Source organism: Ptychodera flava, chromosome 14 (genome assembly GCF_041260155.1).
Source record: "Ptychodera flava strain L36383 chromosome 14, AS_Pfla_20210202, whole genome shotgun sequence".
Lineage (NCBI taxonomy): Eukaryota > Metazoa > Hemichordata > Enteropneusta > Ptychoderidae > Ptychodera > Ptychodera flava.
In genome coordinates, this window is record NC_091941.1 from 30,251,772 (window position 1) to 30,323,860 (window position 72,089).

The window sequence follows — 72,089 nt, forward strand, 5'->3', positions numbered from 1 at the left end:
CTTCCAATATCAATACACTTCAGGTACTACAAAACGTTATGGCGGACTGTTAAGTACACGATTTCATTTAGGGTTTCGGGGAAACCGTTTGAAGTGTTTGACACATTTAATATTATCAGGGGAACATTCTGTTACCATTTTCAAAGGTGGAATAATTTGAACCTAACAATACGTAGAAAACATCCTCTCCATTAACGAACTTTTTTAAATTTATTTTATTTATTTATTTATTTCACCAGAAATACAAATGATGCAAAGATACAACTAAAATGAGAAAAAAGAAATAATGCAAATATGATAAAATACAATATTAGCATCAGAGCAATGAAAATAATAATCATAAAATTACACACACAAAATCTGGTGAGGACCAAGAAGGTAGTTCTTCATGAACTAATCTAGTCCTTGGCCCTGACGACAAATTTACATCACAAATAGAGTGAAACAGTCAGAATACGTACTAGATGTAGGTAAAGTAGAAATGAAGGATATGGTAAATTAATACATATAAAACTGAGATAAATAGATTCAGTAAAAAATCAAATCACAATCACTCAGTAAAATGAGTATAAGACTTTGCTAAGTAAGAAAGCCTTTAGGGCCCGCTTAGTTTAATTCCTATTATTTACAGACCTAGTAAAATGTGAATGAGAAGCAGAAGAGGCGTACCGATCAACGGAATGTACAAAATGATTATTATACGAACCAAAAATAAATGTACATGTCTGCTGATATTTGCTTAATTTATGGATATCAAGAATACCACGGTGCACTAGGTTAACAGGGCTTTGAAAATGTAAGTAAACGTACAATTTTCTTTTGAAGTTCTAGAAGTAAGTCAACCAGGGTTTTCAAGGCATTGCCTCTAATTCCAATAACTCATATGAGGTAATAATAAAGTGTTGCGCAATAAAATCATAACGGATTTTTGTAAAAAGTGTTTTAAGTGTGAAAACTTCTAAATATTGAAGAAATTCTTGGAGGGAAGTGAATCTGTATTGTTTATCTACGCCGCCGCGACCTCTTTTTTATAAATTGTTACACTGAAGACTATCAAGGTCGTACTGTTGCATTCTTTTCACGAAAAAATTGTTTTTATCGCAATCCACGACGCCAAGCATATGTACGTCCCCTGGCAAATTTGTGACGTCATAGATGGTGAAAACTGACATCATCGGTATATTACTATCATGGCACTACACTGAGCGTGCGAAATCAGTGATTGTCAACATTGAAAAGACACGAATGGACATTTCTGTTACGTAATGATGTGAATGAGACACAGGTTTAAAGTAATAAAAACATCCCGCTATGACCAAAATCATATAGCAAATTTACCTTGTCATACAGATATACTGGAGATAAAATGACAACCTTAACTGAACATGGCGGCATTCCCGTTTCTTTACTATGCAAACCGACAGTTGGGATACGCCACGATAATCCGCTTAGTTCTGACACAGAGGAAGTTGTCGACTATTGTCCCCCCGCTTGATCATTAGGGCGGGTGCTCGCTTACATTGCTCCTTGGAGTGGTAAAGGAGCTTTCGGTTATTGTAAGGGGCGGGGGCATTTGGGAGGGGTTCACATTTTTACAAACACGCCCTTCAACAACTGTGATGATTGGAATTTCATCCAAAAATGGCAGTTCAATATTTTCATGGGTGTATGGAGAAGAAGAATAATTTTTTTTTCTTTAAAGACAAACCTAGCTATGTCTGTGCGTTTATATACACTTGATAATGGATATGAATGTACTATCATAGGGTAGGTTGGTTCGAAGTGCATATATGTGCAACAAATATAATATTGGAATTTCACTTTCAGTTCTCCACACATGGAGTATGTTGGTCATACACGCACATCAGCTAATTATTAGCTCATCTTAATATTTAATGAATTTCTGTAATAAGGCTATATATAAATGTTAAATGCACTAATTTTTTATTGGACCTCTTCTATTCATTAATCATAACTAAAGCTATAGTCAATGTCTGAGGAGCATGCCATTCTAATTCCTAGCTCATTTGTAGATTATAACAAATTCTTCAAACAGGCAATATGCCAAAACTTGATGTTCTGCTTTTGATTGAACTTCTAAGATTCCTTTGTTATAGTTAGATTTAATTATGCTTAAAGTTTGATTACTATCACATTTCATCATAAACACATTTACATATTCAATGCATGTGCGCAATTATGTTATATATCAAGGCTGAATGCTCTGTAATCATCAGACTTATTAGGTGCATTAATCTCAACTTTTTTTACTCGGAAACTTAGGTCTGTACGACATGTTCATTGGTAGCTTATATTGAATTCGCCGATTTTCATCAGACTTCTGCGGGATATTTGTCATACCTAGTTTTACAAATGCTGAAAGTTTGATGCCATGGCATACTAATTAATAGCTCTCTTGCATATTAAATGAAATTTCCAATTTAGCTATTTGTCAAAAATGAATCCATAAAATTTTCTAAGGTACAGAAGGTTGTACTAACATTCAGTCATACTGGATGTTGATGGGTATGACATATCAGTAAATTCGATCAAACTTCCGAGGAACATTTGACATATTTACTTTTTCTTCTGTAGGAATTTTGATGAGCATAGCATATTTATATCATACTTACATTTCGTGAGGCTTGAAGTTTAGTGAGTGTAACAAATACTGTGGAATTCATTTGCGTATTTATAAATGAGCCACTGTGTGAAAGCCAAATATTAAAGTTGAATACTCTGAATTCGAACAAGTACAGCATTGATGAATGACCTGTGCTTACCGCAAACATTAAAGGCATGATAAGAAGTAGAAATTGTGTATAGCATACATAAATTCATATAAATACTGCTATTTTTGTCATCGTTTCTTCCATACTATGTTCGTATCCATTCAATTTTTGTACATAGTGTCCACTAAAGTCTGACTTTGATTTTGTCGAGGCCATTCAGAAGCCCATTCCCATTCCAGTCTTGCTTTGGCCCGTTGAGTAGCTTCGCAAATAGTAATTATATTACCATACCTAATAAAGCCAAAAAATATAGAATGATTATTCGATTATTATTTGCTGCTACTGCTGTATCGAACTACTGGACCTTTGGTATAAACTTTAAACAATAAGTTTGCCTTCAAACGTGTCCTCAGTGACTTCAAATGTGTCCTCTGATGATCTGATGACTACATGCTTCCTCTTCTATATACGACTTCTTCATTGCATTAAGGTGATCGGTTTGACCTCAATAGGTCATAAGGGTAGTTCTTAAGTGTCCCTTGATTATCGAATGAGTATACGCTTTAACTACTACATAGAACTGGTAGCATTAAGTTCAAGCAAATTCTTTGACTTCAGAAGTGTCCGGTGACCTCCAAAGTATTCTTTGCCGATCTGATTGTGGTACATGTCCGCCGATTTCTTTGTCCAACAATTAGTATTGATTAAAAAGATACACTTGACTTCAGACGTGCCTCCAGTGACCTCTAAAGTGTCCCATGCTAATTCTGATGAATATATGCTTCCACTGATCATATCCAAGTACTTTTGTGGAATGAGCAAAGGCTTAGATTTCAAAAGGGAATGAGCAAACACTTAGATTTCAAAAGTGTCCCAAAAAATTGAAGCAGTGTCCAGTGAAAATCTAATCACAGTACTCTTTAAAATTGCACTGCTTGATCTACCAACTAGTATTCAATGAAAACAGTGTTTGTTGAAACCACCGTATCTGACATCTAAAATGTCCCTCGATGATCATATGCTTTAATTACTTTATAGAACTGGTAGCAATGAATTCAAACAAGTAATCAGACTCCAAAAGTGTCCTGGATAACCTTTAAAATATACCTTGATAATCTGATCACGGTACACTTGCACTGCTTTTTCAAACAATTAGTATTTAGTAGGAATAATAAATGAGACTTAAAACGTGTTCCCAATGATCTATAAAGTGTCCCCTGATAATTACATGCTTCCACCGTTGTATCTAAGTACGTAAGTTTGATTGAGGCAATTTGTCAGACTTTGAAAGTGTATTTTCAAAACACACTAGCCCCCTCCGGTTATTTCTGTCAGAAGTCTTAATGTAAACTAATTTTTTTTTACAGTCAACTTGAAGCAATTATAAGTATGAATCCAAGATTGCAAATGTCACTTTAAAAAGCATCCCTGTATAGGCAGTGTATATTTTAGAAAAACACCAGCCATCACTGACCCTATCCCTAATCTTAAAGAATTATGACTTCAAAACCGTCCCTTTGTAGGGGAGGTATATATTTGAAAAACACCAGCCAACCTTTGTTGATTCTGCAACATGCTCTAATTTTGTATTTTACATCGAACTTGAAGTACTAAATACAATGTAAATATGGCCACAAATGTGTCCCTTAATTTTTGGGGTAGGTACATTTTTGAAAAACACTAGCCCTCCCCTTCATTAATTCTGTTCCAAGCTCAATCTTGTATTTCTAAATCATCATAAAGACAGAAATAGCAGAAACTGGTATAACTTCAAAAATGTTCACATCTTTAACAGCATCTCTTCGATTATGTATTTTTAAAGAACATTAGCACCGGATATGTTTGAGGTCAGGGACGTGTTTCAGGTCTTTATAACACACGTCGAAAAATGACGCAACAACATGTTCTTTGTTCGTTCAGATACTTTAAAGTGTCGGCAACAAAAAAAGTGACCCAAAAGGAGGAAGTTCACCGTTTGGATATTCTACTAAGCACAGGTAAGAACAGCCATCTATCGAAGCACTGATTTTTGGGGAAGTCCGACCAAGATAAGGAAGTATTCATTTCCTTGATAAACTTTTCACGATACACTCTCAGTCACTGCAGTCATGATACACTCTCAGTCAAGGTGCATTATTGTTATTCTTATCCAACCGTATGAACTCGAAAATCTCCGCAAATGTACACTATGAAGAAGAAAGAAGCAGTCAGTATTACTTTGCCGTATGCTTTGTTGGTGGTGGTGCACTGTCAGGTAAGTCTGCGAATCAAGAGCGATTTCAATATATTCCTCTACGCGGTGGCACATCCGGTAATGCTAGTACGTACTTCTTCCACACAATTCGAATGGTCCTTATTTTTTTAACTTTTCCTTCGCTTTGTGTCAGTAGAGTTCTGTCGAAAGAGTCACGCAGACTATATCAGAGGGTCTTGTTCGGTGTTGTTGCCAAGCAGGAACTATATCGTTACAGCTGCAGTGGCCTTCAAAAGAAGAATACGGATACGTTTATAAGCCTTCGCCAGTGAGGCTTAACTCGCGGCCTTCCATCCATTCCGACAAATTTACCATTTGAATGAAGTGTATAGCTGAGATATTGCCTGGAATTAATTATACATTTTGGGAAACGTATTGCTAAATATTATGGCCGTTCCACTAATTTCTGTCTGGGAAATTGAAACATAGAGTTCAACATATCCGAACTATATGTTGAATATCTTCAAAACTATGTCAGACCACAAAATTCTTCTGTTGTTACAATCATTCGGCATTATTTTCTTTTCTTGGGAAAGCAGATATTTGGCGTATTTATAGACGTCACAACAGGCGATTTGAACGGTATTTTGATGAAATAAAATCGGATTCAGATAGCTTGTTGATATTCTGACTTATAAATGTATGCCTTTCTTTTTTCCTGCTAATGTATTTACAGGGAGTAGCCACACTCCTTGAATTCAACTTTGTTTGTTTTACACTTAAATGTCTAACGATTAAACATTTCCCCTTTCTGTGATTTTGTGAACTTCAATATAACGGTTGCAGAACGAAAGGCGGAAAATAAATACTTATACAGGAAATGTGCGAATAGTTTAGATCGCCCACGTTAGCTTGAATAGGGAACATAGGTCATAGGTAACAATTTCCAATTTTCTGTTTCGACGCTTATTATATATATATATATATATATATATATATATATATATATATATATATATGTGTGTGTGTGTGTGTGTGTGTGTGTGTGTGTGTGTGTGTGTTTGTATGTATGTATAGGTGTGTGTGTGTGTGTGTGTATGTGTGTGTGTGTAATGTGTGTGTGTGTGTCTACTGTTTTTAAGTTAGATAGTGCTATATATAAGTCAGAATTTTCATTTAAATGGAGTTGTCAGTTCGGACACGTCTGGTCACAGAAACAAAAAAAAATATTTATATCATTGATATGACTATTCTAAAAGGAAGAACTGTTTTGTTTAATGCTGGTGTTGTATGCCGTAATGTAAAATATACGTTCAGTGTAATTCGGTTACACAGAAGTCAGTGTAATTTTATTGTTATCTAATCAGGTAGCCAGTTCTTCAGAGTGGAACAATACTTGCCACCCGACATGCGTGACGTGCTACGGCCAGTCACCTCTTCAGTGCTCGCAATGTTTGTCCCTTCGCGCTGGCAACGAGTGCGTGCAGGAATGTCCAAACGGGACAGTTGCTATGGAAACACACCGGACAAATTTTTCTCAAGGTGCCTTGGATGACAATGGTGATGCCGCGAGTGGACTCGGACTCCATAACATTTTGCCCGAAAGCCCTGCCGCGTGCTGTCACCCACAGTGCTTGGGAGGGTGCTCAGGGATTACAGCTGCTGACTGTCGCCGATGTAAAGAGGCAGTTTTTCAGGGAAGATGCGTCGAGAAATGCCCAGAAGAAATCTCGTTTGCCGACCCGGATTACCCTTATATTTGCCGTCGGTGTCACGAGCAGTGCCAGGGCGGCTGCACAGGGGAGACCTCGCGCGACTGTCAACGGTGCAAATACTTTAGGATTTTGGATGGCGAATGTGTGACGTCGTGTCCCCCTGGAAGCTTTGCAAACAGGGATAAGTGCGCTCCCTGCCACGACGCTTGTCTCGAGTGCAGGGGTGGCTCAGATACCCATTGCATACGGTGTAAACACGTCATGTTCGGTTATCAGTGTCTGAAAACCTGTCCAGAACACACAAGAAGGAACGATAGAGACGAGTGTGTAGAAGACGATGACGAAGATGATGAAGAATCGAGGTATGTAGTCTGTCATGTCACACATTTAACTTGAAAATAAGTAAAGCCTGAAAATATCTGGTAATTAACTTAACTGTTCTTGCACCTTTTCGGTACCTATTGAAGTTTATGTATACCAGTAACCTATCAAGTTTTCTGTTATAATGATTGTCATATTTTCTTTAAGTACACATATAATATTTGGGACTTGTGATTGATCAGTTGACACTTTCCAACGAGCGTGACACTTGAAAAATTTAATGTATAAAATAAGCATTGCATTCATTAATCACATTCTTTTCGATTGAAATAAAACACACAGGAACCACAGAAACACCCATGTTATTATGACAGATTTACAGTGTTGTATGTACTGCAAATAAAAATCAATGAAATTGTTAAAAAAACCTATTAAACCTACTTGTAAGACATAAAGGACAGAGTGGCATTATCTGTGTTAAATAAACCCTTATACACTTTTTAATTATTAACACAAACTCTGTGAAATAAAGGTTCTTGGTAAATATTCTGAAATCCTTTAACTGAAAAATACAATGTATAACGGCAACCACTGACTTTATGAAATATTATTTTTTGAGAAATACGTGTGTTACACATGCTTACAAATAATTTCAATAAATAAAGGGTATGAAATCGTTCGAGGAGCACAAACACAGACTAGCAGAATGCAGTTTTCAAAATACTAGTATTGATAAAAATCCACATCAGGAATCTTATTCTTATACTGTAATCTGCTTTTAATAGCACAGTAGCTAACACGTTCGACATTTGATTTTTTTCTGTTTATAAGTGGCAATGTCTTTGCCATCTCCAAAAAAACATATCGTAGTAACGTAGAAGTCAAACAAACGCTAGCAGCCAAGATAACGAGAAAACAGCGATGCATTTGGCAGTGAGAGTCAAATGAATGGCTAAGATTCAGATATAGTTGACGAGAATTGGGATTAGAAGGAGATAACAGCGAGACTGCCATGTGTTGTACACAGGATCCGGTCAGAGACAATAACTTAGAATACCTGAAAGGGCAGATATTAGGCATGTGACACACCTGCAGTTATACCGTATACAAGTTCCAAAGTATATGGTTCAGTTCATACTACATACTATCATACTCGGTTAACATACTCCAAGCACAAAATATGCTCATCATTACCAGCACTCTCCTGGGGCTATCAATCTTTCATGTCACGATTCTACTGACGGAGATCGCATTGTAACGTTTGAATATTTTCGTTGACTTTGTTCGATCAAGTTTAGCTTACTGTGTGAACGTTTATTTGAATTAATTTAAATGTGGGAACTATGAATTTAAATGTAGCCTACGATTAAATTGTCACCATTTACAATACTATATGCATCACATGGTGTGTTTTGAAACTAATTTTTTAGCGTGCCAACATGTACACCAGTACCGGGAAATAGGAGAAGACGCAGCAGTTGACATATGAACAAGAAAATGAAACTGTCTAAAGCAACAAGCGCTGCTCCAAGTATCACACGGCTTTCAAGATGATTCATAGTGAAGTCGATGAATTTAATTCTTGCTTATTTCACGTTCAGTCATGAATCTAATTGAATATAATGGGATGGTAAACGTTCCTATTTATTGTGACGATGAATTTTAAAAACTGAAGTGGAAGGTTAATATAAGGCTGATAAGTGCACAATATAATGCGCACATTCACAGCATTTGACTATATTAGTGTAAGTTTAGAAACGGCAGTCGTGGGGACTTACAATTTACCGTGCAGTTGGTGGGAGTGGCTAATCAAGTGGCTAGTGATAGTGTACAGAAAAGAAGGAATCTTTTTTCCGACTCCCCCCTGAGGTATTAAGTTATGAACGCAGCCTTACTGCGAAATGACTCGAGCATGAAATCTGCAATAATCGTATATAATTCTAATCGACGACTAATATGGCTGCCGAGAAAGGGAAGCATGCACGATAGAGATTGGTTAACTTCAATAGAATCGACGAAAATGAGAACTCGTGTAACAAAATGACTAATGGGGAAATCCAAGGTTCCAGCCTGCATAGGGGATCTCCACAACTTGTTGTTTGATGTACATACCTTAGGTATTGTTCCTCAAACCCTTTGCCCTGGTGCCCTTAGGTCATGCTGCCCGGAAAACAATGAGCGATCATTAAAGTGTGACGTAGACTTGCTCAAAGCATGTAGGTCTGGTAGGTAATAGACGGATATCCGTCTGTTACCTCCATGCTCCAAGTGTGTGGACATATCAATATCAAGGCAGTAAATTTAAGGTATAATGTTCAGCAGAATGTCGCGTTAGTGATAGGCTGTTGCGTAGATCGTGGGGTGAACGCGATGGTTAATGTAAGTAACTGCTGCCGAGAAAGCCAAGCGACTGGGGCCATTCTAAGTATGACCGAGTGTTTGCTACTACGTCGCGTCGCTATGATTTATGGTCACATATGGGGCAGCCCATTTTAGATCCCTTCTTGTCTTTTTTCTAGAAACCACAACAATCTTTCTACTTTAAATGCATTTATCTTGCGAACACGCGAACCCTCTTGACTGCTGACGCAAAAGTTTAATCGTAAACAACTTGTATAGAAAAAAAAGATGTCCAGTTGGTCATGACATTGCTGTTGAATGTAACTCGGTCTTTTAATCTTTCTTAGGAAAATTGTTTCACTTGCCACAGCGCTGGTACTGCTACTGTTTGGAATACTTTTTGCAGTGGTATTTACCCTGGCAATTGTCTTCAGAAAGAAAGTTCGAAAGGTAATAAACTTTTTATAAAAATACTGGTAGTGACCTCCGACCTCCGATATAGATGAAGCATCAGGTGGTCGCTGATTTATGTTGAAATGGAGCAAGTGTTTCGACCAGGTTTTCTACTTCAAAATGCTGTGATCATGCAGCTCTGTCCTGTTTATAAGTATGCGCAATCATAATGAATTCCAATTGTGCTTGATTAAACGCGAAAATTAAATTGGAGATTTAACATTTGGTAACACAACTGGTCCTATCGACACATTAAAAAGTGACTTAAAGACGGTAATAATGAAATGGGGGGAAATGCCGTCGAGTTGATTCAAACACTGATTCACCAAAGCACTTTTCTTTGGCTGGCTCTTGGTCATTTAAGCACGCTTTCTGCAAGTTAATTCGATCCATTGGCAACCGATGTAATGATTGAACCGTCACATAACACAACCAACTGCCAAGCCCGACCGTATAGTTACCCGGTACATTGACGGAACAGACTGTCCCCTCATCGGTCGTGTATTATGAATATTTTACAGAAATTGCAAGGATTTTATGATTGGTTCTGGAACCGAAGAGAGACCAGAGGTGCGTATGCCATCGACGCAAATAGAGACGTTGAGGTAACGAATACATACCGAAACAGTGCATATGAAGCGGACTTTCAAACTGCTTGCACACCGACTTATCTTCGGTCGCAGGAAAACGAGGTGGGAAATTTAATCGAGCAGTTTTTTTCCTTCCTCCTTTCACAGAATTCGCCGATCAAAGACACCCCAATTGTCATGGTTAAAGCGTATTCCAACGTCATATTTTTCAGAACCATTGCTTTAAAGACATGGAGTCAGAAATAAGAAATTTAGTACTTACGTGATCAAATATGGTATATAATGAAAAGAAACAAGAGCAATGACATTTAAACTTCATTGGACATAATTTTACTAGTTCGCCCTCAGTTTGCTGTAAACAGAATCACAAACACCGATGATATTGAGTTATTTGGGTCAGACATAGAACTGAACAGCTTTGATTCATGAAAGTCGGGACGACTTTTTAATCGTCAGCGTCATTAATATACGTTTCATTTCTTACACCGAACGATTTTGCAATTTGCCCATGCTAAATATGGTATATGACCTGTAAAGCCATGATGACGGCGACAATAATGACGATATCATGATGAAAATTATAATGGTGATGATTTTTTTCCCCAAAATTTCATCGGACACTTGCAGGTTGAAACGCAAGAGCATACGGAACAGGGCAAGTCCTGGGTTAGTCAGGGCGAAAAGTCTGGTACCGGAAGTATGACCACACCAAGCGATGGATCGGTCACTCATTCGATAGAAGTTACGGTTGGAGATCAGGGCAGGGGGGATCAGACTTCTGAGACTGCAACTTCGACAGTCAAACTGAGACGTGGTACGACTGAACGGGGCGATAAGTGTCGATCAATTTCCGACGTGTTGGAAAAAGGTTACGAATCCCTGGACACAGGTAGTATCTCAGGATTTGGTCTGGATGGGGACACGTACTCATATACCGAAGACTATTACAATGGCCAAAAGACTGTAAGCAATGTTTCTTCGCATGGGTCTGCTTCTCAGTCTAGTGATGTCAGAAGGGCATTTCCAAGTGAAGGTGATGAAAAGGTGGTATTCAGGTATTCACGTGACTCTCCCTCAACCAACCACTCCCTCGATATACGGGGAATCTACAAAGCTCAGGCAGGCAGAGCATCCAGAAATCTCGACAGCGGGTACTACACCGATCCTGACTCTTTGTCCAGAAAGAGACCGGTGAGTCAACTGTCCGAAGCGGATCAACACTTCACAAGTCCAGAAAACTCACTGCAGAAGCTGGAAACGTTGAAGAGAAGCAAAGGTTCTGAGTCGACTGGGTCAATCGAAGGCGGAACTGGTGATCCTGAGGGATATGTCGTCTTCCATAACCCTGAAACATTGAACAAAGAAGGAGTCTGTGGTTCGGATAGCCGCCGTTCGATCAAGGCCAAACCAGATAAACGTGAAACCTGTCCTCACTCCCCCTTCGAGAAGTTTTGTCCGTTGAAATGGAACATTCTCAAGCAGTGGCACAACTTCAAGTCACAAAATGAAGAGGTTGCACTCTGCTTAAATCAATACTATTACAAGACGCAAGATTTCATTGTGGGACGATTTGACAAACAAGGCGGCCATCTGCTCTTCGATGAACACGGTGTCAATCTGTATATTCCCCACAGTGCCATCCCCGATGATGAAAGATGGGAAATCTACATGCATGTCACTCTTGACAACAACGACGGCTCCCTCAGCCCTACCATTGAGTGCGGGCCAAGCAAACACTTCCAGAGGCATGTTATACTGTCATTCCCGCACTGTGCTGAAAATGTCAAAAACTGGAATCTAGATGTTGAATATTCGCAGACTTCTTTCGGAGATGCGCCTGCATGGAAATCACTACCCGATGGCCAAGATTCGAAAATGGTGGTCTTGGAAAACGTCTGTTACATGTACATCGATCACTTCACCCGCTTTCGCTTGGTTGAGCGCGCACGGGGACCGAGGAACGATGGTTCAAGGCAAAGCAGGTTGTCACGAGTTCTCGCGAGATCAGCCAGAAGCGAAGGGTCCGCAACCGCGGAACAGATGCAGGGAAGTTCAAAGAGCGATGGTCAAGTCTGTAAATACTGCTCCTCTCCCTTGAAGACAAAGAGCAAACTCGTGATGGTATTCAGATCTGTGGATGAACAGTCACGTGACGTCACATTCAGGGTTTACATTCTGGATAACACACCGTCAGTGAAACAGGTATGTTAAGCCATTTTATCGTATAGAGGGAAAGTCGTAATTGAAGCGAATTCTTTCTCCAGATATCCATATGAGTTCTCGTCGAAACAAAGTGAAACTGAAGCCTTTCTGAAAAAAAATATAAATGTAAAAATAAGATTCATAATTTTAAATTTTACCTCACAAATATAAACTTCTCCCCATTACTTCAAATGAGATATTTCATGATACAATTCTGTTTCTTACATCCAGAATATTGAAAGCGATGAGGTGCACAAGTGGAACGGACGGCGAGTGCACAAGTGGAACGGACGGCCGTTACAAGAACCGCCTCACACATTTACAATGCCGCTGAATAATGACACAGAATTGGAAATGAAAATGACGTCAACAACGCAAGCTGCAAGGATAAACCCCAGGAAACATGTAAGCCTTTCGTCATATAGCTTATTTCCGACCTGTGAATACAGAGTGCAGTATTCATTTTGGAATGTTGCTATATATATATTCCAGAATCACCGTCAGCTTGACTATGGGCGAAAAGTTGGGTTTTTTTTGTCCCGTAGTTTACCGTATTCGACAAAACAAGGCCACAATTTGTAACCTCAAGTTCATGTCTGTCTGTCTGTCTGTCTGTCTGTCTGTCTGTATGTCTGTGTGTATATATATATATATATATATATATATATATATATATATATATATATATATATATATATATATATTATAGAGAGAGAGATATATTAAATATAGATATATATATAATATATATATATATTAACACAAAATTAGTACAAATTACTCTGTACTTTTGTAGCCAACTTAAAGTAATTTTGTATTATTATTTATAACGCGCTCTGCTTTAGCATCGAGCACTCTAATTTCCCCACGAAGACATCTGTATACTTATATATATATATATATATATATATATATATATATATATATATATATATATATATATATATATATATATATATATACACACAAAATCAAACCAAACTTAATCTCTCGTGTGTCATAGGTATTCCCTATTCAACATGTGTGGTCGACTCCGAGTGTCTACAGATCCTTTAAAGTAAATGTGGACCAGAGTTTTGGCAAAAGCTTGGATTTAATCATTGAAGTAACCTTAGATGGCAGAACCCTCTGTATACCCATATCAGAGAACAGCGTCAGTTGTGAGATGAACCGCGCGAACGTATCGCAGATCGCAAAGACAAACATGGAACATATTGTGCAGGTATTGTTGTTTTTAAAGATTTTTGCTTTCAGAGTCTCTTTCAAGATAAAGTGCGCCTTGAAAATACTTGTTTTCTGGTCTGCTGTGTGTGCGTACGCACCTGAAGCCTGTGAAGTAAATGGAAGTGGTCACTGTCTAGCTTTTGAAATTTAATAGTTCACAAAACAGTAAACACATAAAACGGACATTTGGAATTTTAAAATGTTGGTAAACTTAGAACTCATTTTTCATAATCAAATGTTTATCGATGAACCTCTAACCTTAAAATGTGAAATGAAATTATTTTTGAGAAATTCCTTAGATTACGTTTTAGTAAAAGTTTAAAACTTTCTGATGCGAGGCATTTATTACCAGATTACTGCTTTTGGGATATTGCACCCGCTTGTTAGTCCCCACGGACGAAATCCGGTGGGACTTATAGATTGGGTCATGTCCGTCCGTCCGTCCGTTCACGCAGATATCTCAGACATGCCCCGGTCAATTTCTTTCAAACTTTGCATAAGGATAGTACCCTATCCCATACAGATGCACGTCGATTTGTTTCACAATGCGATCAAATTTGGCCGTGTTAGAGGACTTTTTAGTTTACACATCCATAAACTCCCATGTATAAGGCATTTCTCCATAGCCTCCCATAAGGCAGTTCTCCATTGACTCCCATGTATAAGGCCAAGAAAAATAAAAATTTAGTTTCTCATCGTATTCATATTGCAAAAAGGATACAGTGACACAGTTTTTAGTCCCCCTATGTATAAGGCAGTTCTCCATAGACTCCCATGTATAAGTCAGTTCTCCATTGACTCCCATGTTTAAGGCCAAGAAAAATAAAAATTTAGTTTCTCATCGTATTCATATTGCAAAAAGGATGCAGCGACAGTTTTTAGTCCCCACGGATGAAGTCCATGGGGCTTATAGATTTGGTCATGTCCGTCTGTCCGTCCATCCGTGAGTCCATCCGTTCACGTAGATATCTCAGACATTTTGAAAAAATGTCACGTTACCTCAATGACCTTTGACCCCAAATATACATATTTGTCCATAACTCAGTAACCACAAGTGCTACACCCTTCATATTTGGTATGATGGGAGACCATATGACGCAACATACTGCACCTCATTAATTATGCACATATCTAATTCTGAGCAAGCCAATAGAACTGGATGTCTGATTTTTGGTATACAGGGATAACTATAGGATAGAATTTTTTTGACAAAATGTCATGTGACCATCATGACCTTTTACCTGAAATATACGTTTATGTCAATAAATAAGTAACCACAAGTGCTATGTCCTTTATATTTAGTAGGATGGGAAACCTTATGACAACACACGCTTTACCTCATTAATTATGCACATATCTAATTCTGGGCAAGCGAATAGAGCTAGAGGTCTGATTTTTGGCATATAGGGATTATTTAGCGATACAATGTTTTTCTTAAAATGTCACGTGACCTCAATGACCTCAATGACCTTGATTATACATATGCATAACTCAGTAACCACAGTTCTATACCCTTCAATTTTGATAGGATATTAGACCTTAAGATGTCACATCTTGTACCTCATTTATTATGCGCCCATGTATTTCTTGGCTGGCCGTTACAGCTAGAGGTCAGGTCTTTTTTGCCGATTTAGAACCGTATCTTAGATATGCCTCATGTGTTTCAAATTGGGAACAACGACATAGGCCTAAGTGCCCATAGATCTCAACATATACACTTCATTGATACTTCTTAATGCCCACATTTCCCTGCCCCATCAAGACTAATACTCCTATTACAAGTGGGGACTATGCCATTGTCAATGACTTGTTAATTTTCGGTTTCGTTTATTTAATGGACGAAGTCAAAATTTGATTCAATAAAGAAAAAAAGATGATATCAGGAATGCATCTATAAAGGGCGATTAAAGCATAAGAACTTGTTTTTTTTCCTTTTTAACTGAAGTTTATCTTTGAATGACTCGGCAAACATTGAATAACCGTAATGGAAAAATGTGATCGCGTGTTATGTGCGAGGCAAATTTTAATTTTTGAATAAGAAAGATAGGTATATTTTACATAGACAATAATCTTTCCCATTGTTAATTCTGTCCTCGGCCCTAATTTTTTGTATATTTATCCAACTTGAAGTATTACATAGCAGCTTATATCACTCTATAAATGTCCATGTAACTTTAAAGGCGTCCCATTATGCGGGGGAGGTATTCTCAGATTTGAGTATAACCCCCTATCTTAATACACTTTTTCATGGGGACACCTTTGAGGTCAGGGATACCTTTGGGGTCTTAACAGGCGAATGCTGTGCTTTATTCTTTTATATTAGGGATATGGTCTCTGTTACCCTGATTTGATCATTTCCCCATCATTTTGTTTCAGGATGAAAAACTCTTAACATCAGCTCAAAACAAGGAACTGTTCCTCTCCTTACAACCCGAATTCAAGCGCCACCTACGGGACCGTTTTATTTTACCCCATCAACTCTTCCGAAATCTCTGTTTTGAGCTCGACATCGAAAAGCCAGATACCCCGAGTCCGAATTGGCGCCATCTCGCCGAAAGATTAGAACTCCCAACCGACTGCATACAATGGATCGAGAGCCAGAAAGATGGTGGTAGAACTAGGCGGGTGCTGGATTTCTGGGAAGCGGTAACTTCGCAGAAACAACGACCACTGAACAAAACCAAAGCTATCAGTGAACTTGCTGATATGCTGAAAGACATTGGACACGATAAAGCTAGAAATCTGCTCCAGAGGCGCAGCTCAGACAGTGGGGTCAGCGGAGTGACCGATCTAGCAATTGCAGTGGGTTTTGCCGAGGATCTGTGAAGCTGCCTGCTCAGACAGTCACCAGCTTACTCACCGGTGAAGTCCTATTTAACTGAACGATACTTCATTACAGCCACCAGTTGACCTCATATCCTGTGCATTCGGTGGATCTATATGCGGTGATTTGACTTTTAAACAATTCAAAAGCGAACAAAGCTCGACATCTTCTGACTCATCTGTGGTTCTATTTGCTAAAGATTCGTGATTAATGACACTACCTTTAAATGAATAGATACGTCTATAGATACATATATAGAAACATAGATACTGTAACTAGTTACACACATAGATACGTAGATAAATACGTAGATACATATGTACATCACACATATACACAGACACACACACATGTATGGTGCACGTGTAAAGACAATTTGAGAATGGAGAGAGAGAGCGAGAGAGAAAGAGAGACAGAGGGGGGAGGGAGAGAGGATGCGTGGATTGATGGATGGAGAAATTATGTTATTCGTGTAATACATTTTATGGTCGGGTATTAGCTGTGTGGGTGAAGGGGCGATCATATTTTATCATGTCCAGAATAGATTTACATGTAGCTTAGAGAGTCTTTGGGGAAAAAAAATTAAATGCAATCGGCCAAAAAATATATGAGAGAAACTATGAGAAGGTGGCCGCCCGGGTACCTTGTTTTCCGTATTACTGAATAATTTCATCTTTTATGTCGTGCTTTTACTTTACAATCCTCTTGTTCCACCCATATCTGAATGTGGACCCTGGAGATAAGGACTGATTCGCAGTCAGGGATATATACAATACTCATACTCGATCGAAAGCTGACATCGAATGTTGACCATTTGGACTGTGCTAGAAATAAGTCCATTAACTTCGCAGCTCGACTCAAATGGACGGAAGTCCAACGGATATTATTGGTCCTTGTCAAGGACTTTGTTCTGCATAGATGGGGAGGGGGCAATTGCATAGAAATGTTGTCATAACGCCGATACACATATTCCACATGGGTACGGACATTTATTTGACAGAGGACAGAAGGGGAATGTCACTGCCTGTAGAAAATCGAAATGTGAAATTTTCCAGCCACTAAAATCCCAAAATATTTTTGCTATGGCAAGATGTCATCGACACATTACAAATATACTGTATCAATTATTCTCTTTATTACGCAGATCGGAGCATAGAACAAATATAGGTATTGAAGATTTGTAAATATGTAGATCTGTAAATATAAATTCAAATGCATACACTCAACTTCCGGTTTGCTTTTATATATGTGGATCTGTAAATTGGAAAGTAAACACTCAAACTTGGATTTGCTTTTAAAAGTACATATCTGTAAATGTATATATATTGTAAAGTAAACATTCATCTTTGAGTTTGCTTATTGAATTTGATTTATATACACTCATTTTCAGTAATATGACTTATTTGTAGGTGTAGCTAAGAAACAACTTGATACTGAGACTTATTCTCGACCAAAGATTAGAACTTAAAAATGACAAGGAACAAATTAGATACAAACTGTTGACAGACTCTACATGAAATATAGATCTGTAAATTTATTGAAAAATGAGCATTATTCACTGATTCGAAAACTTAATTTACACTCATTTTCAGTGACGTGCCTTATATTTTGTTGAGTTTAGAAACCATTCGACAGAAATATTCTTGACTAATGAGTAGAACTTACAAATCACGAGAACGAATTCAGGGATCTCGTTCATGGGCTGACTGTAGTGTTAAATAACAACTTCATGGCTTTACAGAGGCAATTTATTAAATAAAAGTATTCTAGACTCTAGATATACCATACATTTATGTCAGAACTTTCACATATACTGTCCTTACATAAATCTATGGGTCACTCTTTCCTAAAGCTTATTCTCAATGACCCGGACATATAAACGTATAAAGCGGAGATGTTCTCGTGACTCTATAACATTGCGACGTCGATCCCTTACCTGTCAAGAAGAAAGCAAGATCCGCGCCGCCGCTCGAGGGCTCTGCCTCAACACTCCCTTTCGTTTGGTTAGTTTTTCAGATCCCTGCACAATTTTCATTTGCTTTTAATACTTATTTACATGTGGACATATCTGCAGTAAAATTTTCATTTTGTGAACAAATCGTAACTTTCAAAGAGAAAGCTTGTTGCTGGATAACTTATTTTTGAAACAGTTCAAATTGATTAGAGAAATGAAACTGTTACGGATGTATATGTCCACAATCAACACTATACGACCTATTGCTGGACAAAGTCGTAACAGTCCGTTGGAAGGAGTCACGTAATTCTTAGTCTTCCTATCAAGTATTACCTACTATCAAGAGGGAATATGGGTGAGTTGGTAATGGTGTATTTGTCTTTGTGTCGAGCTCACTTAGGGCACAATGACTGATATGATAGTAGATTGGGGCTATGAGTGTGATTGAGGAGAAAATGAAGAGAACGGTGTGATATTTTAAGGGGAACTAAGAACTTTTTAGTGTCGAGAGCGAAATTGTAATTTTTTGTACTCCTAGCAGGTCATGCATAGATGCTTGCGCGAGAAAGAAAACAGTTCCATCACTATTTTGTCGGCAGGCCTTCTGGATACGTGGCTGCAAATCAAATCACTGCCATCATACAATGCTGGGTTGCCTGCCTAGGTCTTTGAGGGGGCTGTATATCGCCATTACTGGCCACCACAAAGTGGGAACAAGTCCATGTTTTTCAAAACATGATTATGGAGAAATATAAGGAACTAAACAGGAAACAATTTATACTAACAATATGCATCTCTAAGGTAAATAATATAATGTTTATCCTTATCGCAATGATTTTTTATCATAATGAGGAAAAACACGTGGTGCTCTGTCACCATGCAATATCGAGTTAGCTGGTTTACGTTGACCATGTCACCGATCGGGGTATTACCGGGAATGATTGAATTTTCGACCTTCACGATAACACGACTTGATAACTAACCTTTTACTGCATGTAATGAAATACGCACTCAAGCTGTGAGCAAGCTAATGGAGCCGTCATTATTTACGGTCGGGGGATCGCAGGAATAAGGGCGGGGTCACTAAAAATTGTAAGTTGCAGGGGGAGTTGCTCAAAATGTGGAGAGGAAGAAGCGAGGCTACTGAATTTTTGGAAAATGTACTGAAGCATTTAGTGCAATTATGAGATGATACCAAAATAATAGAAAAGAATGAAAAACACTATGGATTTAAAAATGGTACAAGTTTACTAAAACATGGTACAATTCTATACATACCAAGTGTTGTGACCAGAGATGACATGAGAGCTGGGTCATGGAGGAATGTAATCAGCAGATACCATTATCAGTGTACAGGATCTAGGACAAAACTAAACTGTTATGAATTCACCCTTTATTATCACATACATATATTTTAATTGACTTAAGTTAAATAACCATTTTGGCATTTAACCACACCAATCCAAACCAAACAGTACAATATTGTTGGATACTGGCTATAGGGTGAGCTTTTACATCTATATTTTGTTGTGACTTTGAACTTGTTGGTTTCGCCTCTTTCAACCGTCAAGAGGCAACAAACGATAATCTAGCAGGGTAAACCAGGATTTGAAGGACTTTACTATTGCTGTATCCATGAACTATACAACTAAATGTATTGATATTTAACTTTTCCAAGTGTGAGTGTTGGGGGGGGGGGGGGTGTCAAAATTTCCGAGTTAGAGAGGGTAACTAAAACTCATCATGGTTGGCTGGGGAGCGGATAACTCGAAATTTCGGAGTGTTTTATATAATTCCTCTGACCCCCAGGCCGTAAATAATGACGGCTCCCTAATATGTGTGTGTCATCTTGACAGCCCGTGTCAAAGAAGGGGAAATAAGATCACTTTCGTCACAATCGCATCCCCTTTAGACGTAATTGCTCATGACAGTCACAACACTTGATAACGCAGTAATCGCATGCCAAGCATGCGTGTGTTAGCGCTCAAAAATCCACAATTTGTTGAGTTTAACATGGCCTCGCTCACGTCTTGAAAGCCGTAGTAGTGCAGCGCTTATAGCCACTTGAAATAGTGACTAAAATGTCATTTGGTCAAAGACCCTTATAAATTGCCCTTTGTCTAACGCAGAAGATACTTCCTAGTTACAGTGACGGTCCGCTCTGTGACTAGTAGCGAGGAACGAGTCAGATGAAAAAGTAAAAGAAAACGAGACCCAAGAACAATTAGTGCGACATTTGTTATAGTATAAAATCCAAATTTTCTTTTTTCACAATAGATGTTTTCAAATGTGGAAGAAACACCTCTCCACAGATGTTTATGTGATTTCAAAACTCGTTGATGATGATGATCAAATGAGGAACTTAATTACCAACTTAGTTTCAAGGGTGGTACTGCAAATATGAGATTTTTGAGAGCGAAGTGTCAAAATCAACTTGCTCATTTAATGATAATAACAAGTCTCTCAAGTTCTACCTGGTCTTGCAAATTGGAGGTTATCAGCACCGATTTCGGTCGGATTGCGACCTGAATGTCGTTGTCCAAAAGTGCCATAAATAAGTCGTGTAGATGCGACGTTCGCATGCGACAGATTCGTAAACTATGATGTTTAAAGGGACAGGGGTCGTGGGAACTCTGCTCAAAAGTTTTCGAGGACCCCTACGACCGATGAAAAAACACTGTATCTACGGTACGTTGGCGATTGACGGAAGTTAAAACATGCTTTTCAACAATGAATATCTTAAATGTTGCATCTATGTTGACGTGCTGATGCATCTAGAAATCATGCATAAAATGCATTGTTTGTAAACAAGAAAGTGGCACACGCGCAGTTCCGAAGACCACCCCCTTGAAAATTGTAAACTACTTGCATGCTGTAACTTCTTCGTGACGACGAGACCTTGTGTGGCCGGGACTCACAGTACTCTACTGTTTAGGACTTCACATAGTAAGTGATAACAGCTAAAACGTACAGCTCCTACAATCTGACTAGCGTCATACCGATGGCAGTCGACTGTAGTGGTGGAGGGACTGTGGACCGGCGGATAACTCTTGTGCTAGAGCTAAAAATAGTTTATATTTCATGATAACAGAGAACTATCTTATCATCAGCAATCAATGGACAGTTTATATAGAAGGGCGTGGAATGTGCGGTTTGTTACAAAATGTTGACACGCTGACCTTTTCAAGGGTTTCCCGATAAGTTTAAGGGGTTCGAGAGTTGAATACGATAGTGGACATTAGGTGAGAACCAGATGAGGAAGGAACAATTATTGTTTCATCTGTTACTCTATTAATACTGCTTACATCAATCTACGTGCCTTCCGCCCAGTTTCATTGGGCTTTCTCGGCAAAAGAAACCCTTCTAATTGTTCCTGTAAGTGAGATTGTTCTGTCAGCTAGTGGGCATTTCGAACCTGAAGAGTTTTACAAACTCATAAAACGACTTCGCTGCTTTGACATTTGGAATGAATGCGATCTATGGACATTGTCACTTGTGTGCTTTACTTCTTGTTCTTTGCCCGTATTTTTCCCTTGCAAATGGTATCTACTGACAAACAGAAATTTCTTTGGGTGTTTCCTGGCAAAGCAACAGAAACTGTGATCACAAAACCAGTAAATTTCCTCATATAGTTCCATTTACTGAAGTTAATTCCCTGCACTTTGGAAAAAAGAAAAAAACTACTGGCGGAGCAAAGGCGCAATTTAGACCCTATCACACACCTGTGTGCACAATATTGCATACAAAGATATCTTTGCAGCACTGTGTTCAGCTGCGTCACAGTTGAGTGCCAATGCCTTTGCTTTTTGAATATTATTTTCAAAATGATCAGTTTTTGTGAAAGTTTCAAGAAAATGGCAATGTAACGAGTATATTTCTTACACTTCTAAATGCAAAGCAATGGTACTGATACTGCACTATCCATGGGTAGTCTCCTACCTTAAGGTAGAATGCGTCTCGGCATATTTTGAATCTCACATTTTTTCAATTCTTTTCTGATCTGTCACTTGTAGGGCTCATTTTGAATGTCTTGGAATAGAAAAAGATCCAGTCTTAATTTTGTGAAAATCGGGAATTGGATTTAATTTTTGTCACAGACATAACACACGGATGGCGCGGTCATTTTGAATGTCAAATATAGGTAATGTAATTTGTTTCACAAGTACTTGTTTTATTAAGTAAACCTGGTAATTACTGTCGATTTAACGTCACAATTGTTTATCATCATTATATTGATATTTACAAAAATATCAGTAAATCAAATTCCCTTGACAAGTAAAACCAGTTTCTATGACTTCCCTATGCACATTGACTCCACTTATCACAAGTATGTCAGAGTGACAACATTTCGGTTGAAAATGCCGCAGCTTTTGTCTCTCAGCTAATCTGACTTGTCAATAAGCCTATCACAGTGGATCTGATTTTACAGAAGAACCATTCTAAAGATGGGTTAAAGCAATGCTCAAACCCCGGAGAGTCACAGTGTCCAAACTTTATGTCGCATTGTACCTGAAAAGTGCCATAAAGGAATGCATATTATCAATATTGGTGTTCTTGTTCTCCTTTCCGTGTTCACTGTTGAAAAGATAATTACGTGGAAACTGTTTCCAAAAACGCCTACACCCAGTTTCAGTGTCCTGGGTGAATGTCTGCATGAAGCAGAAAAAAAGATTGGAGATGATTTCTTTAATCTTGAACAGATTATTACTATAAAGCTTACAAGAAACGCACAGTGAATATATGAGAATCTTTGCTTATACGTAAATACAGCAATGTATAAAGAACCTTCCTGTGTATATTTACCAAACATGTGTGATACTGGATTTACTTCACGTTTTCTCTTAAGGGTCCAAAAATATGCCGTTGAGATACGCCTGATTTGACTGACGTGTATACCCATTGTGACATCTTTTTCCCCATCATAAACCATTATAGCATGTGTTTTCAAGTATGAGTTCATGACGATAGCCAGGTTAACAAACCAATCCCTTCTATCGAATGTTTATTTTTTTGTTTTTGTTATTTTTTTAAATATTTCAATCTTGTCAACAGCGCATAAAGATGGCTCTTACAGACAAGATCATTTATAAAACAACTTCAAAACAATAAATCAAGAGAAAAAATGATAGGACTCAACAAATAAGTGCAGGAAACGTAACACAGAAAACACAGTAAAATAAACATCGACGTGGACATAAACAGCAAAGAGTGTTGACTCCTGGCGTAAATTTGGCGTACTTCCGTGGGTTAAACAGTAGATATTGGCGCGGCATGAATTGCTATGAAGTTTTACTTCCTTGAAAATTACGTAATGTTGTATCTCTATAATTTTGTCAAATTTCAAGCTTTGAATCCTGACACTATACTTCTTTGCAGCCATTGACAAGGTAATAATTCTATGGCTGCAACAGCTAGCGAGAAACGACAAATGATTAATATTGATGTGATGTATTCCATGTGAAATTCTCAAGAAATAAGTTGACGTCAACAAAACGTTGAATTGTGATATGACAATTGTCAAGCGTGTAGTTATTCTTAATCAACTACAATTGTGGAAATAGCTTAAATTTGATTGATAGCAGATATTGCTCTGTAGGCATATTGACTGCCATGACAGTTCCTGAAACCGTGTACTATTCTAAATAACGCTCGTAACAACGAAGGCAATGAACGACCCTACTTCGCTAGCCAACTGTGTCGTCCCTTGCAGGGGACCCTCCCTCGGTTAGGGAACTCTGCTAAGCAAACCCAACCAAGCCGTGGCAATGACCAATTCCAAAGCAACCCTTGCCTTTTCGTTCACATTAGGTTATTGCTCATGGCCGATAGAGACGTCGATAGAGATAGCCATCGAAATATTGCACCAAGGAATCGTTTTATGTCACCTGTGAAAGCTTAAGACAACATTTGTAAAATGAGGTAGTAGAATTAGTACACCACATTTGCTCACAAGCGAGTCTGAGTGCCAGCTTGCGATCAATTTCGATCAGTCGCCAAATTTTCTGTCTCAAAATTTCAAATAATTTCCGAAAGCTGCACTTGCACGACGTATTGAATTGGATTTAAGCTTAAGTTCAATTTTTATACTCTATGTGTGAGACGGTATCTGTACAAGTAACTCAAATTTGCGAAGTATCTGTCATAATCTCTGTAAATGATGTGCATTGAACCCTGTCCTGTCTTTTCTTGTTGGGGAAAGATGTTTTGCAAACACCAGAGATTTCTATAGAATTTTTTTCAAGTTCGGTACGCGTGGAAAACGGTTTGTTTGAGGAATGCCCCAACCATAGTCTGTATCTATCTCTATATCTCTGCGAACGCAGTGTTGATAGTGACCTCGTGACCAGGCATGAGTACTTCCTAAATCAATAGACCTTCAGAAAATGCAGGGGCAACAAGGTTGATACTCAACGTTCCATGTGAAAATTCGCTCGCCCTTGCTGTAGTCCTTCCCAGAAAGTCAGCGGAAGAATGTGTGTTCTTTCACAGATGGCGATTATCGCTAAAAGTAAACGAAAATATGAGCATCGCACAACGCAAGCCCTGAAGAATAACAGGTTCAGAACAAAATGATAATGATCTACAAATGCAACATTAGATGCACATTTGAAAACTAGTGGAGTCATTCTGTGATCGCGTGACTCTTTCGAAAATTCAAAATATCCGCTTAGATGAGAAAAACATTTGTATTCTTTTGAGAGCAAGTTTGCCATAGAAATCTTATCTTTGAAATGCTAATGATTGTCTAGAAATATCAATGTTTTCTAAAAGGGGTTTCCCTTGACGTAATTTACAAAAGTTACTACCCGTTGAGACTATCAATAGGCAATTAAACTGCACGTGCACCATAAGAAATTTGTGTAAGCACTATTTATAACACAGGGTGTGCTGAGGGATTTTCCATACTGACCTAGTTCTAGGAAAATGCGTTTATCTGTACTTTTCTCATCCTCATTAACTTTGATAAAAACTGAAAAAGATTTGTGTCCGAGAATCGTATCTGCAGCAGTTAAATACTCACCTGTCGCTGAGCATATGATTGGTTCGGCTATTTTGTAATGATATATTCCAATATGTTAAGGAGCAATTCATACTTTATACTCTGATATACGAATTACTCAATGGTACTCAAGCTTTCAAAATACACTTCGGATGCCATAAGTATGGCAGGGTGTGTTCTCTCAGAAACATAAGACATCATTTTTGGTTTTCTGCCCAATGTACAATTCTTTCTTTGTTTTGACTCTGTTTTTAGTATTGTGATTTGTACTTAGTCAATGCGTATTTGTACTGTGTGTGACCATTGTTCTATGTGTCGACTTTTAATAAGTAAATTTATAGCCATATGCATGATTTCGGTTTCAGACTGGGATTTCAGATCCCTATGACAAGAATAGCAGCAAGTTCAAGCCGCCCTGTTTTCGTAAAAATCGAGCATTCAACGTTTTCCCACAGGAACTGATACCGGGTCGAAGGTCACATAAAGGTAAAGTGAGGTACGGTAACCAGTAATCGTTATACTTGATCTAAAAAATAACAATTTAGTGTTTCCTTGTGCGAAGTATGCGCATAACTACAATTAATTATGCAAATCGACAAGAACTCGTGACGTAAAAATGGCATGGTGAAAGCGCTATAAAATGAATACATATCCGTTAATGTTGGAATCTCTCACAACGGCCGCATGCAAAGAGCGCACTGTCCTCTCGAATTCGGTCATTGAATTCTGTGCTTATGCGATGACTGTATATCATTGAACGAATTATATGCAATTAATTTGGATTTTAATCGTGTTCCAATGGACATGTAAATGAACATCTAACGACCCGGCTCTGGCTCAGTACGCAGTTCAAAGAGTATTTACTTTGTGGGTTGGGACGGGATTTTTCAATCGAGTAGTACTGTGATAGGAATTGCGGTGAAATACCTTAACGCAAATTTAACGATATGTGATCTGAGAATGCGCGTTAACTAATGACCTGTATCAACATTGAAATGGCCAGGAAACAAATAAAGCTATAAAGCTACTAAGTCGTCAGAACTCCATTCAAAACATTCGTCGGAGGACAGGGGAAGTGAAACATAGGCTCCTATTATTCCCAAATCACCACAGACGTTGATTTGTAATTCGTACTGTATCTTTCACGGAACAAAAGCCATAGTTTTTGATGGAATTTGCATTATTGTTATTCCGTAAAAAGGTTTGTTTTACTTGACGTCTTCCTAAGGTAAGTTGTAAGTTCAAATACAAAGTATTACCGTTGCCATCACAAAGCATCTAGTTCAATATGCAATGTTATTGTTTATATATTAATTCAAGCCTGGTCTAGAATTCAGCTGTCCACAATTACATCGAATATCACACATATCACAGGCTGTATTGTCAGTCTAAATATCAGACGTCTCAACATATAAGGAGAAAAACCTTGTTTTTACAAATACAATAACATTGGAAACAGGGACAAAAGTTGCAGGTACTGGCGCTCTTAGTCTAATTCTCTTAAATCGTTCTTTTAAGGAACAAGGAACAACAGGGAGCCAGGTACATCAACATTTATTCAACATTCAGCGCTCAAAATGGTACTTTCATAAATTGTAGCCGTAGTAACTTCAATTGTCCATATTTATCGTGATTGCACGTCGGCGTAGTTAAGCATTCCCTGCTAGGGAAGTTTATTGACTACATATGATTTCTAGTTAATTTACCTGGAATCGTTGTCAAGTATGTGCGCGCTTTTCTCAGTATTGTATCTAACATTAAATTACATGTTTGCTTTTTGATCACCACAGAAGATTAAAAATGCTTCCGATGTCCACTAGCGATAACGAAAACCCAAACAATGTCTTTCAAACTCGATGTCAGACGATAAAAAATGATATGGACTTGCCAATTCCCTAGTTTTAACATCATATTGATAATTTCCTCTTTGAGTATCAACGGAACAAGAAATAATTTTCTCACATTAGTTTTAATAGAGTGGTCAAACCATACGACTAGAACATCAAAAACTGATTGTTAAAAAGTCACGTGTTCTATAAAAAGAAAGACATACTTGGAAGTTATCGAGAATTCTGTCCAAAAATTATTTCTTTCTCAAAATCACCACAACGACCGTTTCGCTTAAGTACAATGAATTTACATTTTGTCGAAAGAACTAAATAATATGTAATTATAGAGTTAAGCGGCAACCAGTGATTGATTGCACCATAGTTCCGTTTTAAAAGCAATGTCTACATCAGCGCCACTAAAAGAGCTGGGAATATAACTTCCCTATGTAACACGATTGGAACCAATTTGAGATAATTTGATGGGGAAGTAATGTCGATGTTAATCTGCAAATGTAAGATGCTCTGGCTTTCTTTTTAAATTGTACACTTGTTTTTATGAATAATTTGTAATATTGCAACATTCACCTATAGGGCGTCTGACACTTTTGAGAAATTTGAAAAATATGAAGATCAAATTCTCCAAAATTAGTTCCAATCGCGTTATACGCAGAGTCTTGCTTTACCGATGACGCTGTGAATATATCCTGTCTTAATACTGCAATGGTCTCTCAGCTAATCTGATCTGACTTTGCAATATTACAGAAGGACCAATCGAAAGGCACGTGAGAACGATGCTCGTACTTCGGAAGGGAAATATTTGTTTTTGCTAGAGCTCGAGAAACGTTTGTCCAGTTACCATGCAAGAAAGCAGAAGTATCAGTACCAGTGCTCGTTTCCTCCTCCTCTTGCTCACAGTTCCTTTGGTATGTACATGGAGGTTTTCTCTAAAAAGATAAGTGTATCACGCGGAAATGAGTGTGGTCGCCTGCTTTTCCTAAATTACCTTATCCATAAATCCAAATGGTAGTTTTTACTTTGTGATTGACAAGAACTCTCGGTGCGATCGTGCTGACGTCTAGGACAGGTTATGAAGTATACCGAGGTATAAAAACGACGTTTGGTTTTGTCTCTCAATGTTTTTCGCATACGCAGTCGTACACGGACCACAAAATCATGTGTTTAATTTTCACAGGAAGTCCAGCGTTCTCGCACAACGACAAACATTAGTCCTATATGAAATATATTTTTGACAGATCGACTGAGCAACAAACTTGGCTCACAAATGAGCTCGAACTTGGGGAAGGGTATAACTGATATTACATAACTTACTGAGTCTAATTTTATCTCATATCCTACGAACCAATACCATCACATTTTTCTTGTCAGGTCTCATCGATCAAAAGCGAGGTGCTGAATTCTACAAAATGTGACCCTGCCTGTCGATCGTGCTACGGAGAATCAGCCGAACAGTGTCTCGAATGTAAATATTTCCTCTACAGGTACACATGTCTGAATGTATGCCCTAAAAACACTTTCTCTATCGAAACTGGAAACATGACGGCTAACATTTCCACGTCACTTGTTGACTACAACGATACGAATCCGAAAGATTCAGGTGTGCGGAGTCCGTTCATGTGTCGCGAGTGTCACCCGGAATGCTTCAACGGTTGTACGGGTCCATCCGAACGAGACTGCGTTGGTTATTGTGAGCACCTGAGAACTGTGAACGGCACATGCGTGGAATCATGCCCGGTCGACACCTTTCAGAGTGAGGGGAAGTGTCTGCCTTGTCACGTAGAGTGCGACGGGTGCCATGGAAACACATCTACGGAATGCGTCACGTGTCGGAATGTCATGTACAACGGTCAGTGTTTTAATTCATGTCCTGGAAACACAACTGTAACATACGACAACTTGTGCGAACATGCACCCATGGAAGATGAAGATAACAATTCCGAGTAAGTTTCCGGCTGAACGCAGACTTGGTTCAAGTCTGTAATTTGTGAATGTTTGAATGGGATGAACGCGGTGATTTGTGTTCTGTTTTCATGTGAAACGCTTGAAAGGGGTGAACGCTATACAGGAGAGTTTCTCCTGGAATCACAGACTAGTCAGTGAACCGGCAGAAACTAACTCACTACTGCGCAGACTCTTAGGTAGCGCGTTCAATTGCTAGGTAAACCTGACCTGGGCTGCCAAATTCCAAATAGGATTGTGTGAAATAGGGGCGACACAAGAGAAACTATAACAAATGATTTTAGTTTTCAAAAATTCACCGACTTCAATTGAACCAAGTCTCGGCTGAGTGGGCGACGGCCCCGAAACATCAACGGTTTTGCGACTTGTGACTTGCCAATCTCAGAAACTGTATCGCACGTGATATCTATATCGCTATAAGCACACCTACAAATTACCCCTGACGTAGTCTTGGCGAGTGATGTTATCAGCATACTATTCCTACTAATTTTAGTTCTTATTTTCCGTCACCAGTTCTCACGAGAAAATGCTTACGAGTTCTAATTGTGCTAGTCAAGGGTATTTCTTCGCAAAAGGACCGTCCCTCTGAACAGAAAAAAAAAATAAAAAGAAAAACTTCTCTAACCAAGCCGGGCGGACTGGGCGTTTGCGAGTTGACGTGTTTTAGTCATTTCATTTCAATGCATAACAGGTATTTGCTGATAGCCTACAAATACATGAAATACGATTGGTTTCCGCTTCACAGATTATTTCAACATTTATTGTGTATCCTTGTCACAAAGAGAGTTAGTCTTCCCTTTTCAGCTCACATGTTCACGCACGTGACAATAACAAAATTGACAAAATTTCCATGTACTTTGAAGATTAACAATTAGGTATTTAAGATGGTGCTGTACTTTTTCAATGCAAGTTATTCAAAGGAATATTTTTCATCAAAGTTGACAAGGAAACCACTCACACTATATATTTTCAAAAAGCAGAGAATCTAAAGTTCAGTATGGTAGCAATAATTTACTCGAAAGATGAAAGGGTGTATATTTGGGGTAGAAAACCTCAATTTTGTATTAATGATAGAAGAAATTTAAGTCAAAAACTTAATACCATTTATTATACACCTACTGCCGTAACCTATGGGAGTTTGACCGTCCAATAACTTTCCGTATTTTGTATAGTACGCGGAGTCCCGAATACGGGAGACGCGCGACGCGCCTGTTTGACCTTTGACCTAGCGATTATCGGATGTAAACAAACTATTTTACGGTGAGTTATAGACATAATAACAACTTCCACCAAAATGTATTCGTAGTAGAAGGCTTAAAACACGCTTAACACAAAACTGAGTCTAAATGCAATTGATTTTTGTTTTAAAAAACTAATTAAATTGAAAACATTCAGCGAAGTTTGCTTGTGCTGCACTGAAAATTAATTGGCTTCGTGCCAACGGAGCAGTAATCGCGCGCGTTCCACTCATATCGCGCTTGCCGCATCCCTCAAAATTTACCATAGAACTAGTTTATACGGACGATTAAATAATAATAGGGTTATACACAAAAAACGGCCCTGTATGGACGAGGGCTCAGTGAGTGACGTATTGGACGAGCCGAAGGCGAGTCCAATACGTAAGGTGTGGGGACAGGTTTGTGAATATTAAATCCTTTGTTATTAGTATTAGGCCCTACTATACCTTTTTCGTCAAAATCAAGAAACCGAGGTCTCACAAATGGCTCGTATATACATCTGCTTTGCAGAAATACTGGTTACATTCACAACATTACCTTTATCGTGATTGTAGTAATCCTCCTTGTTGTTATTGTCATACTGCTTCTATCAAATTCTTGTGTGCGAAGAATTTTACACAAGGTAAGATGTTCAGACTCATAATTACTCAACGGTACCTAACACCAACGATTCAACTTCTCTCACCCTCGGATAACAAAGCCTGATGAACATCACTGCTAATTACCATTGATAGTCCTGTTTGATTCGGTGAATCTGATATAAGATGTAGAGTTTGAAAAAAGAACTTGCGTCCAAAAAGCCAAGTTAAGGAGAATAACTGGGAACTATTAGGCACTTTTGTTAGTTAATTGTAAACACTCATAAACACATGTGACTGAAAAGGAATTATTAAGTAGGATTTTCATCCAGTCCCCTACTAGTAATAGAACAACATCCTGAATTATCATGAAATTACCGAACACAAATGTGAGTCGGTTGTTATTGCAAAAACAGTCACTTTTCGTTTTCTCATCCAGACATTTTACATGTTTGATTTCCCTTTTCTACAAATTCGGAGGAATGTCTGTGAAGCTTTAGTGCTAAACATCACTGTTAACTGATCTTACGACTGCCACGATGCCATTATTTTCGCTGGTTAACATCAATCTAATGGTCGAATTCGTATAATATCGAATTCATATAATAATTGATCGGATGATCAGTAAATGACGCAATCTCGTGACATTCAGGAGATCACGTTCTTGTGTCAGATGCTATCCAATGTCAACTGTTAAGTCATAAATTCATATTTTGTCGTATCAAGTTTTGAAGAGTACAGCAATGTAAGGGTACAATCTCTTTAATTTCGGAAATATTCAAACAGACGCGATTATATAAGAGCGTTATTTAAAAGATTGTATTTTTTTTTCTCATTGCTTGCCGAATCAGAAATACTTACAGGTGAGATCGTGGTTTGGTAATCGCCGTAGTATGTACGCCATAGAAAACAATGCGACAGGATTTTCAAATGGCTCGTGTGAACATCGTGCTGTAGAAGAAATCGTACACGGAGAATTTTCTATGCCTATGGATTCTGAAATCAAGGTATGCAACGTTACAAAAATCACAAACTGACTCATTTACTGAGTGCCAAACCACTTACAGCACTGGATAAGGTCTGTACCAGCACAGATACATGATCAACATATAACACAGCATGATAATTACCTTCGGTCTGATATGAGCAAAATTTACAAAACACACCTGCACATACACACAGAAAACAACATTTGCATATCATCCTGTGAGGGATACTTTGAAACTATCCGACTTTACCTTCACTTGTTTTATTTCGAATAGAAAACGGACCGTGCAGATCGAGGCCAACCTGCTCGGCTTGGTAATGACAATGAACTTCGTGGCCAGGGCGAATCTCTAACGTCACCTTTGTTTGCTGGGAACAGTAACGACGTAACCTTGAGACTTGACCCTTCTTTGGACTTGAACGTCAATGCTGTAAACCTTCGAGTGACGTCAGTGTCTCAATACCGGGAGGCACGCTGCGCATCGTCTATGTTCGGCGACTCTTGGCAAGATGACGGTTACTCTGACTGTTTCTCGAATGCGGGATACGTAGAAGAATCGTCGTGTAGCAATATCACAGGCATACAAAGTAGACGCAGTGGGAGTGAGCTTGGTGAAAGCGATGCGGCTATGGCGTTTTCAGGTACATTTAGTCATGAAGCACGACAAGTGGACGGCAGTACTGTCTCGTATCTCCGCAATAGCAGCAATAGCGGACAGAAAATGCCTCGACCTGTTTCCATGAATCATATGTCGCTTGACAGCGGTTTTGGTTCTAGGCCGTGCAGCGTTACTGAGATTATGGGCGGGGGTTCCCGTAATAAAGACAAAATTACTGGAGTTGTCTTAGATCTCGACGCTCCACTTGAGGCAACGGACTCTGAGCTCCCGCAAACGACCCGCACTGCAGATTCGTCTCTCGGACAAGCAAATGTAGAGAAAAACATTGCTACGTGTACAACTAGTGCACAGGCTGACAATGAGAAAAAGTTCGAAGAAGTTGCCAATACAAAGGACGATGCAAAAGCTGCTCAGTTTGTGAACCAGAACAATTTAAATGCAGCACCCTTTCACAATGAACGAAGCAATGATCATTTGATGGTGAAATTTTCTAAACCTGAGTGTTTCACTGTCAACAGTGATGAAGAAAAGGCCGCTTATCATCAATGGAAACTGTTTGAGAAAGGCATGCGGCAAGAACTCGGCAGAGGTACAGTTATCGGTCAATGTTTCCAGAAGGACAATTTCGTTATTGGTGTGTTTAACAAGAGAGGTGGTCATCTACAACACAGCAAACTTAAAGTAAATCTGTTCATTCCCCCAAATGCAATACCCGACGACGAGAGGCGAGAAATCTATTTGTACATCACTCAAGAAGACAACGACGACGATGGCATGACACTTTCACCTACCGTGTACTGTGGTCCGCTTCCATACAGATTCAACAGGCATCTCCTCCTAACATTTCCCCATTATGCAACCAGAATGGAGGACTGGGATGTGGAAATGAAGATCAAACCGACAAACGACCCCAGTAACAGCGATGAGCTGCGTCATGAGTGCTGGAAACCCATGCATGGTGACGTGGAGTCTAAAACACACGTTGAAGGGGATCGTTGCTACGTGTATATCAATCACTTCACGGGCTTCAAATTAACGGGACGTCCGCTGTCGCCGACGCCTATGATTGAAATGCTTGTTCTCGTATTTTTGCAGTCTTTGACTTCAGTCAACGTGAATGTAAGGGTATACATACTTCATAACCATGATTCTCTTAAAGAGGTAAGACGTTTTTTTTTGAAAAGTTGCTTGTTCCTGTTACGTCTCCGTCGTTTTATTCACATACTAACTACGGATAAATTATCTGCAGAATCAAGTTTATGTCCCTTAGGAAATCTTGCAAACTATAAGCAAACATTCAATACTTAGTCCGGTGAATGTGTGAGGAACCGGGGTCAAACCATCAGAAGAAACGATGTTGATCTATGATATTTAATAATAATTATTATGGATAATTAACAGCCAGTCAAACTGATTGCCAGTATAAAGAAGATAAATGCAATTATTCTTTGTCTTTCAGCAAATACTGAATGATGAGATGAGGACATGGCATAGCAGACCTACACAGGGACCGCCGCAAATATTGCATATTCTATACGCCAGCGAATCCACGATGACCATAGCCGCAAAAGTCACGTCAAGGGGTATTTGTTCAGTTCACCCGGACAAGCATGTAAGTTTGAAGCGACAAATTTTCAGTCTCTGAACCTCATTAGAATACGGAGGTACTCGGCATAATTTCAGAATTAGGATACGCGGAAATGTACCAGTTTAAATATACCACTTTCAACTTAAAATTTAAAATTTAAAAGGGAAGTGAATTAAAAGTGGTTGCAACAACCTCGTTTGCTCCTAGCCTCCCGTTGACAAAATCTTCCTATTTCATTCACGAACACATTACTTTTCCCACATTACTTTTTCCTCTCAGTCGGCATAAGCCTCAAAACAACCTGAATCTTATTCCAGAAAGACTATCTAAGGCCTGGAATATATCGGTCACACAGCCTCACTTATACCACAGACAAATAGAGAGACTGTCCTCTACTTGTCTGTACTTATACCTGAAAATTCTATATTGTCGAATAAATTATTACAGTACAAGCTATCTTCAAGTGACTGAAGATGTTGTTCCCAACCAACTGGTATTGCATTTTTCCGCTGAGCTCTAAGGAGTTCGACTATAACTCGTATAGGATAAAGAAAAATAGAAATTCTTCCATACCGATTTCCTTTCGATGCATTTCTTCACACGAGTGAGCTATTTTCGTATCGATATCTGTCTGTGTGTATGTCTGAGATATATCAAGAACTCCTCATTAGATCAGAATCAAATAAGGCACACTGATTGTGCTAGAGAATGGCAAGAATTCATAAGCTTTTTTGTGGGTGTGGCTTGCGCAATTTACAATAATTTGCATAGTTAATGATTTCACAAAAATGGATATTGATCAAGAACAGTCTCTCAAAATTTGAGGAGACTAGCGCTCAAATTTTGACCAAACAAGGTTAAAACAGAGTATTTTCAGATCTGTCTCGAATTTGCTTGCCATATGTACCTGACTGCCACTTTCTGACATAGCGAGAGGGTCAGAAAATACCAATAACCTGATTTCTGATCGACGCATCATTTCTCAATGGCCCAGGCTTCTCATGTCACTCGACCAGGGGTATAAATCAAGGTCATTTTGATGCTTGACCTATCGACCTCCCCAAAATCGGTGAGAAAATTTGGGAATCAAGAAGCTGTAATGAAGAAAACTGAAGTCATTTGAACGTCTGTGGGCCGTTTTGTGTTATTCACAGCCACTTTTACAATCGCAGGAGACAACACAGTGATCGCGCATTGTCGTAAACATTGTGTGAAAGAAGTACAACTGCGCGAATTTGGTATAGATTTGCCAGTGCAGTCAGATATTTATGAAAGCATACAATGATGACAAAAATATAATAGTTTTATCAAAAATGTTCATATTTATAAATTTATTAACAAAACAGTAATTTAAACATTGATTATGACTAGCGATGACCTGTGACCCTGTGACTAATAGCCATGGTAACAAGAATGTTTCTTTACTATTCATTTCCCAGGAGTGTGTCGCTATCGCCACAGGGGTAAATCGGTACGTCTTTCGGACGTTCATCATGAAGCCTAACCCTGAAGAAAATCAGACACTTGACTTTGACATTGAATTGATATGGAACGGTGACAATCGACTGCTCATACCCATATCAGAAGGCATCGGCGCACAGGTAATAGCTTTTGCCATACACTCTATTGCCGTTTTACCTCACCACATTGGCTTACGTCCTTTCTTTCGTGGGCGAGGGTCCTGGTATGTGATCGCCCGAACAAATTCAGCATATAATTTTCGGTAAGGCCTAATTCACGTGCCGCGTGCCAAATTTCACGATTCACGATCTGCAGTTGAAGCTGAAACATATGCATTTCCACACGAATTTACTTTATCGATTTGTCTACACTGATAAATCACCATTAGGGCTTCAGGGTAGAGGAATCGATTGAGTAAATTGGAGTGAATATGCATCTGTTTCAAGCTTAAACTGCAGAACGTGAATCGTGAAATTCGGCACGTGGCAAGCGGCACATGGCCTATGGCGCGTGAATTAGGCTTACCCTAAATTTTCTTGGGTTTTTGAGTAGAAACGGAAAGGAAAGTGTTGGTTCATGTCAATTGCAGGCGATGGAGCGGCATTGCACGATTCTTCCGGTAGAAATCTCTATACTCAAGTTATTCGACATACCAATCCAGTGGATAAGGTCGATAAATGACGACTCTCGTGTTAATTCTGTTTGCCTTGGCGGGGTTTAGTAGTATGTATACGATTCTCTTCTTTGTTTCGACATAGGAACCCCAGGCAGCTGCTCTGGATCCCGTGCAAATCACCATGAAAGCTTGCCGAGAAGAATTTTCAAGGTTACCAATAAACAGGCAGGTGATACCGGATCATGCATTTGGTGACTTATGCATATACCTCGACCAAACCATGGATCCGAGCCCGTCACCTGACTACAGACATCTTGCTGAGAGGATGGGGATACCGCCAAACATCATTCAGTGGATTGCGTTGCAAAAAGGTGGTTATACCTCTAAAGTGCTGAGCTGGTGGGAGGAAAAAACAAAGAGGGAACATCCACGCGAAAGTCGGTACGACTCTCTCAAAAAGTTAGAAGCACTGTTACAAGATATAGGGCACAATGGAGCTGTGCAAGTCGTCAGAAAATTAACTAGAGATAGTGGCATATCAGTTGGCGCTAGGTCATTAGCATCGTCACTAAGCGGCTCCAACGCGAGTAAATCAAAACTCCAACCCTATGGAACAGAATTGGTTGTCTGATATCTTCGTCAATCTCAGGTCATACAACGCATTCAAAACAAAGGTCAGATAGTTTCACCCTTACATGGTGCTCTTAGTTCCCATGTTTTTACGTCGGAGCTAATGAAAATGTTGTCTGTTTACAATCTGAAAAAAAACGCTGACCAAATTCATTCGGACGTTGTGTAGTTCCTCACTGTAGGAACCAGCCTATCTCTCACAGGCAAATGTAATTGGCATCCACTTATATCAGACATCGTTTGAATGTGTATATGTATATATTATATTATTATACTTCTTCTGTCTGATGATGATAAGTAACAGATATCATGGCTTTGTACTTGAAGTAATTTTGTGTTAATATATATATATATATATATATATATATATATATATATATATATATATATATATATTACCTAAATTTGATGGAAGAATATGGATTTTGATGAAAACATTTACAATATGAACTGATGGTACCGCGGCAGTATACTCAGTATACATATTTACGGAACTTTATTTACTATCGAGTAAGTATTAATTTGCATATTCAATGAACCCTCACTGATACGCTTTGCAAAAAAAGCTTTCTTTGAACATTTGCAAAGATATAAAATAATTATTCTCGCTTCTTCTCTGTATATAGCTCCTGTGGTTTGCACAAGCGTGTGCATTGTATTATACACAATATCTATACAGTGAAATATATATTAAAATCTATACCAACAAACCATAAACAGAATACACGGCACGAGATATCCTATGATCTATAGAGAATACATAACGTATGGTGTCATTCCCGAGGAGTTTTTGGCTGAATAAGAAACGTGTGCCGTTGGTACAACATGCTCCAATATGCCCTGAAAAAGACAAAAAAAACCCATCTCATGAACTTAGAAATATATTTAACGACGTCAGATAAGTTTATTATTCACCCAAGGGACATATTTAAGGATAACATAATAACTCATCAAGAAAGCGATGTGTGGCTAGCCGGCCCACACATGAACTATTCGGACCAGCAACTGAATTTCGCTGTATGGTGTAGCGCCTTTTGCTTTGGTATTACCTTCACCCATCACCTCGACGAGAAATTTTCACCGCAAATGAGATCTTTCTGTCGTTTTCACGTATACTTTGTGCGACAGATCTTTCACAAAGTGGAAGTTGCTTTCCCGGGAGATGAAGTTTCTGACAGTCTGTTTAATCCCATGAAATATAAACTTCTCTGTAGTAAATTTGGCACACCCAGAGCGTCTGACTTTCGTAAATATCGTAAAGGACAAAATGCACGTCTCTGCTTTGGCTATGAATACACAAAATGTGATCCCCTTTCACAACCCGGGCCCGCCGCCCTACACCTGGTCATCACTTTTTCCTGTTCCCCGATAATGTTCACTACACACCATTTTCGGAAAGAAAAGACAGACGATGCCCGATAAAGATAGAGTAAAATAATATTTCTTCCGAAATGATGGATTTCATTCCTGAGAAGGGACAGGGCCCCAACACAGCCCCCACCCCCTCCCCCGGCCCGGGCACAGCCCGGAAAGAAAAGACAAACGATGCCCGATAAAGATAGAGTAAAATAATATTTCTTCCTACAGTGTCTGGTTCAATTTTTACGATTGACCAATGCGCATCCTCCAAATTCGTGTCTTCAGCATGTGCCGTGGTTATAACACAGCTCTTGGTCTGCAGATATAATGATGCGTGATGACCAGCATCCTCTGATGACGGTGACGTGCCAGACGTGCCACGGCGCGCGGCGTAGCTGTGCGTTACAAGGCAGCATGAAAAGAAATAGCAGACTGTGAGGGCGGTGTCTATAATCTCGCAAAAAATTGGCAACCCTTCGCCACCCGAAACGTCTGCGCATTTTAGTCTCTGCTTTGCAAGAGTTTTATTTCCCGCTGGTCGGTTAGTATTTTACTGTATTTGTTTTAACTTTGCAGTCTTTCTTTTAACGAGTATTGTATTTCCCGCTAGTCGGCCAATTTTTTACAGTATTCATTTACACTTGCTGCAGTTTTATCCCTCTTTTGAGGTAGTTTGTAATGTCTATAATCTAGTCTGGTTACCTGACCCATTTCTACCGCTGGCTACGCTGCTAACGAAAATGGACAGGTATGGGCTATTGTAAGCGCTTTAGCATGGCTATTATCGGTTAATAGTACGAGTGCAGTGATTGCGGGATTTATTTCCGACTTAGAAATACCTTCGAATTTATGTTTCGCATGCCCATGGAGTAATTTTATCTCCATAGTCTCCCGAACCAAGCATCCTATGTCGACATTCAAACTGAATGAAAAACGATAGGCTTAAATCGTTTATTTTTGAGTCATTGCCGTACATGCCAAAGGTCACCATGGTTACATGACCACGTCTGAGAAAAAATCATAGACGATAACCGTCATTTCACCACTGAATACCATCATAGAAGAACAGAGTCGGAGACATATAAAAGTGAAGCCGTGCAAATGACTTCGACGTTCGATGTTTCGTCATCTAATTTCCGAGCTTGCCACTGTACAGATGTGCTCACCACATAGTCCTGTCAGGTGACTGTGCTCATTAAATTAATATGCAGTCAAAATTCTGACTGAAACATTAGCCCATACCTGACCTTCTTTTCGTTAGCAGGGCAGCCAGCGGTAGAAATATATCTACAATCATGACTGACGCGATCGACCCGATCCTTGGACAGCGAACAGCGACAGGCCGACTCGGCATATGTCGTATTTTACTGAGAATGACGTCAGCGATTATGCTAAGCTTGTAAAACGATTATTATTTAGTCATGATTAATAAATAAAGTTAACTATGTCAATAAGAGACTGGTCAGTTTCTTTGGCGGCGGGGGTGGATTATTTTTGCCAATGCCAAAAAGTAGCTGTCCCCTTTAGAAAACAGGATGACCCCTATTCCAAATTTTGAAAACAGGATGACCCCCCTCCCCCGCGTGCGACCAAGGTAAAACAGGAGGTGGAATATAAATTATAATTATATATATATATATATATATATATATATATATATATATATATATATATATATATATATATATATATATATATATATATATATATATATATATGTATAGGATAAAGCCTGAGTACGAGGGCTCTTCTGGTATATAAAGACCAACCCAATGATAAAATGTCGAGGCCGCAGGCCGAGACATTTTATCGTAGGGTTGGACTTTATGTACCAGAAGAGCCCGAGTACGAGGGTTTTATCCGACTTAAAAACTATCGCCCCTAACTGATATATTTTCGTTTTCAATGTGTTTATGTCAACCGTCCCATTTGTCAATGCAACATGTTTAGGATATGAATTAAAACTTTTATTTGTGAAATAGCCTTCCAATGTAATGGAACATCCTATAAATGCCCTAGGGCACATTATATAAATGCCCTAGGGCATAGCAGATTTTGTGTTGCAGCTGGTTTCCGCTGTGTTACCAAATTTGAATATTAAAACGTACCAGATGTCTACAGAATATGACATGTTCACTTTTGATTGGACAGTACTTTACTATGGCGCTGTCATTCGTTTCTGGCATTTGGTGACCAAGGGCTTTACGAGTAGATAAAACACCCTGAATTGAGCACTCTGATTGGTCAATCAACAGTAGATAGTTTTTAAATATATATATATATATATATATATATATATATATATATATATATATATATATATATATATATATATAATGTTGGGGTATATTGTAAACATTCAGTCATACTGTGTTTTAATGAAATTGTTGTCATTTCAGTTGTAAGATATACGATAGGAATTTCAAAGTGTCAATATTTTGAATGAGCTGTGAATGTATTCCACATGCACTTTCTATGCATAACCAGATGTTCAGAACTGTTGTAATGGATGTCAATCATTAATATAAAAGAAAGAAAAGCAGTAAATCAAAAACTTTGATGGGTGTTTAGACTTGCAAGCCATCCAATTACATCTCCTGATAAGCCATACAGAGCTATTTTGTATAAGTTGTAGTCAAATCTGATATGCACGTTGTGTCTGAGAAAACTTTTTCTTTTAACATTGAAACCATGAAAGCACAGCTGATAATGACAAAAATCTGCCTTTTGTTAACTGTTATTTTCGTCAAAAAAAACACCTTTTATTGTAAACCTGCGACACAAAGGAATATGGTTGCATTAATCAGACTTTCAATTTGCAAATATCAAGACATCTCTGACATATATCTTTGATATATTAAAGTAACGCACCCAAAGGGCGCGCCAAAAAACTTGATATCTCTGAATTTATATGTCATGCAGCTGAAGTGCGTGCTGAAAAATGTCTGATATTTAAAGTAACACGCTGAAAAATACTAAACATACAGATATCTCTGATATATATGTCTGATATATCAAAGTCACGTGCAAGGGCATGCTGAAAAATATGTCTGATTATTAAAGTTATACACCCGACGGGCGCGCCGAAAAATAATGCAACTGCATGATGAAATTCGTGGCTGGCACAATGCATTTTAGGCAAGTATGAGGCCGTGTCGAAATTCAAAAACCCACACTGCCATCTCCCCCCCCCCCCCAAAAAAAAAAAAAAATAAAAAAATAAAAAAATTGGGCATTACAAAAACATGGTGACCCCCTCCATCACCAAAGTCAAAAAAGGGTGACTCGCCCATGAATCCATCCCGGGCCGAAGAAACTGAACAGTCCCTTAGTGTGTGATAGCAATTCACTGTGCAGCACAAACGGGCAGGCAGGCATTAGACAGTAGTCAAGCTGCTGATAAAGTGGTGTATCTGAATATTTATCAACAGGTTTGAATAGTATTTATAATGTACTACCATTACTCAGCCGATAACGCCGCATCTTTAATTTGGCACAAAGGATTATGCGGGTATTTTTCACTCGATGGCTGTCCTTCCATATTACTCAGTTGATGCCATTGTGATAAATTTAGATGTATACTGATCACGTGATTGTTTGATGACAAAGAACAAGGTTTTAGAAACATAACAGCAGCAGACCTTTTGAAAGCCATTTGTAAGTACAAATTAAAAGCTGCTACACACGTATTTTGCAGATGCTCTGTATTTTCTCAAGATTATGTGTCTGAGGTTCCAAAAGTCTAATTAAGACTATTCTCATCTTAATGATAGTGTTCAAAATACTATCACTGCTTGGGTGCCACTAAACACAAATCCTGGATCCAATTACAATAAGTTTATTGCCCTTGTATCAGGAAATAAGGCAATCTGATTAAAATCAACGGCTACGTCTATACTAACGCGGTATTCTCTTGCTGTCGCTAGTGAGAGTCTACAGCAAGAGAATACCGCGAAAGTATAGACGTCTCCGTACTCTACATATGATTCTAATCAGATTGGGAATAAGGCTGATAACAAAACGCATGGTCAACATACATTTATTTATACCAGCAGGCAAAAATCAGCTGTAAGCAGACTTTATTGATGCATTAGTGAGTAATGTTCTCAGCATGTTCACAGTCATGAACGCAAGAAACTTACGTGAGAAATATGAACAATATGGTATTCACAACATACAGAAATTGTATGAGTTTTATGATGGTTGTGATGTGGATGGAAAGCCATTGCTAAATTCTGATCTACAAAATGAATTGTCATGTTTGAGTCAATGGTAGCTAGGCGTTGTCATAATGTGACCATACAGGAACTGTGTTTGTTCATGCATTCAAGCCAGCTATTATTGAATTCCCAAACACATGTTAACCTATAGTAGTTGCAAGTTAAACCATACCCATGCCTTCTGTAGACACAGAATGAGGATTCGGTCAGCTTACTTTAATTCAGACTGACAGCAAAAATAGGTTACATATTGAACATGTGACGACATTGATGGTGGCCAGAATTGAGGTATCACCTCTTTCTTTATTTGAGGGCAAATTGCCAATGGCATTTCAGGATTGGGTAAGATGCAAAATCAAGGCGCATGGTTATCAAAAAGAAAGCTGCCTCTAAAGATGCAGATGACACATTGGATAATAAAGTTTTAATCGATGAAAAATTGAAAAAGTTGACACCACAGCCGAAAGATATTGAATATGTTCTGAACTTTGTTAAATACAGTCTATCCACGTAATGTTGTTAAAGTGACAGTTAAACAAAGTGCTAACTAATGAATATGAGACACGATTTTGACCATTTTATTTGTTTCACATGCCCTAGTCTATCCCGTTACATTATCGCTTTGTTAACAATTTTTAGTGCTAGATTTTGAAATCAAGGGGGAAACACTGAAACTTCATCAAGTCTTACAATGAAGATTTGCAGGGAAAAAATGTAACAGCGTGAAGTGATGTCAAAGGTCACTCAGAGGTCCTTCTTTGATACTCAAAGGTTCTTATTTACAATGTAAAACTCAAGATCCTTTGATACTGCCACATTGAATACATTCGCACTGAAGATGATGTCTCCACGCATCGACTTTACCATCAAATCTATGCTCCTCAAAGTATTGTAACACATATTTCGAATTGATATTGAACCATTCAAAGCTTAATTTACAGCGTAAAATTTGAGGATAATGTTTGAAATTGTTATAAAATTTTCTAAACTGTGACGCACGGACATGTTTGATGTCACAGTTCTGTTCAATCCAATCAATAAAATTATTATGGAGCTTACGCTTCTTCTCCTGTTTCTCTTTCCGGAACAGGAAGAAAGCTTTTTCCAACCACTGACCGAACAGAAAGGTATCCTTTAACCTCTGACGCTCACGTAATCTAAAATTGCTGTGAAACTGCTTGATACCAGTCTTGAAATCTTCTAATGTCAGAAAGTTGCTCGGTTCAGGCAAGTCAGGAAACTGATCATACTCTTCTTTCTGGTAAGATTCTTTCAACTCGTTGAAAATTTCATCAATAGAAACTACTTTCTGCCTCTTCGCTGGCCGACTAAGTTGCGGTATCTTCGGTGCGTTTGACACTACTCTTGAAAATTCATCAGCACTTAAAATTTCGAAGCACATATTTCTCCAAAATTCAACAGCTGCGCGGATTTTCTCGTTCAGGGTGTCTGCATCATGAGGCGAATAATATCTACACCGTTCTTTAGGCGTGTCCATGGATTCCTGTGTACTGTCGGGTTCAACTTTATCCTTCAAATTCATGTCTTCAGCCAGAGTCTGGATATTACTGCCTGGCTCAATTTTAACGGGTGACCCCTGGGTATCCTTCATGTCGACAGTCGGTGTTTGTGTACATCCTGGTTCCGTTTTAACGAGTGACCCCATATCCTCCAAATTCGTGTCTACAGTGCCTGGTTCAATTTTTACGACTGACCAATGCGTAAGGTTATCCTCCAAATTCGTGTCTTCAGTCTGTGTACTGCCTTGTTCCATTTTAACAAGTGACCTTTGAGTATCCTCCAAATTCATGTCTTCAGCCTTTGTCGTGGTGTCTCAATCAGTTATGACACACACTGAGTTGAGCACAGTTCCTTGTATGCAGCACGCCTGATGACGCATCGCTTGATGACGCATCGTTTGATCACGGTGACGTAGCACGATGGCGGCTATGCATTTACAAGACGATGCTGAAATTGGACTCAGTTTCGGATTCGGTTTCGGATTCGGTTTCGGATTCGAATAACTGAGAATAGTTTTATATTTCCAGCTTGTTATTATATTTTCGGATGATATGATGACTACTGATATATAAGGGAATATTTTAACAAGATCACCTTACTGCAAATGTAGCATGTATTTCATGACATAAATGTTTCGCACATAATCATAATTTATACAGTTTAAAAAACAAAACACTTTAGGCAGTATTGCAAGAAACTGTAGGCATGATTACACCAGACAAAACTGCTGAAAATTAGTCAAAATTTACAACTTATGAGCAATTATGGGCATTATGCAGTTTGGACTATTCAAGCTAACAGTAGTACGCACAATGCAAAGGAATGCATTCAATGCAATCTTTTATTACACAACATATTAACTAATAGTTTAGTCTGGAGGTTTAGTATGACACATTCAAAATGTAATCTATGTAGAACAACATCAATCAAAACATCAAATTAATATAACTCATTAGCATTACACCATGTGACACATATTGTGACATATAAACAAATTAAAGTATTAATGTTTTTGTAAATGCCGTTTTCCTTGCTCGACACTTCCTTTCAATTTCGTATTAAACTGCTTTGAAGTTTTCTGTAATGTATAATTTTTAACCATTTTAATTGTGAATATATGCACACAATTTATGCTGTGAAATATATACTACATCTGCCGACAGGTAATCCACTAAAACTTGTTCTTGACAAGTATTTATCTTTGCACACAAAAGTACTGTGGACTGTTTTATTTTCACTGGAATTTATATTAGCTGAAAACAGATTTTGATTGTTTCACTGTGATCTTATTTTCACTTCGTCTAGTCTGATTGGATTTTATTTTAGCTGATAAAAGGTCCAGGGAATGTAACGAAAATACATTCCAAGTGAAAATATAGTATTCCACAGTATAACAAAATCAGCTGAAAATATAAAATTTCTTTCAATCACTCGAATCCGACACCGAATCCGAAACTGAATCCGAAACTGAATCCGAAACCGAGTCTAACTTCAGCATCGTTTTACAAGAAGGTATCAGCCTCTGAGGGCGCTGTCTATAAAAACGACCTCATTTCCCTCCAAAGAACACTTGGCTGGCATTATATTTCCTCGTCACGGGTCCTCGTCACCCTGTTGACACTGGCGGGAAAGCATACGGTTCAGAACATGGACTTGAAACAGACTCTCTTGGACTTTGGCGTCACAAATTTCGGGGAGTACTACTTGATTTCGTTCCAGGAGGCACTGACAGAAATGGGCATGGCAACAATGTTTTTCTCCCATCCTTGGAGCATTTTCCCCCAAAGGTTAGGGAGCTTTCACTAATTTATACAGGGGGGCCGGGGAATTTTTTGCGCACCGTAACTATAAAATGTGACCCTACCCCCCCCTATCCTTGTGTCTAAAATGTGACCCCTTGTCCGGCATTCTAAAACGACCCTCCCCTAATCACTGCAGTATTCTCCCCACAAATAACTAAAAATAGTACAATTTACATAACATTTAGTATAATTTTTATGCAAGTTACAGACAAAAATTACAGGGGGGAGGGCTGGCGGGTTTTTTTTTGGGGGGGGGAGGGTTGCAATTTATCAAGCACGCATTTTATTGAAGGGTCATGCATTAGCAGGAGGGTCACCATATTTTGCGCAACTATAAGGCGGCAAGATGTGGCTGATATAGTGCTTCACCCAAAAATATCAAATCATAATACATGGGAGTCTATCAGGAAAACTATTAACAATTTTCCCCTCACAACTAGCTATATCTGTGCATTTATACATGTTTGATAATATATGTAAATGCTGTACTTTGCTTGAAGTTGGAAGTAAAAACGTGCATGTGTGTACAAGAATTTGGATTTTTTTATTTCATCAAAAATGTTGATTCACTATATGACAAAACCATGAATTATTTTTTTTCCAATACAAAAATAGGTAAATCTGTGTATTTATGTACTCTTGATCGTTCATACTGATATTAATGTGCTTCAGGTTAGACAATTGGATGTGTGTGCAAGAAATTGGATTTTGGAATTTCACCGAAATGTTGATTTGATCACTACATGGTGGTTTATGACAAAACTATGAATAATTTTTTCCAATGCAAAAAATAGGTAAATCTGTGTATTTATCTATGCTTTTATATGATTGTATTAGGGTGGTTATAAATGGATGTCTGTGCAAGAAATTGGATTTTGGCATTTCACTGAAATGTCAATTCACCATACACGGTAGTCTTATGACAAAACTATGAATAATTTTTTTCCAATACAAAACTTGGTAAATCTGTGTATTTATGTACTCTTGATTATTCATACTAATATTTATGTACTTGATTAGACTTGGGTGGTCACAAATGGATGTGTGTGCAAGAAATTGGATTTCAGGATTTCATCAAAATGTTGATTCACTATACACGGTAGTCTATGAGAACTAGGATCAATTTTTTACCAATATAAAACATAAAACTAACAATATCTGTGCATTTATAGACATTTGATAATTGATATACACTTTGCCATCTGTCCCATGTTTTTAACTCTCATCAGTTTTATCTGTTCAAGGTGTTTAATGCAGAATACCACTGCATCTTCTTGCTTGTGAAGCTTGTCGATAATGTATATGTATTAAAAGAATTGATGTATTTTGTCGGCAATTTCCTATTCAGGAAATATCAAATGGATATTCAAAGGTTTGGTCATAAACCATCGTCTGTCAAAAGTGACCCTCCCCCAAAGATAGGTTTTTAAAACTGATCCTCCCCAATCACCCTCCCCCCCCTTAATTACTAAAGGCTCCCTCCCCCTGAACTGACTTTTTTGGTCCGGTAGCTAGATTCAAAGCAATTTTTTTTCAATAAAAATATTCACACACAGTCTTCGTAAAATACAATCTTCTAATGTTACAGGAGCTATAACAATTGCTGATTTTCAGAATTAAAATGTTCATGTATCAACTTCTCTTTTCTTGTTCTACTCTAGAGTGTTTAAAATACCTAGAATTCAGCTTGTGAATATACATGTGAAGTGCATTAAGATTGTGTAAAAGGGGATCTCAGTCCGCAATGAAATTTAACTGTGCACAATAACAATGCAGTGTACATATACATGTAGTGGCTGTGATTCTCGCCATGTCAGAAAACTACCGGTTTAGTGACACTGAATAAAAATATTAAAAAAGAACAGCAAACGTTACAGGTACTTGCCTTTAACATTAAATTACTTGTATAAAGATGTTGAAATATGTACATCTTTGCATTTGCACATCACTGACTTTATTTCAAAGTTACATCAGCTGAAAAATTATGTAATGATATTGAGTAAAAGTGCTTTTTACTTCAGTAAAAATTTCATAACAATAGGTACAATTGGAAGCAAGCTATGACAAACTGTAGGGGTCATTCTCTGAAAAAGTTAGCAAGTAACTTTCTTTTGTCGTTTCCATTTGAAAACGCTGATATCATTTTGTTTCATAAAACAGGTGCAACTAGTCTCCCTACTTTCCATTGTGTTATTCAGCATTGCTGTGGCTAGACACAATGGTGGAAATTTAGCAAAAATACTACCCCATCTCTCAATCAAGCATACTTTTCAAACTCATTTAAAATGGGAAATGAGAAGAATGGTGTGCTTAAAAGTTTTCTTTCGTAATTTTTTAAAACTGGTTTATGACTTTATCTACACATGAGAGACATTGTTGACTTCCTCAAGGAATCTACAGTAGTACAAATCATAATGAATAATGAGTCATAGGATAACTCCAGTACTGTGATAGCATCACTTAATTTAGAAATAACCAGGACTGGTGTCTTTCATGCGGGTGCATTATGCGTGCCTTCCCAAAATAGATCCTCACACTTCTTGATGATTCAATATGTACAAATCATGAATAATGTTACCTCTACTTATCTGTATTTCCTGCAATTTGTTGTCTTTATTTTTAAATTGGTAGTTATAAATCTTCCCAGGAAACATCTTGTGTAGTTCTTTTTTGAAATTCACTCTGTCGGTTCCTACAGATATTCACATTCAGATACTCAAACTTGTAAGTTGTGACAAAATTAGTGGTGTTGGTTATGGGAAAGCTTTGCTTTTCAGATATCAACAAAATAATTCTACAGAAAATGCCTCACCGATTGCTTGAAGTTTGACTTTGGTTTTCAGATACCAAGCATTCCATGAAATTTTCTGTTTTATAAAACCTTAGATCTTACAGGGACAAAGTCTCCTTTTTTACCTTTTTACTGGAGTACAGTTAGCTTTTTAGGTTTAAGAAAGTCTGTCAAGTTGTTTTGAATTTAGCAAAGTTTTATACAGTATTTATTCTTCAAATATTTATTCCCAAAATTTTGTGCAGTATTTTTTATTTCAGCAAAGATTTGCATTCATATAAAGTTGAAGTGTATGGTGATTGGGACAAGGGGATATGTATGTTATTGTTCTTTCATTGCCTTAATAGTTTTCACCACTGTTTACAAGCACAATGTTAGCTTTGTTAAGGTGTTTCTATGATGCAGAGCACTGTAAGTTTTTTTTATTTTTTAATCTGTCAGGGTGTTGATAGTGTTTACAGGTCATGTCTTGCCTTAACCATTGTTCAAAAATCAAGTCAATGTCAACATGCGTGACAGAAGATTGGAGCTAACGTAATTACATATTCAATGAATATCGCAAAACAAAGTTACTGAGATTTGGGTTGCGGCTGAAAAATGATTTTTTCTTCATTGAATACTTTATCAAATGACATACAACATTTATGTCATTGGTATTACCAGTACTTTCTTCTGAAATAAAAATCGGTTCAAAAGAAAATGTTGAACTTCAACATTGTTATACAAATTAAACACATATTTTGACAAATATTGACAACAATCCATTATCTGACGTTTAGCAGTAACGCATTTATGCACATCCATTCATTCTAAGTTTTCTGCTTGTATACCATTTCCACTTACCTATTCATACCATATATCCTTTGCAGCAGATTTATTATCAAACAATATATGAAAGCTGGTTGGTAATTGACCTCAATAGGCAGTAACTCCAGAGACCAGTGAAGATGCAATCAGCTGTCGTAGGGTACATGGCAACAAATTTTTAGTCCTTTGGGCCTTTGGCCCAAAGTACTAATGTGATGACGCGGCCTCTGTTGTTGCATACAGTGGGCCGTATGCTGTGGACGCAGGTATCTCAGAAACGCTTCAGTAACTTTTTCTGAAATTTGGTCTGGTGGTCACTTGGGCATGTATCTCAAACGGTCTTTTTTCTTTTTTTGATTGAATCATTTTAAAGTCACTTTTTTAGCTTTTTTGTGAAAACCACTATTTTCAATTTTTCCTCAAAACCACTGATTTGATTATTGTGATATTTGGCATGGGTGTTCGTATAGTTGAAATGCCGTCAGAAATGTTCAAAATTTGGTGATACATGCCTTGTATTATTTTTAAACAATATTTTTATCCATTTTTATTTTATATTTACTTGGTTTTGACTCGCTTTCGTTAAAGCTACCGTCTGCGCATGCGCACAACTCTAGGACAAATTCTGAGTTGAAGGACGAATCGGACGCCATCTTGTTTCTTGGTCTGGGCACATTTTTGACGTTGTGAACGTTTCACTGTGTATTTCAATATTTTCTATAGTTATGAAGTTGACAGTGATGCACTTTTGCGGCTGTCGTGTATTTTTTGGTACGAAAGGCGCCTTTGATCGACTGAAGAATGATGGCCTCCGTATGCGATAAACACCGGTACCGGCAGGCATATCAGTTCTACTGAGGAAGTAATCCACTGGCCCGTATAGGTCAGGGACTCACTTAGGGGAGAAACACTTGATTTCGGGGGGGGGGGGGGGGTATGGAGGATTTTTAGAAAAAAAAATTGTCACCAGGTGAAATAAAAGAAAAAAATAAGCCTGTAATGGCTTGAGAAAAAAAATTCTCATAACGGACAGAAATAAAAAAGGAATTGTCACAATGCAGTTGAAATGAGCAAAATTTTGGAAACTTCATTCTCATGTATTCTTTGCTAGCATGCTGCCATAGGCAGCGCAAATGTTTTTACCACAAGCAATTCTCATGTGTTTTTTTTCCCAGCACTTATGATATAAGCATTCACTACTTTACGCCTCAGTGCACTCGATGTTTTCCTTCCCTTTTCTGACCCAAGAAATCATATTTCAGGATTTCTGTTGCAATATCTCAATGGTACAGGCAATATCTAGATGGGACTATTTGATTTCTGTACATTGTGAAAATTTAAAACACAAAACAGGAGTCAATAAACTACTGTTAAAACCAATATATTATTCTCTCAACATAAATATGTTAGAAAGATTACAAGTTGTCAATGAAAAATTGAGGAACAACAAATATAATGAAATACAATGTGTGAGCCTTGTTTCTCTGACCACAAAAGATAACATCTCCCCTCAGAACTTAAAAGGAATTGACTGTTATAAAGAAAAGCAGGTATAGTACTGATCACAGTTGATTTGTCAAAAAAGTGTTCTATAATTTAAAGTTGTATATATACTAGACTTTCCATTTTGTTTTCATTTGTTGGAATGTAAAATGAATATATAAAACCATCCTGTGATATGTGAAACACTGGCTTAAATTTGAAAAATTGCACTGCTACTCCATTTGATAAAAAAAAATTGATGCAGGTCTGACAGTTGAAATTAAAAAATGCTGTCTCTCTGACAAAAAAAAGTTCCCATACCCACTTTCTGCATACCCCCGAAATCAAATGGGTCTCCCCCTTACTATGCGCATGCGCATATAACAAGTTAGCGTTGTTTTGCAAGGACTTTGAAAAATCAAACCGACGTGCCATCTTGTTTCTCGGTCTTGTGCAAATTTTGACGTTTTGAAGTTTTTAGCGTTTATTTGATAATGTTTTGTAAATATGAAGTTCACAGTGATTGTACTTTTGTTGCTGTCATGTATTTTTTGGCACGAAACGCTCCTTCGATAGACTGAAGAATGATGGCCTCCGTACTCGGTACTCCCCAGTACCGGCGAATCCATTACTTTAGCGAGGCAATCCCACCGGCGGCCCGTTAGTAATAGCTGGGTGAGAGCGAGGGAACGCTCTGTCCTTCTACCTCCATGTCATAACAAACTAGCGTCGTTTTATGTTGATGTACTGTCCTTTCGACACAGCGATAACTTTAAGTTTTCTGTTGCTTATTTTGGGTAATTTCGACAGTTGTGCATTGATTTTGACATCATTATTGACTTCGATCGCTAAAGACAGTGTGTGCTTATGTTGACCGATTTACGCGCACTTCAGAATCACGGCATAATCCGACATGGTAATTTGGCATGATCATCAGATCATACATGATCCGAGATTGCACTTTAGCAAGGTCACGATAACTAATGTTGTTTGTTTCACTGTCGTTTAATACCTATATTTCCACTAAAAGACCATTAGAATTTCCTCCTGGCTACTTTGAAATCGTGCATTGGCATGCATGTAGTTGTCAACATAACTATGCTTGAATGTAGTAGACTCTTACTATGAATATATCGACTGTCACTGCATATTGCATATGTGTGCAAGTCACTCCATATCATATCAAAAATGTAGTATTGCGACGTTTGAGCTGCCAGAAGCCAGAATTTACAGTTTATGAGAAAGTTATCTTACATGTAAAACTCAGTTCTACTGTGAACAAAATGCAAGCTATGTTGCATAACTATCGTGAATAACATAATATTTTGTACCTATCACCGTGTCAGAAAATCAGAAGGAAACAACCAGTCAGACAAACTCTGGTCAGGATGATACTGTCCAATTTAATATTTGTCTCTCGGCACACACCAGATACTCATGACTGTAAAACAACATTTCCATATAATTGTATATTCAGTTTTTATATTTAGTTTGCTTTTCACCATATTCTATGTCCTTCCCTGCACTACATAATTCAAAATTAAATATTGTTTTTGGCCTATACATACTTGAGGGGTAAGCTTATTTAGTCTCATACATTAAAGATGCACTGTTGACCTACAGAGTCCAAACTTTTTATCATTGTATTGTAGATAGGTGTACACTCCAAATACTAAGTACAAGTGTGGTGAGTGTAACAAGCAAATGTTTTTAGTCAATGGCCCAAATTTATTTTCTATTTGATGGACAATAAATACATGTGTAATCAATGCCAACAATCCAGTTTAAGTAATTTGGTTTAGATTAGCCATTGTCCATTATATTACAATAGTTTGTGGCTAAATTTTCTCCCCTTCTGTATCATATAAGTTGACCGTTTCCTGTTTTAGATATTGTTGATCCTATTGAGTCATTCTTAATTCACTTTCATATTAACTTTCATTTATGTCCAAACAATTTGACTTTTTGCCAAATTTCACATTTATGGCAAATAATAAACAGTAAGGAGGTACAAAGGACGTCGGTGCCCCCAGGCCCCATGTTTATTTACAGCCTTCCTTGAAGCAACTTTTTTTGGCTTTAGTAATCATTGCAATCTGTGGCGCAATACACAACACTGCGCCAAGAGACAATAATTTTGCTACTTGCCATAGTGCCAAACGGAGTTGGGTGATACAATAAATGATAGGGTTGGCAGCTTGGCAGTCCATCGTGATTTTTACCATGAAGCACAGAAGAACAACCAAATTACATGTCAACTTGACAGAAAAGAATGGGATGTAGCTTACTGTGAAATAATTTCAAATTGTAAATAGAAATGAAGTGTATAAAGTCATCTTACTAAAACTCTACATTTTACTTGGGGAACATAAACATCGCTTTATCTGAGTATTGGGCAACAAGCAACTGCCAGACTAACAAAATATCCATCACGAGATGTCTTTGGAAAAATTGTGATTTCAATTTTTATTTCTGAAAATATGAAGTAAATATACACAGACAGCATTGACTGAAGCTATTCTGATATCATCAATGTCATGTGTATTCCATTTCTCTTTAAGCTTCGGACAAAAAACTACAAACAGCAAGATCTCAGTCGAGACAGTGCCATGATACTGTTGAAAGAACAGTGCTGTATTTCACATAAGAGCAAGGTCAATAAAAAAATCAGGCAGTATCAATTGTGAGATTCCCATTACATTATACCATGTGAACTGAAATGTGTGTTTTCATGTTGTATGAAAATGTATAAAACTAAATAAAAGGGCACAGTTCATTAGACATTGCAACAAGCAATATTTCACACATAATGCCATATCTTTTTTAAGGTGGTATGCGCCTCAAAAGTGAAAGGCTTCAACTTTCCTCGAGCAAACTTTCAACCATTCTCTCACCAAATTAAGAATCAAAATTAGGGATCACCATGTACAGTTTTGTACTAGAGAAAGAATTTACCAAGCAGTCACTGATATTGAAATTCAAAATGGCCGCCATCCATGTGTTAACTCTATGGGGAAAAATAAAATTTTTGAATTTCAAAAAACTACGGTGGTTATTCTTTGATAAGATTGATTCAGATGTTATTTGCAAGAGCTTTTAACATGAGCCCCAACAAGCCGTAGATCAGAGAGTCTGAATATCTGTCCCTGAGGGCACATTCTACCTTAAACTAGCAAGCACAATAGATTACAATCAGTCGAATAATTCAACTTGAATTCACTATAGATTTTCCTCATGTTGGATATAATCAATTGCAGACATAAATAGTGAGAATCTCTCAAAAAATTATGTACTCTCTTGACTCAAATTTTGAAGAGTGTAACTTTACAATCCATGATGATATCGACTGTGATCATGTTGCTTTAAAACAACCCTTCCACTTGCTCAGTCTCAGGATCAAGGTCAATGTCAAAGAAGCATGGCCTTGTGGGTAGTCCAGGCATCGTGCTCATCTGTGAACAAACAATGAGGGTTGTTAATAAACCACGTTCTGGCCAAGTGGAGTCTTTTTGTTCTCTGCTGCGACGATTGCAAGTGAAAATGGTTTCTGAAACTATCTGCCACTTGTTTTATCTTCAATCCACGACTGAGGTATGACTCCAGCGCACCAGTTACGGAGAGGTTGGGAACATTTGTACCGTACTCGTCCGAGTATAAGCCCCCGGTTTGGCAACACTAAACAGCCGTAAAACTAGGGCAGGGGCTTATACTCGAGCAACCCCATGTTATCTGCTGTGGAGACTTAATTTATGCTAATTTTATGCACGATTTTTTTTCAACACCACTCGATCATTCTATCGCTTTCAAAATCGACTTACACATCCAAGGAAATTGATTTTACAATCTCTGAATACAGAAGTGACATTTTGGTGAAATTTCAGCGTCGAAAAAAAACCCAAACTTGAAACAAAGACGTCATGTATGCTGCTGATCAACAGTACACTCAGTGTAACAGTTTTCGGACGACCTCAGTTTTCGGACATTTAGTGACATGCTGTTAGTTACACTCACTTCGCTCCGTATCGATAGCGTTTTACAGGTCGTGTGACCTCATATTAAGTCAGGTGATACTGATGTACCGTTTTCAATAGTTTTTTTTTGGTAGAAGCTATCGAGTTCGCTACGAGCGGCGGTCACAAATTGTCGTCTGATACCGCGTCAGTGATACTGTCAACATACTGCCGTCAGGTCAAAGTAACTGAAATTTTGAGTAAAGTCCTGATTTAGCATTGAATTTTGAATGTGGGGGAGAATAATGATTTTGAAAATATTCTTTCCATTGTTCGCTACGATTGCATGTAGTTTCAACGAAAACTGCGCAGCTGTTTCTAGAAAAAAAGTACATTTAATGAACGTATGAAGTGTACAAGTTTTCGGACAGACAATATTTAGCATAATTGTGTAAACGTAAGTGACTTACCGCGTAAAAACTTGACAGGTAAATAATGTCATACGATGAAATATACTCGCTATTTTTATTAAATAATGCCTGTGCGATTTTAATACAAACAAAATATGCAATGGAAACAATTATAAGTAATACTCACTGAACAAACTTAGGGAAGTTAGCCACACCGTACGATACAAGGTGCCGAAAGCAACACACACAGAGGCAGCCCGTGTCCGATATCTAGCGCTATACACGTCGAAATATAGTTAAGTCGTCCATGGATCAAACATAACTAATTATCATGAAATATTCTTATATACAGTTTTCTAAACACATCGAAATTAAAAATCAGTGATTTGAAGTTTCAAATTATCAATACTTAGCTCCTAATCACATTCCAAACACGACGTCCGATTTCTGGGATTGCAGTCCGATTACTACGCCATCGACATGGGGTCAAAACTTTGGCAACTTTGACCCCGAAATATCACTCCCGTCGTATCAACTGAGTTTGAGAATAACCACAATAAAGTTTCGAAAGGTATGGTAATAAGATTTCGTATTGCTGGTCATTTACGAAACGACTTTAGGCGAAATTTACTACCCTGTCCGAATTCTGTCACACTGAGTGTAATGTGAACAGGCATGCATTGCCTACACAGAACGGCACCTCAATATTCCGGTATCAAACTGTCTACATCTTGTGAAAACAACAACACTAAGCAGTGAAAATTGTAATAGTCACCAGGAAAAGTCTTCACAAATGAAAGGATAATTGCTTCAAACAAAAGAAACGGCTTGTTTAGAGAATGAAATCATCGTGGCCGTGAATGAAAATAAACAATAGCTGACGTGAGTGAGACTATTCTATTTAGGAGACGGGGGTGAACAGGGTCAAAGAATCAAGATAGTAGTGGGAAAACGTGTCATTTTCCTTACGATGCTGTCAAGGAAACTCCAGTTTCCCATTGTTTTAACATCTTTTAATAGTTTCTTTATTATCTAAAAGTAATTTTACCAAGTTAAATGACTAAATATACTCTCCTAACCTTTCTGTATTTGAGTTACACTAGGGTAGGGGCTTATACACGGATGTAATGCATTTTCTAAAATCCTCTGAAATCAGTAGGGGGGCTTATACACGAGCAGGGGCTTATACTCGGACGAGTACGGTATAAGCAAAGGTCAATGTTACGCCACACTGCCCGGCCATGCTTTGTATATGGGTACAATAGGTCTTGTTTCATACAGCATATTATCAAAAGAAAAAATTACGATGGAATAAAGATGGTTCCTTTTCACTCTTTTCTCTAAAAATACGGGTGGTTTCACTAATGTTTATTGAGACTATTGGCAATACTATTGCTACAAACCAAACTTCATTGGTAATAATAAGCCATTGTTGGCCAAAATGAAGAACATAAACGCACAAAACAAAGGCACTCCCCCTCTGTTGTGTATACTTACTGTCCCGACCAGTGGATACAGGAAGCCAGCACCAACACTTGCACGTACATCCCTGATTGGCAAAGTAAAGCCAGTTGGTGCTCCTTTCCTCTCTGGTTGATGGGTCAATGACAGGTGAGTCTTGGCCATGCAGATGGGCAGGTCATTGAACCCTTGAGCCCTGTACCGGTCCACTTTCTTCTGAGCTTCCTCCTCAAGTTCAATGCCATCTGCGCCGTAGATCTTCTTTGCTATGATCTCTATCTTCTCTTCAATTGGCAGCTGGAGATCGAGAAGTTCACAAACAAGATAAACTTTGAGTTCAATATTGACACGAAATAACAGCACAGTGATTTAAATAGTACTTGTACAGTGTTTCTTTTGATTATAATGGATGAAGCAGTATTACCATGCATTACAATATGTTGCATACAAAGATATGCCTGCATTTGCAGTCAGCAGGCAAGGAATACTTACAATAGCCAAATATTTTCCATCATGTCTGAAATTTCACAAAGATATCATAATCATAGTGGGTTACAAAGCTTTTTAAGGATGGGGAGGAGGTCTACATGTCTTGCCTATGTATACTATGGTAAGAGCTGACACTGTAGATGCGGGAGATAGGGGTGGGGGTGGGGGGAAGGGTTCAACTTTTGATACCACCACTGTTTATGTACACAGTACCTTCATACAATTAAATCATAGACCCCCCTAGTCTATGATACAATAATCAATCTTACCGTAAGATCATAGAGGAACTTGAATTCACTGGGTTGCTTGCAGGCCTCAATGACGGCTTCACCTAGTTTCTTGGCACCCTGACCACCATAGGCCCAGTGACTGCTGATGACCGCATCAAATGCACCATTTTCCTTGCTTAGACGCTGGATAGTTTCCAACTCAGACTGAGTGTCTGTCCTGTGCCAAAACAAACCAAACAGCATGGTCAAAGTTCTATCACCATGCTCAAGAAAGTTACACTTTTAATGAACCGTTTCAGTGCAGGTGATATAATTTTTTCAAATCTCTACAAAAAGCAGTTACTTCTTTTCCAAGGTCTTGAAAATTACTGTTTTGACAAAGATGGAAAATATTCTACATTCATTATGTAATTTCAATGGGTTATAGCATGATTTAAATGATTAACAATACAGGCAAAATCTCTCGCCACCACTAATTATTACCTCTAGAAAACACCGCACTAAAGATTTGTTGAACACTTACGAAAATGAGTTGATAGCAACTACTACTGGCACACCAAAGAATCTAGCATTCTCAATCTGTTTCTTCAGATTACTGAATCCCTTCTCAACCAGCTCCACATTCTCTTCTGTGTACTCCCTGGCTAAAGGCTGACCAGCTGTCACCTGAAAGCAATGATAGTTTTGTTGGGTGGCTGTTCTTCATTTCTGGCAGCAAAGCAACCACAGGGTTTCAACATTGTATTTTGATGCAGAGCTTCAAGTAAGTGAGAATAAAAATCATAAAAGTTTAAAACCGGTACCTAAAATTTACTATTGATATGGATCAAAGACACAGGGAAAGACTGATCAAATTCGCAGCCAGTGCTCTTCTACACTGATTGTAGTGTTTCAAGGAAAATTTGGTCTAAATACATTTGCTGGAAATATTCCTCCAAAACAGCAAAGCAGCATATTTGTCATACATGAGATTATGGAGATGCAAAATAATCATAGGAAAACAGCCACATCAATGCTGCCTTATGTACTGCTATTGAATGAGCAAAAAAGTCCTTGTTGTGTGACATAATGGCTGAATTCTTTGTTTACTTCCATAGATATGACCATATTAGGAAGTACAAAGGTTACTCTAGGTAAAAAGGCTACATCAGTTGTAACATTATAGAGTTTTGACTTTGCAGTTGACAAGTAACCTTTGAACTAAAGGTTTCAGTTACTGTAAATATCTGAAAACATTCACCACAGACTGAATGGCTTATCAAAACAGTCCTAATATTTTTACTATGAACTTCTTTAACAACAGTTCCCTCCACTTTGTCACTATGTAGATCTAACTTCACCACTGGGGCTAAAGAACCACAGCATTTGCATGAAAGGATAAGGGAAAATTATGTTGCCTTACAGAAGCTTGACAGCAATACCAACACTGACATAGGAGGAGAATTCAAGAAGTAAACAAGGAAAGTCTTGCTCTGAATGTCTTGTCTCTCTGTAATCAGTAAAATGTTGTCTGACATTCTTTCAAAGTCCTCCTCCATTCCTCAGTGGCCTTACCTTTGGACCACCACCATGCATCTTGAGAGCCCTCACTGTAGCAACCAACACAACTGCATTTGGAACGAGTCCGGAGTACCGACATTTGATGTTGAAGAATTTTTCCATTCCAATGTCAGCTCCAAAGCCAGCCTCCGTCACTGTGGACAGAAAATGAGTAAGCCATGAAGAATTCACTGATAGTGTCCCATCCATGCCAAAAATTACTACTTCCTGTTTTCCTATTCTTAATTCAATTTTGCGACCTAACATTCCATTCTGAATTCAGAATAGAATGTTGAGTTGTAAAATCAAATTCAGAATAGGATGTCGAGTTGTAAAATTGAATTCTGAATAGTAAAATAGAAAGAAGTAACTTTTGAATGGATAAGACACCATAGTTAAACCTACTGTATTTGTTTATTTGATTTACAAAATAATTGGTTACACTTACTTCATTGATAGTGACTCATGACACACAACTGAAGATTCGCAATTCTCCTCAGACATAGCATGTACATTTTACGATGATGTCTGCATGTAATGAAATTGATTTCATTTTCTTTACCCTGTATTGACACAAAAGGGTATGAAAAAAAGCATGCAAAGGATTCCTACACACTAGTAGTCTTAAATTAATCCTAAAACAAAATGTACTCTGAACCAAACTGACACAAAAACACACCTGACAAGGCAACCTTACACAAATATCTGTGACTCACCAACAAATCCCTCTTCACCCACCATTTTTAGAGCAATTTTGTCAGCCAGGATGGATGAGTTTCCATGGGCAATGTTGGCAAATGGTCCTGCATGAACAAACACTGGATTGCCCTGTGAAATGAAATCGTAGATCCATCACAACTTGTGAAGCCACCAATGCAGACACAATCTATTTGTACAATTTCCATATTTCGCCTCTTTGGATTAAAAAAACACATAAAACTTTCATTTGCTGGGAGATTTTTGTCATAGGCAAGAACGAAAATCAGACAATGATATTGGCAAAATTTTAAATCACCATTAGATCTTTAGATAAACAACTCTTTTCCATCCTTTCATGCAAGCAAATATGTACCCATGGAAGTTTGTTCTTCTGGCCATAGGTAAGTCACTCTGTAAAAGCCATGCCATGTATTTATCAGAAAGTCTGTCTCTCTCTCACCTCTAATGTCTGCATCAGGTTTGGTCGGATCGCATCCTTCATGAGGACTGTGAGGGCGCCACCAATACCCAGATCATCAGCTGTCACTGGGTTGCCAGCCTTGTCGCTTGCCACAACCATCCTTCCCAGCCTTTCACGCATGTCCTTCAGATCAGTTGTCAGTGCTAGAACAGCCATGATTTCACTGGCCACGGTGATGTCAAACTGGGTCTCCCGAGTCAGCCCCTTCTCTGTTGGTGACTGACCGACGGTGATCTTCCTTAGGTATCTATCATTGGTGTCCATTACTGTGATGAGAAATAAATTCTATTAATGAGATTTAGACATTTTTATGACAACACCCGTATAAGTTAAAAAGAGTATACTGACATTAACCCTTTGAACCCTGTTCAGGGATAAACCTTCGTATGATGTCAATGGGTCACCAGGGGGTCAGGGTTCAAAGAGTCAAACAGAGGTCACACGTATCTTTACTACATGATAGAATTGATGGAAAAAGCAGGAGAAACCTTCCAAATAAATGAATCCACACCACTGACCAGTGACCATGTATGCATACATTTTGAAAAGCCTCAATTTTTTTAAACTGTTCACATTCCATGATTATTATTTGAATGAGAATCGGAAAATCAACATTTTGATGGATTGAAACATCTAAAACATCATTTGTGGTACAAAAATCTGACTTACTTGGTTGTTGCCTGAATTGTACAAGAGTTTACTAGCAATCAAGGTTTTCTCTTGAAATGCAATTTTCAAATTTCCTTTACTACTGAATATACAACACCATAAAAGGCACACAAATTCTGATGCAAAAAGCCTGGAAACGTATGATAGATTACTTATCAATGTTTTATTGTATCCAAGTAATTGCTGCACAATGAATGACATTTGTCATTCCAATAGAAAACTCTTGTAAATGTTTGAAGACTAATGAACACTTCTATAAACTTCAAAGATTCACCCTTCCCAAATGTCTTTACTGTACTTGGCATAGTGTTCAACCTCTTGCCATTCTGAACAGAGAGCTCACTTACAGTAGGGTGATAACAGAGTCAACTGATCAACTGGTTGAAGGCACAAATCATAACATATGGTAAATCATAAGTCAGTGTACTACTGAATATAATGTAAGAGTACCCTGATTGGCTAATTCACCTACCTCTTTGCCATGTGATAGTGGAAGTATCAATATCCAGCCTAGCAAATTTGGTAATTTCTTCTTCGGTCAGTTCATTTGGATCAGTCTTCTCAATGCCCAATTTCTATTCAACACATGTCAGAAAATATATCATTGAGTGTTCCTTCCTGTGTCACCTTTCAGCCTTACTGTTATTCCGCAATCAAAAGCCCTCTACCCTCATTCTGATAATGCAATTTCCTCCTTTGTTTTTCTAAGCCACTAGTAATTCATTAAGAGGATGAAATATATATCTTAGACACAAATTATTTAGAATGCTTCAGGTGTACAAACATACACTTTATGATACTTGGGACTCAATTGTCAATAGGGACTCTCCTCTTTATCTACAAGAATGCAGAAGTTATGAATAAGAAAGACAAGATAACGTACCTTCAGTCTTCTTACTTGCACCTGGGAGAATTCCCTCTTTCCTTTCTTCTCCGGTACCAATCTTCCATAGAGTGCCTTGTCTGACTGTGTGGCTTCATGGAACATCCTGGCATCAATGGCTGCGGCCAGTAAGTTGTTAGAGGCAGTCACTGCATGGATGTCACCAGTCAAATGCAGGTTGAACTGTTGGTGATAAAGTCGTAAAAGAAACAAAAAATAAAGTTGTAAGTGAGAAATACATGTAGATCACTGTGTCCAGCGAGACATCAACAAAAAGAGTGAAATAGGACAGCCAGTGAGTTTTACTAATTATTAAGAAATTATGACTTGACAGTGCAGTTTACTGGTGAAGAAAAAATTACGGTGATCTTGAAATTAGCTGAGAGGAAGACTCAGAGTGTTGGAATCACCTATATTTTGACTATGAGTAACCAGTATAAACCTGAATGTGCTTCAATAGGACTCTGTCAAATAACCCACCTCTTCCATAGGAATGACCTGAGAGTAGCCACCTCCTGCAGCTCCTCCCTTAATTCCAAAGGTTGGTCCCTGTGATGGCTGACGTACACAGGCAAAGACGTTCTTGTCCAGGTGAGTTCCAAGTGCTTGAGTCAAACCGATGGTGGTAGTACTTTTACCTTCACCGAGTGGAGTTGGAGTGATGCTGCAAAGGGGACAAAAGGACATTTTGGTGCACATTTACTGACATAATAAGTAAAGACAACTAGTGTGACAGGTAACTTATGATTTGACAATACTTCACAGGATCCTTTCTTTTCAGAAAGACTTTTCAGTCTAAATTACAACCTGATCACGAGCCCATTTCAATTTCAGTTACTTCACTAGTAATGCTATGGTGTTGAAAAATACGGAGAAAAACTTTGCTAGGTTGCAATTTTTTAACAAGTGATTTCAGCAAATTTATACACCCTTGGCACTAATGTTCATGCCCAGTCATTATTTAGAAGTCTCTACTTTGCAATCCTTTGGTTGATGTTCCTCAACATCTGGGACTACATGACAGTGAATGAAGCTCCCCCTGACCCCTACCCCACCCCCATAATATACATAGTTGATAACACATAAAGCATAAACGGAAGCATTAAATTAAGAAAACTTTTCAATATCAATCAAGCCGCAACATGTTGAACCATTTGTTGCCATAATGGCTGAGTTTATGATTAACTCACCCAGTGACGACTACATATTTGCCATTTGGTCTATCCTTCAATCTATCTAAAACAGAGAGGGATATCTTTGCCTTGGTCTTTCCGTAGAAGTCGATCTCTTCCGGAAGCAGTTGCAGTTCCTTGGCCAACTCGGAGACATTCTTTGGAGTCTGAGACCTTGAGACGGCAATGTCTGATGGCACTGGATCCTGTAGTTTCAACGGTAGATGTCTTATTGACCACTTACCAATCTGTAAAACAAATGAAGACATCTTGAATTTCTTTACCGTAGAAGCCAAAATACAAAACAAACATGCATTTGGATATTTAATTGAGTTCCGCCTGGCCTTCTGGAAGTGCTGGTTCTACATTATCAGTAATATTCAGCTGAATATTGCTCCCTGAATTTTCACACTATCAGTATTTCTAGTTTGGAAATCGTAATGGTTACAGTATCTGGTGAGCTTTCATTGATGATATTCCTATATCAAACGTCTCCTTGTGTAATTTCTCTCCTGTATGGTGGATTTCTACCTCAGTAACATAACAGTTAGTTGGTGGGGTTGCACATTTATCTGCCAATATTTTGTAAGTATCTGAATTGCTTAAAGAACAAGTGTTAGTTTTGTGATTCCCCTTTTCCCTGTGCCCATCATGCATGGCAACCATAGATAAAAAGAGGCAGAAAGTTTTGCTGGCATGGAAAGTACAGTTGACTTGTGAGAAAGGACATGAAATGAGTTAAAGCCAACATGCTTATTTGACAAAGAACACCCACAATCAAAGAATGCACGCAAACCAAATGAACTTGCATTGTTTCAGAACTTGCATTTATAAGACGATACCTATTTGCAACCTTCTCACCATGGTTAAAGCAAGTGATCGCAGGCATTAGTCTTGGCTAGACACAAAAGATTGCTCCACATATTACATATAAATGTGACCATATGATGGTAAGCATGATATCTACTTTATTACGGCCTCAGTTATACATCTATGGATGTCACATAAAAAAGTTTTTACTAAAATAAATATCAAAAACATTTATTCCCTTGTAATAGGGAATTTGTAGTCTATCAAACACAGATATTACAAAATTGACTCCAGAAACAATACTGTTGAAATTTTCATTCCATATAAGACTAAACTGTGGATAAATCTTGGGATACCAACAAAACAGATTGTGGTTAGAAAGTAGACTTCTAGCCAATATTAGAGGGGAAGTGACAGAGTTACAAAATAGGTTGATGTGCCCAGACAGAGGGAAGGGAAAGCCATGTGATGGATTCATGTGTTTGGTAAAGAGTTGGTCAGAAATGCTCGCATGCTGGTGTTGACAGATACAGCACCTCACATACACACAACAGAAATGTTAAACACGGATGAAAACCAAATGTCTGAAAAAAATCCAAACTCACCCTTATCTTGCAGACAGGGGCAGTCAGTGAACTTTTTTTGAGTCAGATTCCTGAAGTTTGGTCGCTACTTCTCTGTACAGAAACTAAAATATCTTATATGACACAATTAATCATTTTTGTGTTCTTGGAATAATTTTTTTTTCCATTTGTGTTAATTTTTCATCGTGTGTGTATGTTGAGAGTATTGGCGTAGAAGTCAGCTTTCTACTCTGATGGTAAGTTCTGTCAATACTATACGGCAGTAAAATTTTTGAAATGTGTGAGCAGTATAACAGGATGTGAGCATCTTCAAAGTTTCTGATGATAGAAGAACACATATTTTGTGTATCTGATTGTTTTACACATTGTAGCGCATAAAGTGTGTTTGCCTTGTTTGTAGAACTAGGCACAGTCCCTCTATCTAATGTGAACTAGGTAAACTTGGCTCAATCAACCGTGTATGTGATTTAAATTGTTACATATACGGCTGGACAAAACGTTTTCTGGATTACAGTACACATATTAAATCAATGCCTATGAAGTCTCTGCAGGTCAATGTTATGAATGTTTTAGTTGTAAGGGGTTTACATGTTCACCATGGGAACATCTTTTGCCAAATTGCTTCCTTCCTATGGGCGCAGTTAGTGGCTGTCTCACACAGGTGTATGACACTTTGTCTTTATCATTAAGGTCACAGCAGCAGTGACAAATTTCAAAAGTTCCTGCATGATATCCTGTTATGCTATGTCACAGGCTTGTACCAACTTTACATTCCCAAACAGTTCCAAAAGCCACGTCTTCATCCCAAGCTTTTCTCGCCATCAATGTCGTCGACTCTTCTGTCTTTGCAATCATTGTCATCAACATTCCGCATCAGTAACATCATATGCATGACCAGCTCCAACACTAGAGGGCTTCACAGCAATACAAATTACTCCATATAATAGTGTATGCCTTTACAGAATGGGCCGACTTGCAGTGATTTCGAAGCTGTTATCCAATTGGTTGGCAGAATCTTACCGTTATAATGAAATAATACAAATAAACTCCCTAAGTTGCTGTGAATAGTGACAATCGACCAATCAGATATAACCTTGCAAACACGCTGCGAGTCAGACGTACAGAATAAACAGCAAGGGCCAACAGCACGAAGTAGGGTACTTGAACATAGAAGCACATACAAACACTTAAACATATACAGCTGCATACCAGGCACATTCTTCCACATGAACATATGACCATCATATCATTTTAAATAGATTCTTTTATTGTAATATACTTCATCATGAAATTAAAACACTGCAATCTTGTAAAATCGTAGATTCATACTATTTTATAAATTTCCATTCTCTGAGAACGAGTTGGGAAGTACTTGGATAGTAAATTGCATAGTGTTATCGCAAGATACAGTAAAAGTTAAGGTTGTAAGGTGATTCTCTGTATGTAATATGCATATAGTTATGAGAATATATTGAGAATGCTTGTAAGTGAATGAAATTCATCAGGAAAGTGCTTTAACCTTGAACAGTGCCTTTGAAGTGTGCAGAAAAACTTGCTTTTTTTCTAAGAATTGTCAAGATGACTCTTTGAACAACTTGTAACAAAGGGTAATTTTTGTTGGGCATCGTAAAAGAACACTTTTTGCATAAGATTTTGTATTCGGAGGAACGCATGAACAATTTGAAATACTGACGCCACCTTGAAGTTGTAAAAAAAGTTCTGAAGGCACAGCCATATGCCAAATAGAACCCATTCATATCTGGAACCCTAGGGAACTCTGTTTCTTGGCATTCAATAGAACGCAAAGTACATCAATCACTTCAAGGCACTCGTTGAAGACCAAAGCACACATATTAGTTGTCTCCATGGGTATACTAACTGGTGTATGGCCACCAGAACAGCAAGGATAATCAGGTAATTGTTATGTAACTTATCTTTTTGTTGAATTTTCCTGTTTACACACAATGCTTCTTAATCTTGTTTTGTCATGACATGTTATGACAGAGGATGCACTAAAACTGAGAAAGACCTGAACAGCTAACACTCTGAATGGAACAAACATGTTATTTTGAATTTGAATAAAGGTTTTGTCAAAGAAACAATGCATGTTACTGATATTACTCCAATTTCAAAGCTGAAACTTATCAAGTATTGTTGCAAAGGCACCGATTTGATTTCGCTTAAATTTCTGAATGGAATACCTATCTGGTTCAAGGTGGTATTCAAACCTTTGGGCAACACATGAATTTTTCTTGCGGTGCTATGAGTGAAGCTGGGGCTATACCAGAAATTTACTCTTGTTGAAAACAACTGTGTAAATTTTCACGAATGAGTGGACAATTCTGTGATGTGACATTTCAGCATAAATTCAGGTAAGTTTCCGGCATATTTCCATCCCAAAATTTACCATATCCAAAACCTTAACTCCTATTCTCCGAGTTGTGGTTAAATTTACAGAGCAAACAAACCTGATGGTTGCTTGCACCCTAACATAATAGCATGAATTTCGATACTGACATTTCACAACTGGGGTCAGACATTCTGGGTCATTTCTGGCAAGAATTTCACTTCTTGGTCACATTTTATAATAGTTAGGCGGTTTTGTGACAATTATGGGACCTTATAACAGGAAGAGGAATTGTCTATTCAGAGAACACTGTTTGGGTGCAAGCAACTAACAGAACCCTCATGCTCCCCTCTTTAAAAATTCAACAAATATCATACCTCATAAAATACAATTTCTCTAAAAAAGACCAATTTTCATCACAATAAAATCAATAAACAATCACCAGTAATTGTTAGTAGATATCTATAAAATAGCACATGAGCCCAATATTATCAGTGAATGGGTAAACCCTCTAGTAAAACAGCAAACAACAAGTTAGACAAAATATTCTTAATATACCACAAACACCATTAATGCATTCAAGGAAAAGAAGTACAAGACCCAGAAGCTGCAAGTTTTGCCAAGTTTTTGTTTGATTGTTTCTGGTTTATGGTGTTTCAACAAGTCACCTGCTGATGGTGTGATGTAAATCCAGCACATGGATGTCACAATCTATTTTTAAATATGGATGATGCATCCTTGCACCCAGATTTTGCCCTTTTCAATCATTCAATGAATAGTCTAAAATTGACATTTTGTACATTTGTGCAATTTCTATGAGCTTTTATCATCCTCTTTTTTTAAATATCTTCAATGTGTTGTTTGCTTTGCATGGCTCATATTCTGGGTCATGTAGTATGTAGGAAAACACGCAACTAGAAAGACTTTGCTATTTACAAGGGTGTAAGATAAAACAACTGCAAAACAAAAGGGTCTATTAAAGGCAAATATTACAGTCACTGGAGAGTTTCAAAAATTCACTTGAGTATACCACATGCACCACAACAAGCCACTTAAAAAAATAAAATAGGGAATTTCCACTTTTCAAACTGTTCTCACACACAAAGCAAATTTCATGAAGATTTCCCTTCAGAAACCTAAAAATAAAATTTTGAGGAAAAGTACAACAAGCTTAGTAAACTCTCAAATTTGACCAAAATCATAACTAAAACACATATCCATAACCAAAGAAAATCACTTGTATTCCCTAACCTAAGCAACATGTGACAGGGGATAAAATGCAGTCTACAGAATGTACATCACTCAATAACTGAAAACCTTTTTTCTCAAAAAAGAAAGAATTAGCATTAAAATCATTTTACAGTAATCTTACTGCTTTGATTGTCCCTGACCACTCAATGTGACAAACTCAATCATTCAATGATTCATTAAACGTCTACTTCATGTACTTGTACATGTACCTAGAACTACTGCAAACTACAGAAGACAACAAGCTCATTTTTTATTGATGTTGGACGCTTGTAATATGCTAAGCTTATTATCAGATAATATTGAAAGCTGGGCCTATCCGCAGTCCCTCAGTAAGACTGTGGGTAGGCCCAGCACTACAACAGTGTATGATGTTGAAGATCATGTGCAAAAAAATGTGGAAATTATTGACTAGCTGTGTGGTATTGCAATCTGCACATGAATGATACAATACAAAATGTTCAGAGTTACCGGTATGTTAATTATTTCAATGGTTTGAAGAATATGCATGAAATGAACACGATGAACCATTTACATCATGTTATGTAAGTATATTTAGTCAATGAATTTCATATAGAAATAGAAAAAAAAGTTTTTCAATGCAATGTCTCAATCAATGAAGGGCTCAATAATTTCAATATAACATGTGAAGCAACATGAACAATTGCCTGTAGTTAAAGCGCATTAAAACCATTCACACATACAAGAACTGGGTTTTTTGTTGTAATTTTTTTTTCAAGTCAGACTCCTTAAATGGGCTATGGCATTGGTTTGCCTTTTAAGTTTTCTGGTGTGACTTTCAGAATTTTACATTTCAGGGATGGGGCAAGAAAATTTACATTGAACATTTTACAGCAAAAAACAACAACACTCATTTAAAAACACACTCTCTTTTTGAAGAAAGTGATGAAGTGAGCCAGTAACACATTGTGTTGTGAAGAATGCCTGTTTTAGATAACAAGGACTAAATAAAACAGCATGACACTGTGACACTCAGATGACAAACAAGGACATCACAGGACACAAACAGATTACAAGAATTTAAAATACAAGGCTGGAAACAATATGTACTGATCACAGAATAGATGAGACTGAACATTAAGCTACACTCACAAACAGAATGGATGTATTGTATCCACTGATGATCGTACAATTATTTATTAGTTATTTCATGGGACTAGTTAGGTTTTCACAATAAATTTGACCAAACTAGGAAATTTTGATTACAGCATTTTCTGAGTGTCCACTAATATTCAGTCACACCTTATTTTTAGAGAAAGAGTACACACATAACACAAGAAACACAGAATATAGAAATACAATTCTTTTGTACAATTATACATTATTCAATCAATATTTGTCATTGATTGTAAATGCCATTGCTGTATTATATATTAGGCACTGATCTTGAGTGACAACATATAATCAACAATTTCATTCTAATAATTGTGTGAAATTAATTCAAAGAGTTTTTATACACAATCTGATCAATAGTAATGAATTTTTCCTTTTCTAAGCACCAAGCAACCCATTGTTACCTTATAACCATTCTCTCAGGCGATTATTGAACACAGAATTATCTTATTTCCACAATACAGCTAGAGTAATTTTAGTACAAAATGTACACTTGTGATAATATTTCCCCATACTTTTTAAAAACTTTCTGACACATACAGATATACAGTTTGGACTGTACAAGGTATATTTTTAGTGGAAGACACCTGCTTCAGGCACAAAATTGGAGGCTTATTTTTTTTAAGATATCCAACACCTTTATGAAATTACATTTTCAAAGCAATGAAATTTGCAGAATCATTTTACAAATTCAGTAGTACATGTATATTGAGAGGTAAACGTATTTACCCTTCCCACCTTAACCACATACCCTATCCATTTTTGCTTTTAATTTATCATGCTTTCATTATTTCACATTGTTGGGTTGACCCAAACAACTGAGACAGGGGTTGGTAGGGGGTAGTGGTAGGGTAACACTAAAATCAAGAATTTTCATTTTGGCAACGGTCAACACACTGTATGTGCAGGCATTTTGAAATTATTGAAATCGTTTTCTAATGTACCAGCCAGCACCCTGCACTGAGTAATCTATAGAGCTACCTTGCACAGAATCATGTTGTTCGTGCCAAAATGACAACTCTGCACCGTGGAGAACAGACTGAATCCAGGACGGAAGTTTCAAAACTTAAGTCTTCGTGCCCAGTGAAGGAAGCGCTGGGTGGTGTGTAGCGGAAAGCCATTGGGTTTGGGTCTACTAACCTGCTGATTCTGTAAAGTCCGCTTGGCACTATCAAAGGTGTTTAATAGCAGCATGGACACTGTCATTGGACCGACACCACCAGGCACTGGAGTGATGTGGGACGCCACTTGCTTCACTTCAGGGAAATCCACATCTCCAACCATACGTCGACCACTCTTCTTGGTCGCATCTGAAAAATAAAGGAAGCCCTGTAGCTGTGTATGATCTGATGATGTCACACCATTCAACCTTGATTGTTATGATCAACCCTAGTTGTGTGCTGTCCTTTAGTGAAAATCATATTACTTACATACATGTATTTAACACATGTGTTATTGTTTACAGTGTTATTGTATGGGTTGCATTCTCACTGTTGAAACTTTTGAACTTTGAACAATGACAAAAGTTCAATTTTTTAGATCAAGTGGGGACTAAACTTCTATGACTGTTACCTTTCAAACATCTTAAGTACGTAAATAGCCATCAATGACTCTGTTGCTCCTGCAGTGACAGGAGTGTACAAATACCTTGTGGTGACGTGGAGGGAATGTGGCCGGCAACAGAGCATGTCAGTCAAACATATACCGTACTCATAAGTGTTACATTGTAGATGTAATCAAAGTAATTACTTTGGAATCTGATCAGACAATTTACAATTGAGCGACAGATTGTCTATAAAGGACATGAAGGTATTCAAATATTGTCGCACTGCAGCTCATTCCACAATGATCGAAATAGGGTGATGCAGTACTTTCACACAGCTTGTCAAATTAATTAATTGAAACTAAAGATGTTACAGCTGATGTGGGTATTTGGCACACCTAATTAGGTGATTACACAGCAACTTAGCCAAGCAGTTGCTGTATAGCCTGGCATTTGCCTAAACAAGACTCTGTTTTATTGTCTGAAGACTGACAGGGATTCCACCAAACTCAGCAGGCAGCTCCTCCACTGAGGAAACTGATATGCCTATACTGGAAAGTTTGAAAGTTTTGAAAGGGCGAATAGAATATCAACAAGTATAAAACACAATTTGTTGTAGTTATAATTCAAATACCAAAGGAATGGCAGGACACAAAACAACTACTCCAGACCATGTTTTACACTCTACAATATTTTATCCCCCCTTTCAAAACTTTCAAGTGTAGGCATATCAGATCTATTTAAGTGGTACACTTCATGAGTCTTTCAAAAGTCTATGATACAATTATTATCAAATGTTTAAAATTTTTGAACTGTGTATTCAAAATTTGTACTCGATGAAAAAAAATTCCCTGCTGATTACCTGGTACAAATCCAATACCACAGTCAATTACAACAGCTCCAGGCTTCACCCAGTTTTTCTTCACCCATAGGGGTTTACCAGCAGCAACGACCAAGACATCAGCTCTGGAAGCCTACAAAATGCAAAGAGTCAGGAAAAGTGTACTTTCCTTGCATGCAAGAAGGTTCTTTATATTAACATTTTCAGAATTTCTTGTTATTAATTACTTTAACAGTATTATTCCAAACAAACTATATCTGAAACACAGAAGAAAAGTGGTATCAGGTCCCTAAATACCTATACTTATAAGATGGATGCAACCAACTCACTGATTTTAATTTCACTACTTTTTCACAAGTTCCATGCCTGATATGCACAAACTGACATTTTCAACATATCATCTGCATGCAATAACCATGTAATATGATATTCCTGATAGGTATAATTAAGCATTTCTGACGAAAGATTCTGGTTCAAATTACTTACCACTTCAGCTATATCCTTGGTGTGACTATGACATGTGGTGACTGTTGCGTGGTTCCAC

At 37.9% G+C, this 72,089-nt stretch overlaps 3 protein-coding genes and 2 long non-coding RNA genes across 5 annotated transcripts in view; 4 read left to right on the top strand and 1 right to left on the bottom strand.

Moving 5' to 3' along the window:
• Window positions 1–4,793: 4,793 nt before the first annotated feature.
• On the top strand, window positions 4,794–18,382 carry LOC139150119 (uncharacterized). The gene is made up of 8 exons (XM_070722288.1): window positions 4,794–4,986; window positions 6,294–7,003; window positions 9,650–9,752; window positions 10,277–10,447; window positions 10,973–12,547; window positions 12,779–12,952; window positions 13,551–13,769; window positions 16,148–18,382. The coding sequence occupies exons 1-8, from the start codon at window positions 4,912–4,914 to the stop codon at window positions 16,595–16,597; spliced, it is 3,477 nt and encodes a 1,158-aa protein (XP_070578389.1). The 5' UTR covers window positions 4,794–4,911; the 3' UTR covers window positions 16,598–18,382.
• Window positions 18,383–26,619: 8,237 nt separating this feature from the next.
• On the top strand, window positions 26,620–29,330 carry LOC139150688 (uncharacterized). Its single transcript, XR_011556259.1, has 3 exons — window positions 26,620–26,777; window positions 28,141–28,301; window positions 28,765–29,330. It is a non-coding gene; the product is annotated as an uncharacterized lncRNA (long non-coding RNA).
• Window positions 29,331–31,109: 1,779 nt separating this feature from the next.
• Window positions 31,110–32,745, top strand: LOC139150689 (uncharacterized). Its single transcript, XR_011556260.1, has 3 exons — window positions 31,110–31,215; window positions 32,023–32,178; window positions 32,434–32,745. It is a non-coding gene; the product is annotated as an uncharacterized lncRNA (long non-coding RNA).
• Window positions 32,746–33,259: 514 nt separating this feature from the next.
• On the top strand, window positions 33,260–37,307 carry LOC139150690 (uncharacterized). The gene is made up of 4 exons (XM_070723114.1): window positions 33,260–33,939; window positions 34,238–34,390; window positions 35,806–35,967; window positions 36,586–37,307. The coding sequence occupies exons 1-4, from the start codon at window positions 33,346–33,348 to the stop codon at window positions 37,072–37,074; spliced, it is 1,398 nt and encodes a 465-aa protein (XP_070579215.1). The 5' UTR covers window positions 33,260–33,345; the 3' UTR covers window positions 37,075–37,307.
• Window positions 37,308–53,496: 16,189 nt separating this feature from the next.
• The window catches only part of LOC139150142 (C-1-tetrahydrofolate synthase, cytoplasmic-like), a 26,731-nt gene continuing 8,138 nt past the window's right edge, over window positions 53,497–72,089 (bottom strand). Inside the window, exons 7-20 of the mRNA XM_070722324.1 lie at window positions 72,032–72,089; window positions 71,567–71,678; window positions 70,302–70,471; window positions 63,057–63,286; window positions 62,347–62,530; window positions 61,867–62,049; window positions 61,456–61,558; window positions 60,294–60,580; window positions 59,851–59,962; window positions 59,150–59,289; window positions 58,119–58,261; window positions 57,635–57,812; window positions 56,913–57,173; window positions 53,497–54,507 (exon numbers count right to left, since the gene is read on the bottom strand). The exon at window positions 72,032–72,089 is cut by the window's right edge and continues 79 nt beyond it. Coding sequence (XP_070578425.1) covers window positions 54,418–54,507; window positions 56,913–57,173; window positions 57,635–57,812; window positions 58,119–58,261; window positions 59,150–59,289; window positions 59,851–59,962; window positions 60,294–60,580; window positions 61,456–61,558; window positions 61,867–62,049; window positions 62,347–62,530; window positions 63,057–63,286; window positions 70,302–70,471; window positions 71,567–71,678; window positions 72,032–72,089 — 2,251 coding nt within the window. The 3' untranslated portion in view covers window positions 53,497–54,417. The remainder of the gene's footprint in view (window positions 54,508–56,912; window positions 57,174–57,634; window positions 57,813–58,118; window positions 58,262–59,149; window positions 59,290–59,850; window positions 59,963–60,293; window positions 60,581–61,455; window positions 61,559–61,866; window positions 62,050–62,346; window positions 62,531–63,056; window positions 63,287–70,301; window positions 70,472–71,566; window positions 71,679–72,031) is intronic.

Excerpts from the sequence above, each read along its gene's own strand:
- LOC139150690 (XM_070723114.1), top strand. The coding sequence starts at position 33,346 with ATGCGGCAAGAACTCGGCAGAGGTACAGTTATCGGTCAATGTTTCCAG. Across the intron at positions 34,391-35,805 it reads CAGTTCACCCGGACAAGCAT|GAGTGTGTCGCTATCGCCAC; the intron begins GTAAGTTTGAAG and ends TTCATTTCCCAG. Across the intron at positions 35,968-36,585 it reads CAGAAGGCATCGGCGCACAG|GAACCCCAGGCAGCTGCTCT; the intron begins GTAATAGCTTTT and ends GTTTCGACATAG.
- LOC139150119 (XM_070722288.1), top strand. The coding sequence starts at position 4,912 with ATGTACACTATGAAGAAGAAAGAAGCAGTCAGTATTACTTTGCCGTAT. Across the intron at positions 4,987-6,293 it reads TGGTGGTGGTGCACTGTCAG|GTAGCCAGTTCTTCAGAGTG; the intron begins GTAAGTCTGCGA and ends TTATCTAATCAG. Across the intron at positions 12,548-12,778 it reads ACACACCGTCAGTGAAACAG|AATATTGAAAGCGATGAGGT; the intron begins GTATGTTAAGCC and ends TCTTACATCCAG.